At 39.3% G+C, this 72,089-nt stretch overlaps 1 protein-coding gene across 2 annotated transcripts; it reads left to right on the top strand.

Moving 5' to 3' along the window:
* The first annotated feature begins 15,448 nt into the window (after positions 1-15,448).
* LOC126175015 (activating transcription factor of chaperone) lies at positions 15,449-70,636 on the top strand. Of its 2 annotated transcripts, XM_049921503.1 has the most exons (3): positions 15,449-15,606; positions 31,312-31,662; positions 69,020-70,636. In XM_049921503.1, exons 2-3 carry the CDS (start codon positions 31,422-31,424, stop codon positions 70,039-70,041), a joined length of 1,263 nt encoding a protein of 420 aa, XP_049777460.1. In that variant the 5' UTR covers positions 15,449-15,606; positions 31,312-31,421; the 3' UTR covers positions 70,042-70,636. The 2 variants fall into 2 exon arrangements, with proteins under 2 accessions (XP_049777460.1, XP_049777461.1); XM_049921504.1 differs by lacking the exons at positions 15,449-15,606; positions 31,312-31,662 and adding an exon at positions 67,731-68,058.
* Positions 70,637-72,089: the final 1,453 nt, after the last annotated feature.

Genomic DNA, 72,089 nt, shown 5'->3' with positions numbered 1-72,089 from the left:
TTCTTGATTGTGAAAAATTTTGAACTGTTTCCGGACTATTTTCCCTACTTATTAAATTATTTTCCACTACATTATTTATGACACTGTTTTCCTCTGTTGGCGAGTTCGCCATGTTAACCATTTCGTTATTCTGATTATTCATCATTTTTGCCTGTTTCATTGACCGCGTAATCATTTACAAAACATAAAAAATTCGTCACTGTACGAAAATTACACACAATGACTCCTCATCTTCAACAATACCATTTACACGAGATATTTCCCTCAAACACGATTAATGAACAATTGAAATAATTGCACTAGATTGTCAAACGCGTATACAAGACAACAAAATTAAATTATGAAATACCATTAGAAGAATGACAATTACCAAATCTACACATGCAATATAGACTACAATTACTAAACTACAAATTACTACTACAATACTACTGTCTACTATTTTTGCAATCAGAAGAATTCCAAGGGACGATCCGAAGCAGCGGTCGCCACGTGCATGGGGGCTTTATTAAATAAATTTTATAATTATGCAAATAATTTTTTTTTTTACTGTCTGTCCGGTTACGCAGTCTCGTAAACGGCTGGCCCTGACTAGTTTTAGTACGCAATCTGACTGCTTAGAATGACAACAAAGAATGTAAGGAAATTTCTGTTAGCACAATTAATTAATTAAGTCCCCAGCAACTATAAAACCTACGAAACAACAAACACAAGTGTAGCTGTTCTGTATGTGGTAGTATGACTCAACGCACATCTGGCACGGTTCTTCTTCAACAAGACAAGAATTTTTAAATACCAATTATACTGACGTGATAAAAGAAAATTAGAAATACTATAATTGCGCAAGAAAACCAGAATTACACTCTAATACAAGAACACACGCCAGATGCTTTGTTGACTGAACCTGTAATGACACATTATTCAGGTCACTGAAAGAATAAAAGAATAAAAGAAAATACCTCCATATATATTGACGAAATGCACTCTGACCATTACAATATGTCCATTAGAACAACATCTGCTATCTCTCCCATCAAACCACTGCATAAAACATGGAACAACACTCTCCACTACCACATCTCACTCTGACTTCACGACAAGCAGTGTTCACCACAACTTCTCGGCAAGAACTGCCTGCCGCTACGTCTCAATAAGCACTGCCAGTGGAGGCGGCGGAACAATACTCTCTGGCGCGATCTCTGGCGCTGTGGCTCAGTGTAGCCACCTTTCAATACACTGTACTAGTGCCGACATTGTGCATGCTCTGATGCCTGTGTCTATGTGCCTGTGGTTCTGTCAGTGTGATCATGTGATGTATCTGACCCCAGGAATGTGTCAATAAAGTTTCCCCTTCCTGGGACAATGAATTCACGGTGTTCTTATTTCAATTTCCAGGAGTGTATTTTAATTTCCATTGCTTGAAAGTAACAGTAGTTGAGTTGAAGGAACTGATGGATACAAATTCTATGAATCACTGATGTGGAATCGAAAATTGGGACATGTCTAGTCATAGTCTAGCATTTGACGCAGTTGCCTACACAGCTGACGCTGGACACTATTAATAGCTATGTATCAGTGTGATATGTATGCGGACGTCGCAGAACTAATGTAGACCTGCCCTATAATTTTCGTGAAATGGCCGTCACCCGGTGTTGGGACGTGAATGTGGTGCATGTTTTGTGTGGTACATGACGCAGGAGTATCTGTCGTGCCGGTGGTGAGGGTGTCTCTGTAGGCTTGCAGCCTGTTCTGGCAATCACTCTCGAATCACAACTTTCCGTCTGTGTGTCAGTGGACATTCCCAAAGTATTTTTGCCTTCACCAGGACGAAGGACTCCAGTTGCTTACCGTACTACGTAAGTATGATTGGGGTTAGATGATAGAAGTACTCTCCACCTTATGGTGGCATCTGATTTTCGGTACAGCATACGTTAGCATTTCTGGCAAGAGGTTTGTGGAGTTTACCTATAATGTTATCTATTGTAAACGGTATAGGGTGTGGCAGTGTGGATTAGGTAAGGCTGTGATTCTTTAAGGAGCCATTAGAACACTTTACTAGTCAGTCACAGAACCGTGTGTGGGTTCTCAACCATTGAATATTTCGCAAATGGATCGGGTTTTTGTTGTATGTATCGTTTTACTGTGCAGTGGCGCAATATAGCTGTGAAGCTACAATGTAAGTGTCAGTTTAGTACATGTACACTGCTAAATTTACTACCAAACAATGTGTTTCGGGGTAAAGAATAGTGATATGTGTATAAAACATACGTGTGTTGCATATTGTAAAATGCAAAGGCTGGTGATAGATGAAGTGGTTGTCTATGAAAAGAACATAGCAGTGCTTGTAGAAAAATGGTTCAAATGGCTCTGAGCACTATGGGACTTAACATCTATGGTCATCAGTCCCCTAGAACTTAGAACTACTTAAAGGACATCACACACATCCATGCCCGAGGCAGGATTCGAACCTGCGACCGTAGCGGTCACGCGGTTCCAGACTGAAGCACCTAGAACCGCACGGCCACACAGGCCGGCAGTGCTTGTAGACTGTAGCGAACTGCAAAGGATCAAAGACTGGAACAGAAACTGGTTGTAAACGGGTATAACGTATTGTTCATGCATAGGAGAAGAAATTCAGTCTGTTTTATTACACTATTACTGGATACAGTAACTACTGCAAAATACATAGGAGCAATCATCTGGAGCTACCCGAATGACTACATAAATCAAAAGCAGATGCCGGTCTGAGAGAAATTTTAAGAAAATTCTAATCCATCCACAAAAGAAGTGGTTTACAAAACTCTACTACTGTTAAAATCGCGTTAAGTGATCAGCTGTGGCCAACCTGTGAAACAGCTGCATTAATATGTACAGTCCAGTGGATGGTACTGGAAGTTCCATGAGGCTGCTATTACAGTACCAGGTTCGTACGACCCATTCAAAAACACGTAACAAAAAGCTCGGAAAGCAAGCGTCATATTTCTGGTGTAACACTCCGGGCAAATTTAAAGTAACTGCATTTAAGGAAGAGTATGATACCGTTGTACTACCTCCATCATATGTCCATCGGAGAGATCATAAAAATAAAATAAGAGAGATTAGAGTATGCACAGAGGTATATAGACAGTCATTTCTTCCTCTATCAGTATCTGAGAATGGAAGAAAATGCGTGTGAAATCTTATGGGACTTAACTGCTAAGGTCATCAGTCCCTAAGCTAAATCATTTTAAGGACAAACACACACACCCATGCCCGAGGGAGGACTCGAACCTCCGCCGGGACCAGCCGCAGAGCCCATGACTGCAGCGCCTGAGACCGCTCGGCTAATCAAGCGCGGCTGAGAATGGAAGAGGGGAGAAAATCGATAATACTGTTACAATGTACTCTCCACCATGAATTGTACAGGGGCTTGCAGAGTATGTGTTTAGATGTAGGCTGATTACAGTCTATTCCCTTGTCTATACGAAGATAGCAGTACCAGAAGGTAGTATTGAACTGAAGAGGATCAACGATTGGTACAGAGACTGCATCTAATTAAATATCGTCTACTGTTCACACAAAGGAGAAGAAGTATTGCTATACTATGGGCAAAAAGAGTAACAGCCATATAATACCAAGGCGTAACCGTTTCCTATAATCGAAACTGGAATGACTACATAAAGCAAAAGCATGTGGTTGGGGAGGGGGGGGGGGATACATTCAGTTGGGGGAATATTAATGGAATGCAGAGGCACTCTGAAAAACATTTATTCGACTAATTTATTTGTGAATATTGCTTGTCAACTTGGGACCCATACCAGGGTGAATTAATAGAAGATCCAACGCAGATTGACAGCTTTCTGTCTAATGGAATGGTATTGTTGCACTGTGATCGGATTCTGAGAATTCTGCTGTAATATCTATAGTTATTCATTAACAACGACACACAACTAGTTACAATGGCGGTGAGCTGAGTACTGGAATTACACAAGCAAGAGAGAACATTAACTACAGAACACAAGTCCAGGTAGAGTTGGATCACATGCTACGTCGTCCCATAGTGACACGTAACTGTCCAGTCTTTGAGCCGAATGTTCACCTAGCACTGACGATGCACTGGAGAGCACTCACTGTGGTACTGCCGTCGAATGAAGCAGCCGTCCTCGTATTGCCTTCTCATGAAATGAAATTGCGATTGGCATTTGTGGCCGGGAGACTCTTTCCGGGGAGCCCGGCCGCCTAGTGAAAATCTTTGGAGCTGACGCCACTTAGGCAACCTGGCCGTCGATGCTGGTCAAGTAATGATGAGGATGACACATACACGCCCTGTTCCGAGCGAAGAAATTTCCCGACCCGATCGGGAATCGAACCCAAGGCCCCAATATCGAGAGTCAGCAACGCTAACAGCAAGACAACGAGCTACTTACGCCTTCTCATGAGCGGCGCCGAATACGAATGTTGCGGTCGTGGTAGCAGCATATGTGAGCGCACCACCACAGTTACGCTAAGCAAAACAGTTAAAAAGCACAGAATACCATTTATAATGCGTAGATGAGAAACAAGCCCTGGAACTCCATATGTGTATGTTAGAACAACTCTCAGGTCGACCTTTGTGTACCAGGCAAATAGTCGTAAATCCAATCTGCGTGTCGCCAAGAGGCCTTAGCTACAGTTCGATTCCATCTTTGTAAATAAGTGTAAGTAATGGGGTCGTTTCTAAAACAACTACCACTAGACTCTTGTGTACTGCCCACGGCAGGAGAAACACGCTACCATGCCGTAAATATGATATCTAAACCATTCTACTCTCGAATAGCATATGGGGAAAATAAACAACGCATGTATTAAGCCCCTAAACCTTTCCATACTCTTAAAGTAGCTCTATATTGTGTGTTAGCACCTCACGGAAAGATAGTGTTGTAAGAAATAAGGCTGGTCTGTGCATGCTTTACTAAGCAATGTGTAATTTAAAGTGAAGAAGCAAGGTTTATTTTATCATTTCTCAGAACAGTTAATCTAATAAATATGTACTGATGACAATAAGCAAACACGATTTCGAAATCAGGAAGACGAAAGTTACAGGAGGCCACATGCTGTATGTCTTGAACACTGTAGTTTTAACCTAACATTTATTATTGGTAAGAACATAGGAAAATGAAGATTAACTGTTACACGAATATTTAGGATGAAAGGGATGGAAAGGAAATGGACATGCCCAACAGAACAGAAACCACTCAGATCGGTAATTCTACGGGTATGACGGCTGTTTTAGGTAAAAGTCTCAGTATGGGTGCACAACCAACGTCTGAAGTCTTATGGGAATCAGAAATCTGCGAATAAGGGATTAATGGGTGGGTGTCCTTGCGGCGCGGCAAGTGGGAAATTGGGTATTTGGGTCTGACAGAAAGCACGTCCGGATGGATGAGACAGGGAAAGCAACTGTCGTAAGGAAAGTAGAGCACCTGGGTTCGACACCTGATCCAGCACAAATTTTCAACTCTCGCCGTTACATTGCAGCTATGTCCTGTGTGGCTGGAAGTCATTATTTCCTTCTGTTGGATATGCGCAACAGAACAGACGCCACTCTTACCTATAAATCTATGGACATTCTGGCAGTCTGATGAGACAGTTTCAGTGCGGATGCACAGCCTACGTCCGAACCCCTACGGTAATCAGAAATGTTCGGTATGGGGTTAATGGGCGGGGGTCGTTGCACTGCGGCGAGCAGGAAGTTCGGAATTTGGGTTTGAAAGCCAGTATATCTGCATAGTCGAAGCGGTTCTGTAATAAAAAACTGAGTAAAGTAATCAACGATCACCTTGAACGGATGTCTTGTGACGTCCGCCCAGACCAAACGCAACGAACAATACCGAAAAAAAAGGCGGTTGAGCAGCCATAGTAAAGAAGTGGAGCATATGAGTTCGAGTCCAGGTCTGGCACAAATTTTCAACTTTTGCTGTTGCATTGCTGCAATGCCGTATGCAGCTGGAAATCGTTGTTTCCTTCCTTTCTCTTTCCCATGCCATTTCCTTTCCACTTCTTTCACCCCAATTATTTGTGAACAGTTAATCTGCCTTTTCCTATATTCTCACCACCAATAAATGTTCCTTTAAAACTACAGTCTCCAAGGTTTACAGCATGTGGCTTCCTGCAACTGTCTTCTTCCTGTTTTTGAAATGCTTTTTGCTTATTGTTATCAGCACATATTTTCCTGTAATTGTTACATTACTTTTTCGCCGTCGTCCAACAGTGTACACATCCTCTATTATTTCAATAGAAGTAAACTCCTTCCACAGCTACAAAGTAGGAGGGCCCCTTATAACTTCGGCACGACAATGGCAGCGCTTCGTTTTGAGACGAGACCAGTTACCTCTTTTTATATAGGGTGATGTATGAAACAGGCGAAATACCCTCAGACTTCAAGAAGAATATAATAATTCCAATCCCAAAGAAAGCAGGTGTTGGCAGATGTGAAAATTACCGAACAATCAGTTTCATAAGCCACAGCTGCAAAATACTAACACGAATTCTTTACAGACGAATGGAAAAACTATTGGAAGCCGACCTCGGGAAGATCAGTTTGGATTCCGTAGAAATACTGGAACACGTGAGGCAATACTGACCTTACGGCTTATCTTAGAAGAAAGATTAAGGAAAGGCAAACCTACGTTTCTAGCATTTGTAGACTTAGAGAAAGCTTTTGAAAATGTTGACTAGCTTTCAAATTCTAAAGGTGGCAGGGGTAAAATACGGGGAGCGAAAGGCTATTTACAATTTGTACAGAAACCAGATGGCAGTTATAAGAGTCGAGGGAAATGAAAGGGAAGCAGTGGTTGGGAAGGGAGTAAGACAGGGTTGTAGCCTCTCCCCGATGTTATTCAATCTGTATATTGAGCAAGCAGTAAAGGAAACAAAAGAAAAATTCGGAGTAGGTATTAAAATCCATGGAGAAGAAATAAAAACTTTGAGGTTCGCCGATGACATTGTAACTCTGTCAGAGACAGCAAAGGACTTGGAAGAGCAGTTGAACGGTATGGATGGTGTCTTGAAGGGAGGATATAAGATGAACATCAACAAAAGCAAAACGAGGATAATGGAATGTAGTCGAATTAAGTCGGGTGATGTTGAGGGTATTAGATTAGAAAATGAGACACTTAAAGTAGTAAAGGAGTTTTGCTATTTGGGGAGCAAAATAACTGATGATGGTCAAAGTAGAGAGGATATAAAATGTAGACTGGCAATGGAAAGGAAAGCGTTTCTGAAGAATAGAAATTTGTTAACATCGAGTATAGATTTAAGTGTCAGGAAGTCGTTTCTGAAAGTATTTGTATGGAGTGTAGCCATGTATGGAAGTGAAACATGGACGGTAAATAGTTTGGACAAGAAGAGAATAGAAGCTTTCGAAATGTGGTGCTACAGAATAATGCTGAAGATTAGATGGGTAGATCACATAACTAATGAGGAAGTATTGAATAGGATTGGGGAGAAGAGAAGTTTGTGGCACAACTTGACCAGAAGAAGGGATCGGTTGGTAGGACATGTTGTGAGGCATCAAGGGATCACCAACTTAGTATTGGAGCGCAGCGTGGAGGGTAAAAATCGTAGGGGGAGACCAAGAGATGAATACACTAAGCAGATTCAGAAGGATGTAGGTTGCAGTAGGTACTGGGAGATGAAGAAGCTTGCACAGGATAGAGTAGCATGGAGAGCTGCATCAAACCAGTCTCAGGACTGAAGACCACAACAACAACAACATATAGGGTGGTCGGAAATTCCCGTTACAGACTTCTAGGACTTGTAGAGGGGAATGAGTACATCGTAGTTTGAAGTGGAACCCATGTCCAGAAACGTCATCCAACAAGACTACAGAGGGTCAAAGTTATAGGCGCGGGCGTCTGTAAATGCACGTATACACGGGGTGATTCCGTGATGATATTACAGACTTTTTAGGATGATGGAGAATGATAAATGTATTAATTTGAAGTAAGGATCCCTGTACCGGAAACGAACGAGTCGAGAGTTATAAACGAAAACCGTTGTGATACCTCTGACAGTTGAATACGTGTACCGGTTCTTGTGTTGTGAAGAGTGTAGGGTTGGTAACTTTCAGTGGTGGTAGTGTGGACAAAAACGAGAAAAAATGTCCAATAAACGTGGGCTCTAAATTGCATACCTGAGGAGCTATGACCATTCGTTCATCTTCGCTAATGTGAAACACACCTCCTCTACTGAGCAAGTGTTCATAGCAGTTAAGGTAAGCAACCTCACGTATCCAAGCTTCTCAGATAAGTTTTATAATTAGATGAGGTTTTGCTAAGCAGTATACATCTTCCTCAGAGTATCTGCGTTCGTTTTATATGCCGCGTCGTGCATGTGGAGCAAAGAAGCGAGTTACATCTGCTACAGCAGGTGACTGAGATGGTGGGCTGTTTTTGTGTTTACGCCCATGCAGTGGTGGCTTCTCCCTTAGCCTCACACTGCACTGGAATCATTCATTCTACAGTGGATGGGGCTGCTATCACTCACACTGCAGTAGCGTAACTGAGCTTGTAGCTGGAGTACCTTGTTCATGATGAGCGGTGGCGGGAGCGAGCGGTGGCGGGGCGTCGCTGGAGGCTGTCGGTGGTGGTGGCTGCGGCCTAGCTTGAGAAGCATTGTGTACTCACATGTCTCTTGACGTGTATGGCGGTGCATGTTTTGCGAATTGCAGTGTTTAATAAACGCAAGTGCATCCCTCTCACGTTCCTGTCGTACTGCTACACAATAAAATGATAATGCAAGAACAAGTTCTACAGGGTGAAAACTATTTAAACCGACAAACTCTGGGAGGTTGTAGGGGACATCAAAACAAATATTTTTCCCTAATGTCATTTTTTCCTATGAGGATTTCTTTTTTCCGGCCTTTGAGTGTGTACTCAGTTTAGCCATCGGCAACACATAGTGACAATGTACACATAATTGAATAAACAAATACAGAAATGCATATTTACAAGAATAAAAAGCTTAACTGTTACAGGTTTGTACATAATGTTTTAAAAATTCAATTGAATTGAATTGGAAAATAATTAAAAGTGCCTTGGCTTACCATTCACACCAATTCTGAAATATATTCATCAGCAAGACATATTTATAATTTACGTACACCATTAAAACCTACAGATTGTGACCAGTACTCTTGATGAAGTGAACTATCACTTTATATAGACGAACGTCTTTAGTACACAAAAGAGAAGAAGCTGATTGAGGAAGATGGTAGCCCATACTCAGCAATGTCTTCAGAAAGACCAACCGTTCACGGTCAAATTTGGGGCACATAAATAAGATGTGGTTGACATCAGCTTCCGACTCAGGATCACACTCACATGCTAGTGAACTGTAAACGTTGATCCGATGTAGATGTTGTGGGAAAGAGGCATGATTGAAGCGGAGTCTTATGATGGTAGAAAGCGTGGATCGGTCCAGATGTGTGCTCATGAACCACGGCTGTGAAGGAATCCGAGGTTTGTAGCACTGCGTAATAACCGCCTTTTGTCTGTTGAGAAACGTTCCACATTTCCTGCCATTGTTGTCTTGCGTGATCCTTGACTTCACGTAAGTAGTCTGTATAAGAAAGGTGCAGATCCAGGACGGTGCCTAAGGTTGCCGCTTGTTTGGCTAATGCATCAGCTTCATCATTATAGAGGATACCAGAGAGGGAAGGTACCCGTGCGTGTGCTGCGAATATATTCAAATATCACATCCAAGATATAACTCTTGGTTGTTTTGTTCCATCGACTGTACTGAATGTTTTTAAGAACGCTTTGCGAGTCAGATACTATCAATATCTTGGGGAAGTAAGTGCTAGAGACAAACTTAAGTGCTTCCAAAACTGCCACTGTCTCCGCCGTAAAAATAGAAGTGCTCGTAGGCAGTTTGAAGGTTTTGCGGATCTGGATCTGAGGGCAGAAAAAAGCGCATCCTGTACACTCTTCTTGCGGAATTTTGGAACCATCGGTATACACACAGAGAAAACTCGGCAATTAAGCTTGAACGAGACGATTGAAGCCAACGTTGACATTAGTACTGTCCAGCCAGGTCGTACTTCAATAATGGACTGAGATCTGGGAGCAGAGCGTTTGAAGATCATAGTCAAAAACAGGTAGATGCGCGGCCATATTACGCTCTTCGGTTGTTAGAGTTCGTACTACGATTTTCACTTGTTAGAGGGCGTATTACGCGTTTCAGTTGCAGGCAACTGCTGTCCACCTGTGTAGTAGTGCATTGTCTCTGTTTACTAATGGAGCGATACACCTGGAGTGAATACACTGATACGGTTGGTGCGTACTACGTAGCGCACCACAACGGACGAGCTGCCCAGTGGGTTTATCAACAACAATATCCTAATCGCCGTATCCCGCATCATACGACCTTTGCTGCTGTGTACCAACGTCTGCGTGAGACCGGGTCATTTAGCAGATTATCTGGACAGGGACGTCGTCGCACGGTAAGAACGCTGCAATTTGAGGAAGTTGTTTTGCAGCATGTGGAGCGGGATCCTTCAATCAGCACTCGTGCAATTGCACGAAACATAGTGACGTATCAGACGAATGTAAGAACAGTCCTTCGAGAGAAATTGTTACGTCCCTTTCACTTACAGCGTATCCACAACCTGGAACCAGTTGATTATCCACCCAGAGCACAGTTTTCGCAGTGGTACCTGGAACAGTGTGAAATGCATCCTACATTTTCATCCTCTGGGTTGTTTACCGATGAAGCAACGTTCGGGCGTGATGGAGTCTTCAACATGCACAATTCGCATGTTTGGATTGAGGATAACCCACATGCCACAGTTACTAGCGCTCATCAAGTGCGGTTCTTCGTTAATGTGTGGGCCGGTATTGTTGGGGGCTGTTTAATTGGGCCGTATCTGCTACCTAGGCCATTAAATGGCAGACACTATTACAATTTTCTTGCCAGAGCATTGCCATAATTGATGGAAGACGTCCCACTCCCTACAAGACAACGCATGTAGTTCCAACATGACGGGGTGCCGGCACATTTCAGTCGTCGTGTGCGTCGATTCCTGGACCGGGAGTTTCCAGAAACGTGGATTGGCAGAGTTGGTCCTGTACCATGGCCTGCTCGATTCCCAGATATGTCCCCTCTGGACTTTTTTGTGTGGGGAGAGATGCACAACCTTGTTTACGCAACTCCTGTTGCATCAGAAGATAATCTGGTTGCCCAGATAATAGCAGCAACGGGAACAATTCAGGATACTTCTGGGGTTTTTGACCGTGTCAGACAGAACATGAATCGACAGTGTAGCCTTTGTTTACGTGTCAATGGAGGCATTTTTGAAAATCTACTGTAATTGAAATTGGGTTGTGTTAATGTGTTGTCTCTTGATCATAAAAAAATGGAAAAGTGTTTCTTGGTTTAATTAATTTGCCGCCAGAGAAATCTTCCTCTATCGTTTTAAATACGCCTCATAGGAAAAAAAGACATTAGAGAAAATATTTGTTTTGATGTCCCCTACAACCTCCCCGAGTTTGTCGGTTTAAATACTTTTCACCCTGTGTAACTTCCGTTCTAGCAATGTGCTGGTGTGTTTTTTTAACACAATACTGGTAGATGCATGCTATATCACTTGGATTTTTTGAATTTCCCGCCGTTATCTCACATTCACTGTAATGCCATAATGTACGGAGAGCCATGTTTGACTGTGATGTCATTTTAAGTTACAAATTATAATAATTAAACTAACTGGCTCCCACACAGTAAATAGGATACCGCACATTTGAATTTCCTGCCACCCAGTTGTTCCAGAAGGAAGAGGGAGGGAGGATGGGGAGGGGAGGGGAGGAGAGGAGAATGACCTTGAATGTGAGGCGGCCATTTTGATTCAAATGGCTCTGAGCACTATGGGACTTAACATATGAGGTCATCAGTCCCCTGATCTTAGAACTACTTAAACCTAACTAACCTAAGGACATCAAACACATCCATGTCCGAGGCAGGATTCGAACCTGCGACCGAAGTGGTCGCGCGGTTCCAGACTGAAGCGCCTAGAACCGCTCGGCCACGTTGGCCGGCTGCGGCCATTTTGCGTCATAGATTATAGTAAATAGGATAATACATTCGACTTAAATAAACACTAGATAAAAATATAAGTGGTCGGCTTTTATACATAAGGATTGTAATTAGGCCTTTCACATGGCTTGTTTGTTTACGTAAGGGGAACAATGAGCCCATATTTCCGAAACCTGCTCAGCTACACGACTGTTTGAATTTCTTGCCTTTCTACATTTATTAGATGCCCGTACTGTACAGTTACCTCTTAGCTTAAACGGTGTGTTGCCTATCTACATTACCACTGAGCGAGGTGGCACAGTGGTTAGCACAATGGACTCGCATTCGGGAGGACAATGGTTGAAACACCGGCCACGTTTCTGCCGTATTGACTTGATCATCGATCAGAAATACTTTTTGTAATTAACAGCAATATCACCACGGTATCAAAACAGGTCAGCTGCAACTCTCTTGCCCTAGCGCTGTTTATAGTGCAACAAAAGCACGGTGGCCAAGCGGTTCTAGGCACTTCAGTCTGGAACCGCGCTGCTGCTACGGTTGCAGGTTCGAATCCTGCCTCGGACATGGATGTGTGTGATGTTCTTAGGTTAGTTAGGTTTAAGTAGTTCTAAGTCTAGGGGCCTGATGACCTCAGATGTTAAGTCTCATAGTGCTTAGAGCCATTTGAACCATTTCGAACCGTTCAAACCTGTGTCTGGCCATCCTAATTTAGGTTTTCCACGATTTCCCTAAATCGCTTCAGGCGAATGCCGGGATGGTTCCTTTGAAAAGGGCACGGCCGACTTCCTTCCCCATCCTTCCCTAATCCGATGGGACTGATGACCTCGCAGTTTGGTCCCTCCCCCCAACCAACTAACTATCTACATAACCACTGTACTCATACACACTTATTCAAGTGCACCATGAGTTACAATGAGTTCATAATTTGGGCTAGTGAATAATGACAAGAATTAATGTACTAGTAAACATATATTTTTCTTCAGTCCAGTTCAGGTTGACTTTCCCATACACTCCTCCACCTTTCTCTCCGACATTACTTGGACTCTTTGTAAAAGAACAATTATTAAAATCTTAATCTAGTAATTGTGGAAATGTGTTTAAAAAAATTAATCTTATTGCAGTGCTAAATATTAGAAGGAGGAACAATTCCTGTTTAAGTTAAATTTGTTAAAGCGGATGTAAAAAATTAAAGTATTAAATCTGGTTTTTTTTATTGAACAGTGAAAATTTTCAGTTACATAACTTACAAATTATATCACTTCTCATTGGAAAAGCTGGGACATAAATACAAAAAGTAGCATCTAATTTGACAGTGGTGTTTTAAATAACTGAAATTGTTTAACTGCACAAGTTTTAAGTTACATGAGAATAACAAGTATTTCAGAAAATTTGCCGCGAAAGTGGTTGAAACCTGTTCAAGATGTTAAAAATTTCAATTTATGCTACTGAAAAGGAAAACACAAGTTTATGCACGGTACAGAAGAGAAATATTGTGTTAATAAAATGTTGTGTAGTCGACACACTGAATGCTCCTTTAACAAGCACACATGTAGGGCCTATAAATTATGACATGTATTGTACTCATATACTATATGAACTTGCTGAAGTAGTATTGTATTTATTATTAAAGTAAGTCTTGGGCGAAATTTTGAGGCCCATTAGATGGAGACGTTAATCTTCAGTTTTTATTGTATTTCAAATACTTTTATAATGACTATGACAATATTTGATGCTGGAGTCAGTGGTGGCTGGTAACCACACATTACAACATGTATCTCACTCTTCCAAAACCATTATGGCTCATTTAACAATACGTGAGGAACGCTGTTAACCATCATCACTTTTATGAACTCCCAATGTTGCTTATTATCTCACAGACGGCTTGTTTGCGCACGCATATTTATTGGAACGTTTTTGCTTCTGTTATCATATAAGTACACGTGTGTCAGTTTCTGCTACTAGTTATGAAACACCCTGCGCAAAAATTTTGCACCGGTGTGCCTCTCAGTATGGCACCCACAGTAACGGCTCCAGCGGAACTTCGCAAACCATGACATTAATTAACAAGACCACTGTTGACCGCGAAAGATGTTATCCAGGAAAGAGTTTCTTACTCGATGCACTCGGTACCGTAACAATTAACCAAGCAGTATTGTGTTTTTTTTGTGCCCCGTAGGTATACCAGCAGAAATTACTTGGGCAGTAATCAGAGATGCCTCCAAAATATCCATTTTTCACGTCAAAAACAGTGGTCTTGTGCAGCACATCGAAAAAAAGGCGCTTTTAATTTGCTAGTACATTTTCGTCAGAAAGAACACTCTGCAAACTGGAACTATGAGATCGAAAGTTGGGGATTATACTGCCTCAGTCTTACGTTACGTACAGACAAACGTTTTGCATACCGACACCTCATTTTTTCGTCTAGTTTTGAACGATGCGTGGGCCCGAGAATTTAAGTTATTTGAAGCTCAGACTGTTGGAAGATTTAAAAATTGTAATGAGGGCCATTGCAAAACAAACTGGAACATGGTTGAGTGCCCCATAAAGCTGTATGTGTTGGAAGTTCATCAACCTACCAAAACTACAATGGTTACACGAACATGGTTGCATAGATAACGCTTTACGTTGCTTTTGTTGGTTCAAATGGCTCTGAGCACTATGGGACTCAACTGCTGTGGTCATCAGTCCCCTAGAACTTAGAACTACTTAAACCTAACTAACCTAAGGACATCACACACACACATGCCCGAGGCAGGATTCGAACCTGCGACCGTAGCAGCAGCGCGGCTCCGGACTGGAGCGCCTAGAACCGCACGGCCACCGTGCTTTTGTTGCACTATAAACAGCGCTAGGGCAAGAGAGTTGCAGCTGACCTGTTTTGATACCGTGGTGATATTGCTGTTAATTACAAAAAGTATTTCTGATCAATGATCAAGTCAATACGGCAGAAACGTTCTACAAAATATTTGGCTTTCAGAGATTTGCGGAGGCTGTTAGTTTTCGATTAAACGTCCATACCATATGACGAATAAAGAATAGGACATTGTCTTAAAAACAGACACAGGTAGCTTTTAAATTTCAGATGGATGTACTATTTACAGATTTACCGAGAAATTGGTATTGTCTTCAACATATGTATTAAAGGAACCCAAATGCAAAACATCAATGACGTCATATAAGTTTCTGATGCAACATTGTGACAGATGGAAGCAATGACATTCGCACAAAAAAGTAGTCCCAATTAACAAGCGAAATTTGTATTTTTGGCAATCAGTTAAGTGTTTCATATAATTCACTGTAATAATTACACACTTTAATCCGACCATTTTTGATTTTGGAAAGCTGGTAAAGTAGTATTTGTTACGAATACTGAAGTAGCACGCGGAGGAGGATAACTACATATGAGCGCTCTAGTATTCATCCACCCATTCGTCCCCATGACACGATACAAGAAGCACGTGAAAAATTTCTCTCGTTTTATATCGCCGTAAAAATGGGGAACTAGTCGCTTAAAAGCGTCGCGCACCTAGTGTGCAGGAGAAAGTTTACGAAAATGGAGTAAGTATTGCCATTCCACGAATTTTAGTGCTAACATTACTACTGTGCATTTTGGTGCGTCCTTCCGCGTATGCCGTTACCAGGAAGGGTGCCCTCTGTAAGTATGTGTACTTTCGAGAAATTTGATGTGACGGAGGTAAGCATTTCATAAAGAAGTGAATATTTTCATTATACTAACATGTTACTACATTTCTGTTCGCACTTACCATACACACATCTTTGTTTGCAGCTTACAGTAGATGCGTCTTAGTGTTTATGTGATACTATGGTCGCTAATTCGTACCCTATGATTTGACAATATTTCGTTTTAGGCGAGAACATGTTATAGTGTTTGTCATAATGTCTTCGCTTTTGTCGCTCTCCGAAAAAAGTATGCAGGCCTACACAGATTTCGTAGAGTTTAGCCTGTTGAATTAAATATAAACAAACCTAAAGGCATGTCTTTGTATTAAATTTTCATTGCGTTTATCTTGAGTATACGAAACTGAATGTTACAAAAATATGTTAATTGATAGTTGGGTTACTGGTACAAATTGGAAAGGGATTAAGAGTGATTTTATAGGATTCTGTAGTTCATATTATTCTTGTTGTGTATTAAAAGGTGCCGAGCAACGCTTGTAAATATTTAGAACATAATGCCATCCTACTTGTAACAGAATCTAGGCGAAAAACTGAAGTGCAGCATTTGATGATAATGCATGAAATGTGACGCACATTCTTGATAATTGTTGTAGTGACATACGAAATAATCCTGTTCTCAACCTCCTACTGATATGTGACAGGTGAAAACTGTGTACTTGATTGGGTTTGAAACATGGATTTCTGCCCTCCATGTGCAGAACAGTAAGTTACACTACTGAAGCACAACCCAGATTGATCAAAAGCTGCAGCTTGTCAAGGACATGTCCCCTTGCTTTACAGACTCAGCAGATGTTCACAGAACAACTGATAACAATTTCACAGTTGTCTGGGATGAATGTTGTGATTGCACACTTGCTAACACATTACCTGCAAATGAAAATTATCTTGCTTCTGTACACATTCTTCTCGCATACTTTGAGTGTAGCATATACTTTGCTTAGCATAACTGGTGTCTTTTTTAATTCTTTTTACCGTTGAGATGATGTAGATTACTGCAATTTCTTGTTCAGAGGAGTGAAATTTCATCCAGTTAGTGTTTGGCCAATTGGTTGGTTGTTCCGCTAGTTGTACTGTTAGTTGTTCATTTTAGTGTCATTCCATTGTAACTTCTGTTATTTTAGAATGGTAATGTTATGAGCAATCACATTTAATGTGAAGCCCTTAGTGTAAAAGAGAGAAAATGGTTCAGTTACCATACAATAAAGCATGGCATAATTATGTACTTCTTTCAGCGGATATTTTGAAGATGACCACGTGTGTGCTTCAAACTACCAAAATTTCAGTTATTGTTTGATTACCCTCAAAATAGTGCTACATTCAAGATGTGCAGGAACAAATGTAAACATCATTGTTTTTGTTTACAAGCTACCAGATTTAAAATATAGAATCCTGGGCGCATGGTGTGGAATACACAACATACATGCATACGTTTGAATGGAATTCAAAGGCATTCCTTTACTTTTCAGATGTGGAGCACATGATAGTTACATGCTGCCCTACTTTATACACTGAAATTGGGGCTTCTAATTGTCACGGGAAAAATTAAATGAGGGAAATTAACTAACCCCTGGGATGCCTCATGCAGAGATTAAAATGCGAACTGCTGTCTCAGTTAATGGGGGCTAAATCTAAGAATAGTGACAGTGCCTGTCAGGATGCCCATATATTGACAATGTGTTACTTTTATATAGCAAATTGCATGGTTTGAATATGGTTTGGAGTTTATTCCCCACAGTTTACCATTTCTTGGGATATATATTAGTGCCTAAGGGTTTGGAAACTAGGACAGAATATAAATTTGTTTTTGATGTTGCACATCACAAAGTTACTGCACAATTGAGACATATTATTTTCAATTTGCTGCTCTGTAATATGCCATCTGCCTAATACTCTCTGTGTGGCTAAAAAAAAGGTGGGGGGCAGCTGTTGAAGTATTCCCATGCTTCACACCATATGACAAGTGCTACGAAGATTGCTCTGCCAGCATGTAATAAATAGAACTGTCTGTATTCTCCGCTTTTACCAGCTGGAATGTCGTGGAAAGGAAATGTGAGGAGCATCATGAAGTGTCACACCCATGTTACAAAGTTTCACACCCAATACAAATATGTAGTGTCATCATACTGTTTAGGAACATGCAGTAGAGAAATAGATTATGGCTTTCTCAGAACATATGTGACATGTGGTCTGTGATTAATGGGCAAGCTAGATCTAAGTTGCATGGAGACAGTTATTACAGATGTGTAAACAAGAAGTATGGATTAAATTATTGATGAGTGAAGATTTCAACCTTACAATTTCTAGATTGCTGTGTGCCTGCATTACAATTTATGGTAACTTCAGAAGAAGCTGTAATGTGAAGAATTGCAGATTTTATTCCTCAGAATGTTTTTTAAGTTGCTAGGTCTATGTGAAAGAGTAGTAATCCATAATAATGAAGAATTTATCAGTTCAGTGATTTGGTTGTCTGGAAAGTTGATTGGTATTGGTAAATAAAATTTGTTCTTCTTTGTGTAAGGTTTTATAATGGCTAAAAGAGAACTAGAGGCAGTTGGAATCTACACTGATTTAACAAAAGTGTTTGATTATATTTTATATTCTTGTGTAGCAGAAAAATATGGTACTAACAAGGGAACCTCCCCATCGCACCCCCCTCAGATTTAGTTATAAGTTGGCACAGTGGAGAGGCCTTGAAAAACTGAACACAGATCAATCGAGAAAACAGGAAGAAGTTGTGTGGAACTATGAAAAAAATAAGCAAAATATACAAACTGAGTAGTTCATGCGCAAGATAGGCAACATCAAGGATACTGTGAGCTCAGGAGCGCCGTGGTTAGTGTGAGCAGCTGCGGAACGAGAGGTCCTTAGTTCAAGTCTTCCCTCACGTGAAAATTTTACTTTCTTTATTTTCGCAAAGTTATGATCTGTCTGTTCGTTCATTGACGTCTCTGTTCACCGTAATAAGTTTAGTGTCTCTGTTTTGCAACCGCACCACAAAACCGTGCGATTAGTAGACGAAAGGACGTGCCTCTCCAATGGGAACCGAAAACATTTGATCACATTGTCATAGGTCAACCGATTCCTCCACAGGAAAACACGTCTGATATATTCTGTACGACACTGGTGACGGCATGTGCGTCACATGACAGGAATATGTTGTCGACCTACCTAACTTAACTCATACACTTGGCGAATGGGTAAAAAGGTTCTTCTCCCTTGCCCAATTTAGGTTTTGTTGTGGATGTGATAATTAGTCCCAAAAAAGTGATGAAAACATAAGAGTTTGTCACATAAACTGCAACAAATGAATGCAACAGTTTCACAGTCGCACAGTTTTCCCTGTGCTCGGTCAAAACATCTGTTTTTAACGCTTTCAAATTTTTCCGTGTGTAGACCGTCAAATCCTGCATATGTCCAAGCAAATCTGAACATGTCCTGGAATTTTGGAGAGCGAAGTTGATTATGTGTGGCTGCCTAAACTTTCATAATTGACACACGATCACGTAAACGATACTGCTCTGTGTACCTGTGCAGCTTCGCAAAATCATAGAATCTTTTCACAAAGTATTTCAGTTGCCGAAAACCAGACACATCTAACGGTTGCACAAGAGGTGTACAACCTGGAGGAATGGTAATCACGGACGGACGGACAGATAATAATTGTCTGAAAATAAAAAATTAAACTTTTCACTCGAGGGAAGACTTGAACCAAGGACCTCTCATTCCGCAGCTAACCACGGCGCTCCTGAGCTCACACTATCCTAGATGTTGCCTATCTTGTGCATGGACTACTCAGTTTGTATATTTTGCTTATTTTTTTCATAGTTCCACACAACTTCTTCCTGTTTTCTCGATTGATCTGTGTTCAGTTTTTCAAGGCCTATCCACTGTGCCAACTTATAACTAAATCTGAGGGGGGTGCGATGGGGAGGTTCCCTTGTAAGGGCAAGGCCCAGGAATTACAAAGTTGTTCATTGGCATCAAACATGGAACAAATATGAAGATTATTGACATAATTGTATTTGAGACAGTGGAAACTGGATTTTGAAAAAAAGAAATGTTTTGTGAACGATTTGGTTAGGGTAGGAGCATTAGCACATGAGGTGCAGAAAAAGTTATGTTCGCATACTATTTCTGATGAAGTGTTTGGTTTGTGAGGTGTTATCATAACTAGTTGATCAAATAAGTGAAGGCACATTTTGAATTCCTGGCACTATACCTAAATTGTATAACAAAAGTTATTGGCAGTTTGTTGTTTACGGTACAACTATCAGTGCACAAGTCTGCCCTATTGTGTGACAGAATGTCAATCCTAAGGGCCTGGGTTCGATTCCTGGCTGGGTCGGAGATTTTCTCCGCTCAGGAACTGGGTGTTGTGTTGTTCTAATCATCATCATTTCATCCACATCGACACGCAAGTCGCTGAAGTGGCGTCAAGTCGAAAGACTTGCAACCGACGAACAGTTTACCCTTCGGGAGGCCCCAGTCACGTGACATTTACATTTAGTTACGTCAGCTGCAGCCAGTATTTGTGGCCTTTAATGTAATTGTTGGGATTGTTTCTTGTGTATTCTATGTTCCTTTGGATGGTATATGTTTCTTTTACGGAACGTATGATGTTAACCATCAAATAGTGAAGAAAGTCTTAAGACAGTTATAATCCTGCAGTGCGAACTTAATGAGGCATGTTAACGGAAACATACAACCTTATTCTTGTTATATTTGTGATAATTGAAAATGGTCATTATGGCTAAACACGTTCAGTTCAGAAAGTAAATGTAGGCACTATAGTGTGAATTTCATTCTTCCATCTGATACTTGGTTCAGGTTTGAAAGCAGTATATATTTGACCAGCTGCTGACTTGCTAGACCTAACACTGGTGAGGATTTTCTTTCAGGGTTTACTCCCTTAGTCTTTGAAGATCTCTCTTCTCCACAAGGCAGGGGTGTCCTTTTTTAATTACCCTCAGAGAGGATGGGGTGTCTCATCTGCCATATCTGCCATTCCTAAGGTCTCCTCCTCTTCCAAAGATGTCATTAAGGTATTTGCCCTCAACCCAGGGCAGGCTTCCACATTACACCCCATGAAGCTGCGTCCTGCCTTACCTTAGCCATCGTTTCACACCGGCCTACTGATGTGGAGGATGCCCACTCCACAGCATGGATGTGAATGATAGCGCAGGTGGCTGTATCTCCTTTGAGCTGGGTTAATGGTTGTGTATGATGCCACAACCAAGGCAGAACAGAGGAGAACACTGTCTTTATGGGTGATCTGAATGCTCAAGGTGGTAAAGAAAGACAGAGACCCGGAAGGAGAGAACCTAATTGATTTCTGTGTGAGAAACCGCCATACAGAACACACAGTATCAAAAAAGGGAAAGTCATAAGATAATGAGATACAGCTGGGATGGCAAGCTCAAGATTATGACAGACTTCATCATCACTGATAGAAAAGCTGGTCAGTATGTTACAAATGTTAAAGTCGTACCCAGTGAGTGTCTAAGTAGCGACCATTGGGTATTAATTGCTGATCTAAGATGTTCAGATGCCAAATCTGAAACAAAACAGAATGCCAAAGATTAAGACTTGGTTATTAAAGGACATGGAAAAGTAAAGAAACTATAAAGCACGAATAATAGCAAAATTATCCAAAACAGACAGGGGAAGTAGTGGAAGTACGGTATTCAAAGAAACACTTGTTAAAGAAAGTCATGGATATCTGTGGAAAAACGAGTGCCACACCAAAATAGAAGAAACACCTCGGTGGAATGATCGGGTAAAGGCATCAATTAAAGATAGGAACATACTGAAAAGAAATGGAGACCATGAAAGACAGAAAATAGAAGATAGACAAAATGAATTAGCAATTGAACATCTAGCTCAGGAATACAGGGAAAGAAACTAGCTGTAAAAAGACTTATCCGGGAAGAAGAGGATAAGTGCTGGGAAGATTTTATCACAAGGATAGAGGACAACTGTCAGGGAATTACGAAATTACTGTAAAAAGTACCAAAAATTAAATGCAGTGGAAATAGATTATGGTAACTTATATGAACAGAGGGAGGGATTAGGGATGAAATGGAAAAAGTGCTTCAACATGCTGCTAAATGGAGATGAGATCACCACAACTATCAGTGACAGTAGACTAATTAATGAAGTCCAGACCAATGGACGCCCATTAACATGATGTGAGGTAGAAACAGCTTTAAAGAGCATGCAGAATGGAAAGTCAACAGGCTTTGATGATCTCAGTTCAGACATGATAAAGATAGCTGGAATATTAGGCGTAAGTTGGCTATATAGTGTGTTATCACTGGTTTTTAAGGGAGTCATCATCTCTCTGTTGAAAAAGGCAATCGATGAAAATATGGAAATTACAGAGGCGTCATGCTGCTGTCACACACCCTGAAGCTGTTAGAAAAGATCATCGAAATTAGCCTTAAAAAGATAGTAGAACCTTTGCTTGAGGAAGAACAACATGGGTCCAGGAAAGACCGAGGTACTATTGATCTAATTTTTACAATAAGAATGCTGACAGAAAAGTACTGGGAATATGGAAAAAAATCTTGTGATTGGATTTGTAGACACCGGAAAAGTGCATGAGAGAGTTCCTTTAAACAAAATTTGGAAATGTTTGGAAGAACTATAGGTGCCAAAGTACCTAATTGATAAACTCAAGATGCTGTACAAAAAGTATTACAGCTGTGTCTAGATAGGCAACGTATGATCAAAATGGTTTGAAACAAGAGAGGTTTTCAACAATGAAGTGGCCTATCACTGCTCTCGTTTGTAATAGTAATGGGAAAGATCATAAAATCCATAAAGAAAATAGCTGATGAATCAAATTCCCTGGTTTTTGCAGATAATTTGATAGTATGGGCAGAAGCTGAAGCACGGAAGAAACTTAATGATTGGAACAACATATTCAGAAATTTCTGACTGAAAATAAGTAAAACAAAGACAGTAGAAACAACCGTCAATAGTCGAGGAACGACGGCAAGTATGTTTCTGGCAGGAGTCAAAGTAGAATCTGTTTCCCATTTCAAGTACCTAGGAAGCATGATCTCAAGAGGCAATTCCAGTAAGCAGGAAATACTCAGCAAGACACAGAAAGCATCCAATTTTTTCGGTCAAAACAGAAATCATCTTCTGAAAAAGAAAAGTGACGGTGTACTACACATATTTCATACCAATCCTAACATATGGTGCAGAAACATGTACCCTACTAAGTAAAGACCTTAGTAGAATTCAGGCAACAGAAATGAGATTAATTAGCACTGTGAACCAAACAATCAGAAAGGACACAATCAGGAATGAGGTGAATAGAAAAATAGCTGGTATTAAGGTTCATGTCAGCAGTGTCATAAAGAAACGCAAGCTTCAGCGGTATGGGCACATAATGAGAATGAACAGCGGACCTGCCAAAAGGTATTTCAACGCAAACCTCATAGTAAGAAGACCACAGGAAAGACCAGGAAAACGCTGGATAGAAACTGTAAGGTAAGATGTGGAGGAGGAGGGACACACGTGGGAAGCTGCCCTGGAATAGACGATGTATGAAGACAGAAGGCGATGGCTCGCGCTTGTACACAACACCCGGGAAACTGGAATTGGAAAACGATGATGATGGTGTGAAATTCTAAGTACGTGACTCTGTAAAACACACTACAGAACAAGATATGAGTCTCGTCTGAATTATCACTATAATTCGATTAAAATAACTTTGTGATTGGCATGTCAGTTTTGGGTAGTGGAGTTGCCAGCTCATACACAAAATGCCAATTCCTCATCTGATCAACAGTTGTGTGCACACCAGAAATTTGCTTACCGAATTTTGTCGCTGTCTTTGTTGGTGGTGGGGAGAGCAGTCGTGGTGGCTGCAGCAGTGATGTATGTATTTGGGTCTCCTTCCCTTCCCCTCCTGCCATGTGTAGACAACTGCAATGGGTCCACTACCATTCAACCTACTGCACATGACCCACAAAGTTATTGTAATTGAAGTGTAATAGTGCTTTTATGCTACAACCACTTGTAAAGGTGGGTTGTGTAAACCTCTAGCTTTGGTGCAGTTAGTTACAGGAGTGCCATTAATTTCTGAGGAGTTAATTGCTTAAGCAGTATCCTTTCTGGTTGTAGAGGCAATACAGACTGATCTAAGGGATTATTTTGTTTTGTTACTGATACTGATTCTGATTTTATATCATCTTCTGTGCCATTTGACAAGTAAATTACCATTGAAAATATATGGGAAAATTGTATAAAATATGCAGCATTCTATTTAGATATATCATTCGTGTTGATTTAAATTGTAAAATGGTATGCTTGCATCTAGGTGAATTTAATTTACTTTTGTGTAATGGCTTCAAAGGAGTTCAGCACCAGTTCACGATAATGTTTCACAAGGTACGTTGATTATTTATCTACAAGCTACGAACATTAATTATGAATCAATGATTACACCATAACATGCTTCTCTAAGTCGTAAAGTGTGTATAAGCATTACAAAGAAAGCTGCGCATTTCAGTATTGGAGATGGTATTCTGATGTAACAGCAGTTAACATATCTGGTTCATAATAGTTATACAGATCATCAATACCAACATTTGCCAAGCAGGACTCTGTATTATATTTGGGGGGGGGGGGGGGGGAAACGGTGTAATCAATCAAATATTAAGCGAGCAAAATAAGACGAACAGCAGCTGTTGTGTCTGAGGATTCTACAGCTTTCTGTGTAATTTACTCAGTTTAAATTTATCTGGTTTGTGCATGAACATAAAGCAGTATAGTGATAGTTTATTGTTGGATTAAGTTCCAACAATTTGCTTCTCTTTTGTTAATGTAGGTGTATACTCCGATTTGTTCCACACCGCCGCAGCTTCTTCCTCTTGTTCTATGAAACACTATGTATGAGTGCATGGGTTAAGATTACATCTGAGATTATACTGATAGTGTATGATTTGGCCCAAATGTCTTAATGTATGTGTAGTGTATGCCTATCTTTTAATGTAATATAAGAATGGTAAACAGTTAAATGTTGGGTGTCTGTATGTACCAGTTCATCAATCCATTTCACTGATCACTGTTAGCTCTGAGATGTAGACCATAGCAGCAGACCAAAGTTAATTTATTGTGGCTTGATTGAGGGAGACATAAAATATTTGGTTTTATTAAAATAAATGCCACTTACAATTCTCATCAGTGAGTTTAATAAAATATTTAATCTTGTAGTTATATTGAAGATTTTTACAATAAAAGTCTAAGAATAGGGCTGTGGCTACCTACGTGTTTCACGCAGCAGTGTTGTTAGTGCTTACTGTGAGATGTCATGGGAAAGAGAAGGGTGTGTCAGCTACTTGTTCTGTGCAGCCAGTGTGAGCGCATCAGACAATGATGTGTTTTGAAGCAGGCGACAAAGAAATATCACCACCTTCTCTTGTGTATGTACCACAACCTCAGAAATAACAACACATGCAGAAGAAATGATCAAATATTTTTGTCGACCTCGATTATAAATTTAATTGCTCTTTGTTTCTCTCACAGCAATTTAAAGTGTGCTATTATCTCCCAACATGACAACAGACTCGTAATTTGTAGTGTGTCCAGAAAGAAAATGTGAAATATTTGATAAAACAGTGTGTATTAATGTAATTACTGCTCATTTCACTTGCAGCAGTCTAAGCTGTTTTATGAGCTCCCAGTCTAACCACACATTCATAATTTGTGACATGTTCGGGAAAAACAAATGAAATATTTGTGACGACAAATATTATTAATTTAATGTTTTCGAGTCAAACTGTCGCATTTCAACGTAACTGCTTTCTCGTAATTAGTGATGTAATTACAGAAACAGACAAATATTTGTGGAAACATATTGCCAATAGAATTGCTGCTTATGGTCGGAATGAGAATTGTGAACAGAAAAATGCAAAAATTAAACTGAAAGAAATTTTATTCATGTGAACTGTAGATCAAAGCAGCAGCACACAAAAAACATAAAAATAGATCTGAATCATTTTGGTTATGCTTCTTCCACATGTGTTTGAACAAGAAGCTTTAAAAATGTCTTCCAATTCCTTGTGCTGCACAAGGACCATTTAATGGCAGCTATTATGCCCTCTGTGGTATGATTATGTGCTCCTGTCACTGCATTCTTAAAAGTCAATTTGTTGTTGACAATGAGGTGCTTAAAATCCTTATTTTTCAGGCACTTACTCGTTGAAAAAAAGTCAGAAATTATTGTTCTGTGTAGTGATTTCCAGCTCAGCAGCTTTTGACCACACGGCACAACACGAAAGGAACTTTGGTAAGATCCTCTGTGTATGCCTCCAAACACTCAGCAACCTTTCTGTGTGTTCCCCATCCCGAACTTTTTTTGCCAGACTGAGACTTGTCAATCTCAACCTTGTTCACCACCAAGCTTGTCATTCTGTCTCAGGCACATTTCAACACAAACATCCCCATAAATTGTCTCCAATCAACAACAGTTTGCTTAACCAACTCCAGTTAGTGGAATATAAACCTGGATCTGCACTTACACATAACACAAATATGTCAGCTGCAGAATTGTACTAATTTTTGTTTCCTGTAAACCAGGACTACTTCCAGATGGAACACTTCATAAAGTGGCTACTTCTGCTGCATATCCACACTACACCATTGATAGTAACTGTAGACTCTTTTTAGAGCTATTTTTCCACATTTCTTCCACAATGATACTATGAGGCATACACCACTGCATCATGTCGCCATGGAGCACCAAGTTACTGACCTCATTCCACTCCCAGCCATAATCAGAAGAGATACAGGAACAAAACAACAAAACTACAAATAAACCATGAAAAACAGTGAAAGAAAGAATGGTTTCAATTTTGGTGTAAGAAATACATTTCCTCTTTCTTTCATCTGTGATTGGGTATGTGGAAGTATCATCCAGTTGGCTGCATGAAATGGATGCATTACCAACTTATGAGCAGCAGCTAAAACACTGCCAAAACTGCCACTGGCCCTGATCTAGACTTCAGCAGATTTTCACAGAAAATATGTGCCATGATGGTGTAGAATTGTAGAATTTATTTCTAGCTGTTAATGAATGAGTTATGTATTTGAGTGCTCAGCGTCCTAATGTTAAATATGTCCAATCTGCAAAATGGTGAGCATGTCACTGAGGAAAAAGTCATTCACTGGATGCAAGCTGACTTTATTATTCCAGTATTACACATATCGGACATTGCCATCTCATATCTACAGAAAACAATATAAAAATACATAGCTATATATAAAATAAAAATGAGTTACAAAACCAAGATACTGGACACACAAAAAATATATTATGTCATTAGAACAAATATTCCTAGATATGAAAGTTGTATGTTGTAGTAGTAACAATCATAAAGAGACAGATAAAAGGTTGATGGTTGCCGTAATAATTTACAGATTTTCAACACCAGGTGGCGTCGATGTGGCGAGAGTGGTACTATATAATGCCAAACTGTAAGCTACATATAATTCACAAAAATGATCGAATATGATAACAGATGATAAGTAACGAGCAATATAATACAGGGTAACTGGAAAAGTACAATTCATAACCTATTCCAAATAGAATGTAACATCAACAAATACCAATGCGGGTATATTAATCAACAGGTGGAAAATAAAGACAATAATGCAATAATTATGTAAGTATTACTCGAGAACATTATGGGCACTGCAGCACTATCTGAGCAGTGCAAACCAGTGATGACATGCATATGTACAAAAGGTACAAAAGAGTCGATGAATATGAACAGGATATAGGAGCCTTATAATAGTAATTTTTTACCTGAAGTATATTAGAATATTATAATAAAAAAATTATTTTCATAAAAACATTATACAAAGAATATAGTAAGTGCCGCATTGCTGACCAGCATTGCAAACAAGAAATAGTCAGTACATACGTAGGAGATAATGAAAGAATCAAAACAATGTTTTAAAACAGATCCTTGCAAAAAGAATAAAATCACCATTAGGAATATTCCAATTATAAAGAATAAAAGCATTATGAAAAGAAGTAAAACAGATGCAAAAGGATTTGTTTCTAATTTTTTTTAAATACGTACAAAATAAAATAGGTTATTGTTCAATCACAGGATAGCACCCTAAAAAGAACTAAGAGCTTATTGTGGAAGTACACAATTAAATTGTAAAAATTGTGAAGAGAGGGGCTTGGGAGGTGGGCAAGGGGAGTGTCAGTTAACAGGCTAACACACTGAAAGGCAGTCACCGAATCGTATACATTATACATATACATTAGAAAACAAGGTGGGCGGGGGATGGGAGAAGTGGAAAAGGAGTAAAATAAAAACAAGGGCTGTGGGGTGTGTGTGTGTGTGTGTGTGTGTGTGTGTGTGTGTGTGTGTGTGTGTGTGTGTGTGTGTGTGTGTGTATATATACCTAAAAACAAAGATGATGTGACTTACCAGATGAAAGTGCTGGCAGGTCGACAGACACACAAACAAACACAAACATACACACAAAATTCAAGCTTTCGCAACAAACTGTTGCCTCATCAGGAAAGAGGGAAGGAGAGGGAAAGACGAAAGGATGTGGGTTTTAAGGGAGAGGGTAAGGAGTCATTCCAATCCCGGGAGCGGAAAGACTTACCTTAGGGGGTAAGGTCTGCTTGTGTCTGTGTATATGCGGATGGATATGTGTGTGTGTGTGTGCGCGAGTGTATACCTGTCCTTTTTTCCCCTTAAGGTAAGTCTTTCCGCTCCCGGGACTGGAATGACTCCTTACCCTCTCCCTTAAAACCCACATCCTTTCGTCTTTCCCTCTCCTTCACTCTTTCCTGACGAAGCAACCATTTGTTGCGAAAGCTTGAATTTTGTGTGTTTGTTTGTGTGTCTATCGACCTGCCAGCACTTTTGTTTGGTAAGTCTCATCGTCTTTCTTTTTAGGTATATTTTTCCCACGTGGAATGTTTCCCTCTATATATGATGTGACTTACCAAACGAAAGCGCTGGCACATCGATAGACACACAAACATACACACAAAATCGTCATCCTTCCGGCGGACAAGGGTTCCACGACTGTGGTACTTGATTGTCGGGAGTATGTGGCTGAGGGATTGTGTCAGCTTTCAGACAACACCACATACAAAGTTTTGCCAAGGTAATCCCATTCCTGATGTCCAGGCGGAGCTTCAAGGAATCCTCAGACCCTTAGGCCCCCTACAAAACCTTTCACCTGACTCCATCAACCTCCTGACCCCACCGACACCCCGCACCCCTACCTTCTACCTTCTTCCTAAAATTCACAAACCCAATCATCCCGGCCGCCCCATTGTAGCTGATTACCAAGCCCCCACAGAACGTATCTCTGCCTACGTAGATCAACACCTTCAACCCATTACATGCAGTCTCCCATCCTTCATCAAAGACACCAACCACTTTCTCGAATGCCTGGAATCCTTACCCAATCCGTTACCCCCGGAAACCATCCTCATAACCATTGATGCCACTTCCTTATACACAAATATCCCGCACATCCAGGGCCTCGCTGTGATGGAGCACTTCCTTTCACGCCGATCACCTGCCACCCTACCTAAAACCTCTTTCCTCATTACCTTAGCCAGCTTCATCCTGACCCACAACTTCTTCACTTTTGAAGGCCAGACATACCAACAATTAAAGGGAACAGCCATGGGTACCAGGATGGCCCCCTCTTACACCAACTTATTCATGGGTCGCTTAGAGGAAGCCTTCTTGGTTACCCAGGCCTGCCAACCCCAAGTTTGGTACAGATTTATTGATGACATTTTCATGATCTGGACTCACAGTGAAGAAGAACTCCAGAATTTCCTCACCAACCTCAACTCCTTTGGTTCCATCAGATTCACCTGGTCCTGCTCCAAATCCCATGCCACTTTCCTTGATGTTGACCTCCACCTGTCCAATGGCCAGCTTCACACGTCCGTCCACATCAAACCCACCAACAAGCAACAGTACCTCCATTATGACAGCTGCCACCCATTCCACATCAACCCTTCCCTACAGCCTAGGTCTTTGTGGCAAACGAATCTGCTCCAGTCCGGAATCCCTGAACCATTACACCAACAACCTGACAACAGCTTTCGCATCCCGCAACTACCCTCCCGACCTGGTACAGAAGCAAATAACCAGAGCCACTTCCTCATCCTCTCAAACACAGAACCTCCCACAGAAGAACCACAAAAGTGCCCCACTTGTGACAGGATACTTTCCGGGACTGGATCAGACTCTGAATGTGGCTCTCCAGCAGGGATACGACTTCCTCAAATCCTGCCCTGAAATGAGATCCATCCTTCATGAAATCCTCCCCACTCCACCAAGAGTGTCTTTCCACCGTCCACCTGTCCTTCGTAACCTCTTAGTTCATCCCTATGAAATCCCCAAACCACCTTCCCTACCCTCTGGCTCCTACCCTTGTAACCGCCCCCGGTGTAAAACCTGTCCCATGCACCCGCCCACCACCACCTACTCCAGTCCTGTAACCCGGAAGGTGTACACGATCAAAGTCAGAGCCATGTGTGAAAGCACCCACGTGATTTACCAACTGACCTGTCTACACTGTGACGCATTCTATGTGGGAATGACCAGCAACAAACTGTCCATTGGCATGAGTGGACTCAGGCAGACAGTGTTTGTTGGTAATGAGGATCACCCTGTGGCTAAACATGCCTTGGTGCACGGCCAGCACATCTTGGCGCAGTGTTACACCGTCCGGGTTGTCTGGATACTTCCCACTAAAACCAACCTATCTGAACTCCGGAGATGGGAACTTGCTCTTCAATATATCCTCTCTTCCCGTTATTCACCAGGCCTCAATCTCCGCTAATTTCAAGTTGCCGCAACTCATACCTCACCTGTCATTCAACAACATCTTTGCCTCTGCACTTCCGCCTCGACTGACATCTCTGCCCAAACTCTTTGCCTCTTTATATGTCTGCTTGTGTCTGTATATGTGTGGATGGATATATGTGTGTGTGTGTGTGTGTGTGTGTGTGCGCGCGCGAGTGTATACCCGTCCTTTTTTCCCACTAAGGTAAGTCTTTCCGCTCCCGGGATTGGAATGACTCCTTACCCTCTCCCTTAAAACCCAAATCCTTTAGTCTTTCCCTCTCCTTCCCTCTTTCCTGACGAAGCAACCGTTGGTTGGGAAAGCAGAATTTTGTGTGTAAGTTTGTGTTTGTTTGTGTGTCTATCGACGTGCCAGCGCTTTCGTTTGGTAAGTCACATCATCTTTGTTTTTAGATATACTTTTCCCACATCTAATGTTTCCCTCTATATATATATATAAGAGAGAAACATACAATGCTATGTATCCAACAAGTCACTAAAGATCTTAAAGAACCATTTGTGGTTCAAGTTGATTTGCTCGTTCAGGATGTTATGCAGACTATCAGCATTTTGCAGGCTACACATATTTTCCAAACTGGTCCCATACCTCCTTTGTGACTTCATGTTGCAGCTATGCTCCTAATATTAAAGTTAGCAAATAATTCAAATAGCAGAAAGTTATAGAAATGCCTTTTATTTACAGAGCCAATATGGCGTTTTATATTCAACCATCTGTCGTCCAATCGACAAAGGACGCATTTTACGGACCAAGCAGCGGATCAGGTGTAATTGCCCAATACATATCGCAAGAAAATGGAGAACACAATGTCATTGTACAGTCTCGATTGGGAGTTGAAGCAGGAGCCCCTGTGGAAGCAGGAGCCCTGTTCGCCATCGTATGTCACCCTTGATGGCAATGACGAGTGCTGGCTGCCCAATGATGATTTAGCAAATACACAAGAAGAGCCTTTCCATCAAAAACAACTTTCACGTAGGGAGGTTGCGGCTAAATTACTAGAAGACCTAGAAGATCTCACTGAGTGGATCAAGTGTGGTAAGTCATTTTTAACATCTTTAGACCAAGCATTTTGGCTAATTTTCAAATAAAATGTGACCAATAAAGTTCTAAAATGTATTACTTCTGCTAAAAAGACATAGTGAATGTTAGTTATTACAGGAAGCATTGACTTGTTTTTGGAACTCGTTCTTCAGTGTGTTTTTCTTCGTGAGATAAACTAGATTTCAGCTGTTAGGGCTTCCTGTGTGTGGAAAAACCACATTTGACTCACCCGAGTGAAAATAGCAGATAGTAAGTTTGTCTTCCTACTGCATCACAACCAAAGTACAGTTTTGAAATTAAAAAAAGACGTGCTAAGATATCTCTGTAATTTTATTTTTACATGAAAGCCTGTACCTAAACCTACGCATTGACGCCATTACAGTCTGATTCTTCCTTGTTTACGTTGTGTACTGAGTGTTTAAGATGCCTCCGATAATCATGAGTCCTGCCAACTGTGAAGTACGTGCTGTTACAAGATTTCTTAGTGCTAAAGGTCTAAAAGCGGCCAATATTCATCGAGAGATCTGTGCAGTTTACGGAAAAAACATTATGAGTGATGGAATGGTAAAGAAGTGGCTGAGAGCATTTAAAGGTGGCCGCACAAATGTTCATGATGAACAATGGAGTGGGCATCCTTCAGTCATTAATGAAAGTTTGGTGCTGGAAGTGGACAATAAGGTGAGAGAAAACAGACACTTTAACGATTTCCTCCTTGCGGGATGACTTTCCTAATGTTTCTTGTAGTGTTTTTTTGTATGGCATTGTGACCGAGCACTTGAATTACCAAAAACTGGAGCACATTGGGTACCGAAAATGTTGACGGATGTGCACAAAACCAAACATTTAGGCAATGCATTGACTTCCCTTGAGCGGTACCACGATGACGGTGATGATTTCTTAAGCCAAATTGTTATGGGCGATGGCCTACGTCACACTAGAATCAAAGCAACAGTCCATGGATGTTGAGCAGGGGCATTGTTTTGTTGCAAAACAATGCCCGTCCACATGTGGCAAATCAGACCAAAGATCTCATCACATCTTTTCGATGGGAAACTCTAGATCGTCCTCCGTACAGCCCCGATCTTGCGCCCAGTGACTACCATCTGTTCCTGCACTTGAAGAAACACTTGGGCGGTCAGCATCTTAAAGACGATGACGAAGTCAAAACAATGGTGATGCAGTGGTTAACAAGTCAGGTGGCAGACTTCTATGACGAGGGTATGCAAAAACTGGTACGACATTATGAGAAGTGCCTCAATATTGACAGAAATTATGTAGAAAAGTAGATTAAGGTTCAAGCTTTCATGTAAAAATAAAATTACTGAGATATCTTAGCACGTCATTTTTTAATTTCAAAATGGTACTTACTAAAAAACACGCCTCGTATGTACAATATGAGGTGGAGAATATATTTTGTTGTGTGCTAAATGGGTAAATAGCCTCACAATACCTACACTAATACCAGTGCTAAATCAATCTGAAATACACCACTACAGACACATGTAGCAGAATGACACTATTGGCTGGGAGTGCATTGTACATTGTGCCACCACATGCTTCTGTCGCTTTAAAAGTTGGAAATGGCATCTTTCCAGAAATAACAATATATGTCACTTGTGTTTTACTGGCGTCTCACTTTCTATGCCTCACCAGATTCTATGTGGTAATTATCTTTTCATGTTGCTGCAAATGTGCTTCTGATTATTTTCAGAAATGTTGGTTCCAAAGGGAAATTTGAAATGGAGATTTTAGTGATTTGCTAACATTTTGCATATTCAGGTACAGGGCTTTTTTGTGATTTGGAGTGAAAATATTTTGTAAAAGCAAGACAGTGGACTGTGCCTACTTGTCAGTTTACATCTTCTTCCAGTTAATTAGTTTTTTGATGTTGTTTAAAATCAATGAATTGGAAATTGTTTGATTTATCAATTCTCTCTCTTCACCAGTTACACTATTGATTGATTGTCTTACAATTCAAGCATTATGGTATTTTGTTTCATTATAGTGTGGCTGGTAAAAACAAAAACACTTTGTTCATTTCAAAACATGGTGCTTTTCATTTGTTCTAGAAATGTGGAACTTGTTCTGGTTTTAATTTTATAACAGGTTAGAATACTGGATATATCAGTAATAAACCACCAAACTACCTGTACATAAAACAATGACTTTTGTTTTGAAGAGTCCTCATGAAATTTTTTGTATATTTAACAATACCTGAATATTTAAATTACAAATTGTGTTACTGATACAGTTGACATACTATTTCTCTATATTTACAATAAATTTCAACACGTCTTATTGCAAAACTTTTGTCAGTTACATGTTACCTAGATCATGCAGGCCCATTACAGATATTGTCTTCATTTGAAAATGTAGTTCTGTTTCTTCCTTCTGCTATGTAATGTCAGCTTCCGAGCCCTCCATGGTACTACACACACGGTATGTTTAAATCATTTCGTTATGAATTCACTTGTAGTAGTATTCTGTACTATAAGGACTTACCATCACTTGCATCTTTTTTATGTGGTGGGGAAGCTCTCATTGCATTTCTCTTGCATGTACCACACAATATAAATCTCAGATTCGTAACACCTTTTCTTCTCAGGTACTCTGAAATTTTTTTCATTTGGACTTGGAATTTGTTAATGTATTTGTTAACTGACTCTAGCTGTAGATGATTCTTTCTTAGACACGGTTATTTGGGGCTTCTGCTACATGAAACATAATGAACGTGAAGTTTGTATGAAGCGTTTGTAAACTGCAGACTCGTAGACTTCAGCAAACTCGTGGGCTTAAGCAAAGTCTTAGCTGTATCAAAAGCTACAATTTACTATCCTACATTGAAAGTGAGTAGACTGATTTTTTGCAGTTATGATTGATAGTCACAAAATAGAAACACTAATGAACTAGTGATTATGGACATAAATTTGAAATCAATGGCTAATGACCCTTCATCTGCAAATGTAGGACAGCCCTATGTTTCTTTAGTGACAAATTTGGAGACAAGCTTTGTTTCAAGTGCATGTGGTAAATTTCAGAGTATTTGATTATATTGCTATCCCTTGGTCTAAGATTGTTTCTGGCTGATTCTTCAACTAGTCAGTTAACGGGGGCCAGTGATAAACTTGCAGTTGATTATTTCACTCCGTGTGCTTGTTGGACAATCTGTTTCATACGTACAGAAGCTGCCTTGTTGTGTGTTATACCGTATTTACTCGAATCTAAGCCGCACTTTTTTTCCGGTTTTTGTAATCCAAAAAACCGCCTGTGGCTTAGAATTGAGTGCAAAGCAAGCGGAAGTTCAGAAAAATGTTGGTAGGTGCCGCCACAACTAACTTCTGCCGTCAAATGTAGCACTACACAGGCATGCCTTGTAGGCACAACGATAAATACGGGTGCCAAAACCTCTGCGTCAGTAAATAAATTAAAAAAAAAAAAGATGAAAGACTAGCTTTTTTATCTCCGCCCCAAATTTCGACCACTGCATTTTCATACATTATCCAACGAAGCAAATACAAATTCCGTATTGTTCATCTTCGAATGTAGCACAATTTAAATGTACTACTAAAATCCGACTGGCAAGACTGTTTGGGATGTTTGTCAATATGGCCAACTCTACGTTCTGAATTTTTTCCTACCTGTGAGAATAGATGGTTGCTAATAGAAAACTGATGAAGTGTGAATCACATGCAGTATTCTCTTCACCATAAGAATAATACGAATATAAACATTTTGCCATGTATTCTTTCGTGTTTGCTGCTATCTCATTTAAATCCTGTCTGCCTAATAAACTACGAAACTTGAGTGAGACAATAGCAAACGCGGAAGAATATACGTATCGTGTCATGTTTATATTAGTATTATTCTTATGCCTAATAGTGATACAGTCAGAAATGAAGCACGACAACTGACTAGATTTTTAAGTCTAAGATGACTCTAATTTCTGTGCAGAATTTGATGTACTAAAGAAGCGGGCGCAAAGATTTTCAAACGGAGAAAAATTTTCGCCTAACTCTCGTTCAGAACATGTTGTACCATACGCAGTCTATTATTTGGTTCTTGTTGATCATTAACAAAGAAAGCAGCAGTGTAAGTAACAACAAATAGCAGTCTCTTGTCATTGTTTCGCTAATGAGACGATTTCTCTCTTTTTTTTTAATTGTAAGCGGCGGTAGCGTGCACAAAAGCAAGCCATGCCGCGAGCGGCGAGAGGCCGTAAACATGCACTATCAGAATGCGACAAACAATGCATGACACTGTACAGTAATGCATTTTCAGCTTAGAGTGACTGACGTAAACACCGATAACAAAGAAAACGGCACTTATCAGATCAAAGCAAAAAAAGCAATCGATTCAAACCAGACGAAGCACGTGAAAAAGGAAGGGTACCCGTATAAATACGGACGGAGAGCCTGACGCATAGCAATGACTACCTGGTAAAGCTTAACTGCTAAGCTTACGACTCGAACCAAACTACTGTAGCTGTATCGTCATTCATTTGACCTAAATTGTGTCTCATATTACAATGGACCAACTTTGTTTCGATTTGGAGGTGCGGCCTAAAACTTTTCTCTCCCCTTGAATTTCGAGTCTCATTTTTCAGGTGCGGCTTAGATTCGAGTAAATACAGTAACTTACACCGAACAGTGGACCAAAACCACATCTGCTCATGAAGTTATATTTTTCTCTTACTTCCTTCAATTTTGTATAAAAATTGGAAAGTCTTGTTTTTGCAATAATTTTATACATGTTTATATTTCTGCAACAACTGACACAACTCACCTGATGTCTGTAAATAATTCTGCGGAGGGGGCATTGACATCTGAAGTAACGTTCAACCTCATCCCTCATGTGTTCAATCAGGTTCAGATCTGGGGCCTTATTCTATATCGTTCATACCGATCGGTGCAGTAGGTTAGTCTCGGTAGTTACGTCATTTCGGTTCTTTATCCGAATTTACCATGAGAAAAAGATTTACCATGGAGGTTACAATGAGAAAAAGATTGAATAATCAACGAAAGGATAACGTTCTACGAGTCGGGGCGTGGAATGTCAGAAGCTTGAACATGGTAGGGAAACTAGAAAATCTGAAAAGGGAAATGCAAAGGCTCAATCTAGATATAGTAGGGGGTCAGTGAAGTGAAGTGGAAAGAAGACAAGGATTTCTGGTCAGATGAGTATCGGGTAATATCAACAGCAGCAGAAAATGGTATAACAGGTGTAGGATTCGTTATGAATAGGAAGGTAGGGCAGAGGGTGTGTTACTGTGAACAGTTCAGTGACCGGGTTGTTCTAATCAGAATCGACAGCAGACCAACACTGACAACGATAGTTCAGGTATACATGCCGACGTCGCAAGCTGAAGATGAACAGATAGAGAAAGTGTATGAGGATATTGAAAGGGTAATGCAGTATGTAAAGGGGGACGAAAATCTAATAGTCATGGGTGACTGGAATGCAGTTGTAGGGGAAGGAGTAGAAGAAAAGGTTACAGGAGAATATGGGCTTGGGACAAGGAATGAAAGAGGAGAAAGACTAATTGAGTTATATAACAAGTTTCAGCTAGTAATAGCGAATGCCCTGTTCAAGAATCACAAGAGGAGGAGGTATTCTTGGAAAAGGTCGGGAGATACGGGAAGATTTCAATTAGATTACATCATGGTCAGGCAGAGATTCCAAAATCAGATACTGGATTGTAAGGCGTACCCAGGAGCAGATATAGACTCAGATCACAATATAGTAGTGATGAAGAGTAGGCTGAAGTTCAAGACATTAGTCAGGAAGAATCAATACGCAAAGAAGTGGGATACGGAAGTACTAAGGAATGATGAGATACGTTTGAAGTTCTCTAACAGCAATAAGGAATAGCGCAGTAGGCAGTACAGTTGAAGAGGAATGGACATCTCTAAAAAGGGCCATCACAGAAGTTGGGAAGGAAAACATAGGTACAAGGAAGGTAGATGCGAAGAAACCATGGGTAACAGAAGAAATACTTCAGTTGATTGATGAAAGGAGGAAGTACAAACATGTTCCGGGAAAATCAGGAGTACAGAAATACAAGTCGCTGAGGAATGAAATAAATAGGAAGTGCAGGGAAGCTAAGACGAAATGGCTGCAGGAAAAATGTGAAGACATCAAAAAAGATATGGTTGTCGGAAGGACAGACTCAGCATACAGGAAAGTAAAAACAACCTTTGGTGACATTAAAAGCAACGGTGGTAACATTAAGAGTGCAACGGGAATTCCACTGTTAAATGCAGAGGAGAGAGCAGATAGGTGGAAAGAATACATTGAAAGCCTCTATGAGGGTGAAGATTTGTCTGATGTGATAGAAGAAGAAACAGGAGTCGATTTAGAAGAGATAGGGGATCCAGTATTAGAATCGGAATTTAAAATAGCTTTGGAGGACTTACGGTCAAATAAGGCAGCAGGGATAGATAACATTCCATCAGAATTTCTAAAATCATTGGGGGAAGTGGCAACAAAACGACTATTCACATTGGTGTTTAGAATATACCATCTGACTTTCGGAAAACCATCATCCACACAATTCCGAAGACGGCAAGAGCTGACAAGTGCGAGAATTATCGCACAATCAGCTTAAGAGCTCATGCATCGAAGCTGCTTACAAGAATAATATACAGAAGAATGGAAAAGAAAATTGAGAATGTGCTAGGTGACGATCAGTTTGGCTTTAGGAAAAGTAAAGGGACGAGAGAGGCAATTCTGACATTACGGCTAATAATGGAAGCAAGGCTAAAGAAAAATCAAGACACTTTCATAGGATTTGTCGACCTGGAAAAAGCGTTCGACAATATAAAATGGTGCAAGCTGTTAGAGATTCTGAAAAAAGTAGGGGTAAGCTATAGGGAGAGACGGGTCATATACAATATGTACAACAACCAAGAGGGAATAATAAGAGTGGACGATAAAGAACGAAGTGCTCGTATTAAGAAGGGTGTAAGACAAGGCTCTAGCCCCTACTCTTCAATCTGTACACCGAGGAAGCAATGATGGAAATAAAAGAAAGGTTCAGGAGTGGAATTAAAATACAAGGTGAAAGGATATCAATGATACGATTCGCTGATGACATTGCTATCCTGAGCGAAAGTGAAGAAGATTTAAATGATCTGCTGAACGGAATGAACAGTCTAATGAGTACACAGTATGGTTGAGAGTAAATCAGAGAAAGACGAAGGTAATGAGAAGTAGTAGAAATGAGAACAGTGAGAAACTAAACATCAGGATTGATGGTCACGAAGTCATTGAAGTTGAGGAATTCTGCTACCTAGGCAGTAAAATAACCAATGACGGACAGAGCAAGGAGGACATCAAAAGCAGACTCGCTGTGGCAAAAAAAGTATTTCTGGCCAAGAGAAGTTTAATAATATCAAATACCGGCCTTAATTTGAGGAGGAAATTTCTGAGGATGTATGTCTGGAGTACAGCATTGTATGGTAGTGAAACATGGACTGTGGGAAAACCGGAACAGAAGAGAATCGAAGCATTTGAGATGTGGTGCTATAGACGAATGTTCAAAATTAGGTGGACTGATAAGATAAGGAATGAGGAGGTTCTACGCAGAATCGGAGAGGAAAGGAATATGTGGAAAACACTGATACGGAGAAGGGACAGGATGATAGGACATCTGCTAAGACATGAGGGAATGACTTCCATGGTACTAGAGGGAGCTGTAGAGGGCAAAAACTGTAGAGGAAGACTGAGATTGGAATACGTCAAGCAAATAATTGAGGACGTAGGTTGCAAGTGCTACTCTGAGATGAAGAGGTTAGCACAGGAAAGGAATTCGTGGCTGGCCGCATCAAACCCGTCAGTAGACTGATGACAAAAAAAAAAAAAAAAAAATCCGAATTTCCTATTCAATAAGCTTCTGAGACCTGTTACCAAACAGTCCTCCCGCCGATTTTTCGACAACTGTACCGAGAGGTTTTGGATTTCGGTGTGGCCCTGTCATTCGGTTTGCTGTGCTTTATTTACCCCTATAATTTGTTATTTTAAACATATTGAGTGGTTTTAGCTTTGGGTTTAGTGATTGTGTTACTAAAGAATCACCAGAGGACGTGTCTTGTTGGAAAGTGAGTTCATAATAGACTATTTTCATTTGTTAGAAATGAGGTTAGGTTGTTACTATGAATGATTACAACATCCAGAAAAGAAAAACGTTTTCAGTCAATATTCTCTAAAAATACCTGTTATTTTTATGCAATTAAAGAGTTTAAAAATCATTGAATATCAAGACATTGGCTCTGCTTACGTATATTACATGAGTGTTAGCTGAAATTACTAGTGACTTCATGTACTCTTTTCCACAAATGGTTTATGGTTTACTTATTAATTATTGAAACACATTTAAAACTTTCAAGTAACTATGCAAAGGAATTATATGAAGTCTGATGGAGGAAACCTTCCTAAATTTCATGCATTTATGGCTTACACCCGCAACATTCAGCAACGAAGTCCACATGTGTGTCTCTCTAATGGAATTACACAAAAAAGTGCCGACAGCATGCAAGTTGTAGTAGAGTAGTTGGTAAGGTGACAAACTGCCGTGGCGAAGAGCGTAGGTTCGGATACCGCTGGATGCGAAAATATTTTTTTTCCTCTTCCTGTTTGCAACATATTCTGAGACTTAATTAATCGTCAAGGTTATGCATTTTTCTGAAATATTCGTTGTAATTTACATGTAAGAGCACACTTTCTCAGTAACGAGTATCTCCGATTTTGTGACTTCCATATGTTAAAGAAATGAAAGTTGAAATTACTGTGCAGGAAACAACTGACAGTGACATGTATACTACTTCTTGTCACAAATAATTCACCATTTTTTTCAGAATACATAGCGATTTCCAAGAGTGTGGTCAGACAGGAATCTAAGAGGACAATGTAAATGACTGCAAATGAAACTAGCAGCAATCATCTTTATACTCCCTTGTCATAAGTATTTATTTGCGATCGAATCCTTAACAACAGTAGACAGAGACGAAAGGTTCCTGCCACAATATTTTCAGCCTATACCACCATATATGAAACATTTTGATTCATAAGATGCATGTTATGAAGTAAAACGAACTTCTATATCTGCACTCGCCACACACTCTCAAAAAGGCGATTTTTTAAATTTTGTCCTAATGAACCAAATTGTTGATGTATCATATAGGGAAGTAGTCTACTTCATCATTTGGATCTCTAGGAGCGAGCTGCAACCACATTCTATGCATCTTCTTATTCTTTGACACTCTTCTAGACAATTTTTCGGTTTCGTGAAGATGTGTTCTTCCTATGCAACTAATTGAGGGCAGTTCATTCTCATACACATTTCACTTCATTTATTTGTTGAGCGTCGTCACGAATAAAGGATGCAAAAAGCAGTGGTAATAAACAAACTGCCTTCAATAAGTTGCATAGACGGAACATACCTCCATGAATTTTGAAGCAACTAAGGAACTATGGAAAATAAAAAAATGACGATTTTTCGGGTGTTTCTATAGATGTATTTGGACAATGTAGTACTACACTCAATTCCTAACTCATATTCCAAAACGTAAAATCCAAAACAAGATGTCGATGTGAATGAGAATAAAAGAACATAATGTGACATTTAAGACAGTTTCCAGAACTGAGTCAACATTCTATCGTTATCATGCTTTCATAGAAGTGCGGGGTCAGCTAAATTGGAACAGTATTACATACTAAAACCACACTTTTTGGTACTGTGAAGAATGGCATGCCTGTGTCGGCTGCTAGCCGCTTAAGAGTTCGTGCCGCTTTGGCGCTGCAGTGTGCATGCGCGGATCTGAGGCAGATTGCTTTTCATTCATTAGTGCAAGGAGAACTGACAACAGCATTTCAGTTTGCTAGGACCATTTGGAATCTCTTTCGAAATGCTTAACGAATAGTTATACTTGAAAAAAGAGACAGCATTGGTCGTATATTTTTTTCTATTGCAAAATCGATTTTCTGTCACTGAGTGACCATCTTCAGTGCTATATTGTATAACAAATTGGGATGCACTGTTGTCACTAAGCTTACGGCAATCACATAGACTGAGTGTTGGAGCTCTGTTTTGAAAAAAAGTCCTTAGGTGCGCTTGCGTACCGAAACGATCAGCAAAGTGGCCGGAAGATACAGAATATGGCCCCTAGCAAGTAGAGGGGGGGAGGAGGTGTAGGCAGCCATTGTGTTCCTCAAACAACACCATCACACTCCTGGCCTTGTGACATAGCACACATTATCTTGTTGAAAAATGCCACTGCCATCGGGAAACGTGGTCGTCAAGAAGAAGTGTACGTGTTCTCAACTGATGTACGATGCTCCTTAGACGTCATGGTGACTTGTACAAGCTCCACTAGACCAGTGGATGCTCACGTGAATGTTCCCCAGAGCATAATAGAGCTGCTGCTAGCTTTCCTTCATCCCATAGTACAGGTGTTAAGGAGCTGTTCGCCTGGAAGACAATCGATTCGCGCCCTCCCATCGGCACGATGAAGAAGGTATCAGGAGTCAGCAGGCCATGCAACATTTTGCTACTGTGCCAACAACCATTGCCAATGGCCACTTGATCATTTCAGTCATAGTCACTTATGTCATGGGGACATGCATGGTTTGTTGGCTGTGGAGATACTTCGTTACAAGTTTTTGGTGCATTGTGTGTTCAGACACAATCGTACTCTGCTGATCATTAGTCTGATAATTCCCCCACAGTTTGCCATCTATCCTTTTTTACCAGTCTGCCCAGCCTAGGATGCTTGATGTCTGTAAAGAGGGTGGCCACCGGGTCGCATGACATCTGGTCGTGGTTTCACCATGGTTTCATCACGTGTTGAAGATACCAAAGCACTCCTCGAACACCCAACAAATCGTGTTGTTTCCGAAATGCTGGTCCCTAGCCTCCGGGCCATCACAATCTGCCCATAGTCAAACTCAGACAGGTGGCGTGCCTTCCTTATTCTACACGTGGACAGCACATTCACAGATACTACAGGCACCATGCTTGTGTTTGACAAGCTATCATTCCTTGCCAGGTGATGCTGTTATTGCGTGGATGGGTTTATATCGATAGTGGGTCAGTGGTCATAATGTTCTGGCTGATCAGTGCACTTCCTCCAAAAGTCACAATATGGTGCTGCATGATGGAGTGTAGTCAGTAACACTGCTAGTCATTTCCTTTGCTGTTCCACTTACAAATAGAGCGAGGGCGAAACGACTGTTTATATGCCTCTGTACAAGCCCTAATCTTCCTGGTTTCATCTTACTTCTGATGCGAAATGTGTGTTGGCAGAAGTAGAATCGTTCTGCAATCAGCCTCAATGTAGCTGAACTAAGTTGTTTGAGGAGTTCCAAAATGTGATTTTTCTAGTTTAAGTTCTCATCAATATGAACACACAAGAATTTTTAAGTTTCCACTCTGTTACATTTTCCTCTCCATTGTTACACTTATCATTCGTGTAGTACCCCTACATTGTCTCTATTTGAAATTGATGGTGAGACCGTTTGTAGAAAGCCAGTCAGTGATACTTCTAAGACCTTTGTTTACCATTTCCTTTGTTTCTCTGTGTGTGCTTGAATTGATTACAACACTAGTGTCAATGCCAGAAAGAACTAATTCTTCCTGTTGTATATTAGACAGAAGGTCATTTACATATCTGGGGAGCAGTTGTGGACCTAAGATTGAACCTTGAGGAACCCCATATGTGATTTTACTTCAGTCAAAATTATGTCCACAGACTGTGTTGGTAGAATTAGTAAGTACAACTTTCTGCATTCTTTTGGTTAAATATGAATTATCCATTGGTTGACCATACCAACAGTCCCATAAAATAGCAATTTATTTAGGCGAATACTGTGATTCATGCATTCAAATGCATTAGATAGGTCGCAGTCACAGAAAATACCAGTTGTCACTACTTTTATTATTTAATGCTTGTAAAATGTGGCGAGTGAACATGGAAATGGCATTCTCAGTAGAACAACCCTTCTGAATCTCGAATTGTGATTTGCCGAGAATATTAATTGTTGCTCAGGTAAGATACTGTTCTAGAATACATCACCTTCTCAAAAATCTTGGAAAATGATGTCAGCAGGGAAACAGCTCAGTAGGTATTGATAACTCTTATCACCTTTCTTAAAGAGGGGTTTAACAACAGCATATATTAGTCTATATGGCAAAATGCCTGAGTTGGTGATGCATTACACATTTCAGATAAGACTGGGCGTTTTATATGGGATCAGATCTCGGGCTTATGGTATGGGAACAGATCAGTGGTACTGTATTGGAAACACCATCAAAACTAGACGAGCTCTTATTTTTGGGAGAACATATAATTCTCTTAATTTCAGAAGGGGAAGTTGGTGATGCATCTACTATATTTAAGACTTTATTATTAAATACCTTTGACTTGTCATTTATAGCCCTTCCACACAGTTCAGTAGTGATGGTATCCTGTTTTGCGGCTTATTGTCCTGTCTCTCATTTCACTACATTCCATATAGCCTTAAGTCTATTGTCAGAATTACCAATTTCAGACATTATGTACATGTTCCTTGGTTTTTTAATTAACTTTAAAGTAATGTTTATTGTAGCCAACAGCTACTGCAGGATACGTACTTGTTCTCATCAAAAAGATACATTTTCCTTTTCCTTTCGCAAGATACTTTAATCCAAAAGTCAGCTGCACCCTACTGTGACCTACAGCTGGATGAAGTTCTTCCCCTCCTCTTTCATGTGACAAGTCAAATGTACTCCGTACTGTTAGATCAAATATAGATGAAGTTGAAAAGGAGTTCCCCTTTCGCCCATTGCTTGTTGCCTTTATCCAGTTCCCAAGAATATCTCCCTCCCCCCCCCCCTCCCCCCTCAACATATCTATTTCAAATTGCTTGTGATCTAATTCAGCATGAAGAGCACAAAAATTTTCCTCCTGCTCAGATACATCTATATCTACATATATACTCTGCAGTCCACCGTACGACACATGGTGCTGGTTTTCCGGTGGCATTATTAGTCATTGCGTTTCCTGTTCCACTCTCAAATGGAGTGAGGGGAAAAGACTCTATATGTCTCCGTATAGCCCTAATTTCTCGTATCTTACCCTTGTGGCCCTTACGCGCATCATGTGGTGGAGGCAGTAGAATTATAGTGCTGTCAGTTTCAAATGCTGGTTCTGTAAATTTTCTCAATAGTGTTGTTCGAAAAGAATGTTGCCTTCCCTCAAGGGATTCCAATTTGAGTTCCCATAGCATGTCAATAACACTTGAGATTTCAAAGCTACCAGTAACAAATCTATTTGGTCACCTCTGAATTGTTTTGATGTCTTCCTTAATCTGACCTCGTATAGATCCCAAACACTTGAGCAATACTCGAGAATAAGTCGCACTAGTGTCCTATATGCGGTCTCCCTTGCAGATGAACCACACTTTCCCCGAACTCACTCAATAAACCAAAGACAACCATTTGCCTTCCCTACTACAATCCTGCTATACTCATTCCATTTCATATTGCTTTGCAACGTTAGAACCAGATATTTAATCAAAGTGATTGTGTCAAGAAGCACATTGCTAATACTGTACTCAGACATTATGGGTTTGTTTTTCATACTCGTCCAATTTAACTTACATTTTCCTGCATTTAGAGCTAGCTGCCATTCATTACACCAACTAGAAATGTTGTTTAAGTGATCTTGTATCCTCTCACAATCACCCAATGGTGACACCTTCCCATAAACAGCAGCATCATAAGCAAACAGCCAGTGGCTGCTACATACACATAGTGACTTATCTTGCTGCTGCCTCCACCATCACCCTTCCCTCCACAGACAGAGGCAATGGACTGTAATCATAGTGTTGTGTAGAGCAGCATTTTTTTTTTATCTGTGAAAGTTTATGCCTAGAAGAAATTAACCAGTTTTTAAAGTTTCTCCTCCTCTTCCTCCACCACCACCACCACCACCACCACCACTACTATCTTGTATGGCAGGATCTGCTTGGAACAAAAGCCTCCTCATATTGTCTGGGCTTCTCACCACTTTCACTACTCCAGCCCAGTGTTCTCCTCTCGTCTGAGTACTTTCTTCCACTTATTTTAACTGCTTAACCCCTGGCCTTCCCCTTGGTCTCTTTCCCTCCATCTTTATCTTGTGCATCTTCCTGGGCGTCCTCTCTTATCTATTTTCTGCACATGCACATACAATTAAAATGCCTGTTTACTCTGTCTTCTCTTCCAGGATTTCCTCATTTGGTTCTCTCATAACACATCTTTCCTGTGTTTGTTAACACCTATCCAACCTCTCAAATCCTCAATTTCATTTGTTTGCACCTTACTTTTTCTCTTCCTTTTATGAACCACATTTTTGGATCAGTCAACAGAATTGGCATATTGTATATTTGATGTATCACTGTCTTACTTTTTTGAGCTGCTTCTTTTTCACCCCCAGTGCAGTAATTTAAATACCAGCACTCAGAGTGTATGTCTTTCTGGTGCACATACTGCTCAATTTGTGAACACCCAATACTGTCTTGTTGCTAGTTTATGTGAGTTCTTTGTGATGCATCACAAAATGTCTTCCTGTTTGCTCTGTGTAATGTTTCTTACAATTATCAATTGTAATATTGTAAACATCAGAACTGGTACTTATTATTTATGGTTTTAATGTCATGTCAGAGACAGAAATCTAAGTTCCACCATTTTTATTTTTATTTCTATTTTTTTATTTATTATTTATTTATTTATTTATTTATTTATTTTTTAGTGCAGCCTTTTAGCCATTCTCAAGGTGAGTCACTTGGAAGATTTTTAATGCACTTTACACTGGGGAGAAATTTTGCATGCATCGAAGGTTTTACTATTGGTAACAAGAGTATCAGCCATAGATAAAACTTTATGCATCTAAGAATAAAACAAAGCAAGTGCAGAGTCAGCAAATCCACAGTTATTGCAGAGTATTTGGTTCTTTTTTGTGGATCATATATTTTGTAGTGCCAAACACTGAAGACCTAGACCAATTTTTCCTTTGACAGCTGGGAACTTTATCTCAGTTGAGCAGGTTGTCTGCTAATAGTGGGATATTCCATCTGCTGGGAAAACATCAGGAAACACACATTATTAAATTCTCTGTGGTTTTAAATCCAGTTTTAATTAAAAAAAAAACCAGGTTGGAATATCAACTGTTATGGAAAGGATGTATTCCTACTCATCATGAAAGTGACACATTGAGTTACAGACAGGCACAATGAAAACACTATTAGAGATTAAGCTTTCAGATGAAGCCTGCATCAGAAAAGACAAACATATGCAAATTCACCCAACCAAGCACATCTCCCATACACCTGACTGCTACCTTTGGGTGCCCAGGCTAGACTGAAATTGAAAACTTTTCAAAAAGGAGCAACAGACTGTAGCGGAAGGGGAATCCTGTAATCTCCTCCCAATTCGTGTCCCCATCCTGGACTTCTCAACCGTCTCTGCCAGTTGCTGGAATGACCTGAGAGCCCAGATGACAGGCATCATTTGTTCCAACATGCGCCACAGTCTGCAGCTGGTTGCACCATGTTCCCTCAGTAGATGCTCCTTCAACATGTTGAGGCCCCCAAGCATACACAATGAACACCCCTGGTGTCCTTTCCTTTCCATTGCTGCTATTTCCCTACAATCATTCGCTGTGTGTTTCAGTTGCTGATGATTAATAGACCTCTACTGTTTTGTGTTTGCCTCCTCCTGACACCAAAACAGAATTCCCCAAAACAGGTAAAGTAAGTGACACTGGCTCAGTTTGAGTGAAAGACACCACCTCAGACTTGTTGGTTAGGGGGATGTGGTGAGTCCTCCCTGGTCCCTGTCCATCCTCTACAGCCCACCATGACATAACACTTGCAGTCAAGTGGATGAGTAATGACAGATCCTGAACATTCTGCATTAGTATGTTCTGCAGAAATAACTAGCGTTTGAACCATGTCAGTGTGCAACATCGATACCGCAGCGCAATACCACCTACCGGTAAATTCTGCGTGTGGCTCTTATTGTCACTAAAAAATGAAGGTAATGGATCAGTGTGACTTGAGCAGACATGCAGAATGCCTCACATATGTATGCACAAACTGTACTGTGAAATCAGTGAGTTTGAAAGAGGGCGCATTATTGGCATGAGAGAATGTGATGCATCCATCCAGGAAACTACTGCTCATGTGGGACACTGTGTTTCGGCATTGCAAAGGTTGTGTGCTGAATGAGATATGACAGGTCGCACAACCCATACCATCCCATGAGATGATTGACACCTCATCCAAATGGCATTACAGGACATATCTCCAGCATTCTCGGTTATGGTGCAATAGTGGAGCATTGTAACACACAGTACATTATCGGGGTGACACCCTGTTGCTGTTTATTATGGCATGGGTTACATGTGCGTTGTCCACTTCTCTGTCTATCTTTAATGAATGTGAATGACATCACTAGGGACAGGAATGCCATAAGAGAGTGTTTTCGGATGAACCCGGGTTCTGTTTGTTTGAAAATTTTGTTGCAGTGGCAGCATTCACACAAGAGATACGGCACCAACTCAAGACGTTTTGGTGTTGGGTGCTATTGGGTAAAACCACAATTGGTGTGTGTCCAGGGCACAGTGACTAGTGTGACCTATGTGAATGACATCCTGTGACCAGTAACCATATCCCTTCTGCACAACACCCCGGACAGCATTTTTTCAGAAAGACAGTGCACGAGCACATGTTGCTGCAGGAACACATGCCTTCTTTGTATCATAGGGTGTCAGCCTTTTGCATGTCATCCTTTCGCCCTGACCTGCCAGATCATCAGATTTGTCTGCTAAAAAATCTGTGGGGTATGGTGAAACAATGTGTGCAGCACTGTGACCCAGTGCCAATCTCCATAGATGAACTTTGGAACTAGGTAAATGCAGCATGGGTGGCTGTACCGCAGGACACCATTCGCACTTTGTGTGTTAATGCCATCACAAATTAAACAAGTTACCACGGCCCATGGCGGACCCTGTGCCTACTAGGTAACAGGTCACATGCTGAACCGAGGTGACTGAGATGCTAATCATTTCTGCAGAACATACTAATCTGTATGTCCTGTGAGTATGAATGTCCTATCTCTAGTCATTCCAGTTTTTCTGAACATGTTTTTTCTGATCATGAGTGTACTTCAGGTACCTTTGGTACAGGTATCACAGGTACTCAACTCGGAAGCTGTTCCAGCACGCTGATTCACAGCAGCTGCCAATAGTTTGGCAGTAGTTAGGAAGATTTCCAGCTGCTTACAAGTGTCAACCAACTCGTCCTGTGTTGCATTTTGGCTGGTGCAGTATATTTCAAGGCAGTGAACAAATAACTTTAAATTTAGCCCACTGACTATTTTTTAATCTGCAGAGCTAAAAAGTTACCTGTTTTTTTTTTTTAATAAGAATTTCTATTTAGGCAACATAAAAACCTGTGGTAAAAATTACTCATTTCCTAAAATGTTTTAATTTTAATTATAGACAGTAGCACACTTGAAAACAGTGTTAATTTATAATAAATGGAGATAATATATAGGGCTACTCCTCTTTAATGGAAAACTAGATGTAACACAGTATTTTAGTTATAAAATCTGCTACAGTAACTAAATCACAAAGGCCGATTTGCTACAAATTGCTTGTAGACTGTGCAAAGTACAATGGTAGCTTCTGAAAATTCTCAAAATTGCACATTTATCTGCTTTGATGTACAGCAAAATTCAGGGGTGATGTACTCTTTGGCTGAACTATGAACCACAAACACTGATTTTCTATGAAATCAATTTTGTATCCAAAACACCCTTACCAATAGCTTACAAAAAAATAGTTTTGTAAGCACCAGAAAATAGTCAGAATAACATATTTCTCTTGTAATTTTACGAGTAGATTAGAGTATGATTGTTTTAAATGAGGATAGGCTTACTGTTCTCAAAAAATTTCAAAGAGCACAGGTAAGCCTACAATTGATGATAACAGTAAGAGTATATTGTGGAACTCACGAATGTTTGAAATTTCACAGTATATCACATTACCAACAGTCACAATACATCGCAATACAAATGGTCATTGATGCAATCAATGAAAGATTACACAGAAGTGATGTGAACAGTAAAATGTAAGAATCTGGAACGGTAAATTGGCACACGATCTTGTACACATGGTCTCACACAAAGGAAAATTACCAAGTTGGCTTTTATATGTAAACAAAACTTGTGTATTGCCCAGATTTTTCACTTGGCTAATTTTGTGCACGCTTCTAAACTGTAGTGCCGAAAAAGAACAGTGCAGCGTGAGATTATCTTGATCAAAATTGCTAAAATGTGCAGCATCAACAAAGTATGTCTTCTGCCTGTTGCAGCTAACAATATAGCTTCAACAGCTGCAACACAGCGTGCCACCTTTACGGTGATTTGCACTCTACCCTTTCCATAATTGTTGATATTCAGCTTTAACCTTTGCTTTTCCTCAAAATATGTGCTCAATTTTATTGGATGCTGCTTCATTATATTTCATACTACTTGAGTATTTCGATGGTTTGTTCATGTGACAGTTTGCTCCATAACAGCATTATCCGTTAGCACAGTGATATTCCGGAAAAATGCTCAGCATCATCTTGCCCAATGACTTGTGGGTCTTGTCTATGTTTCTTTTTTTTGGGGTCATAGTGATGTGCCTCTGACTTGGACCTGGTAATTGGAGAGATGTGGTAGTCGTCTGGATTTGCCTGTCATCCCTGCAACATTTATATTGCTGTTTTGGTCCAGAAAGCTTTTTATATGGGTGTGAGCAGTCACAGAACCCAGCAAATGATTACTTTTGTCATGTTCAGAATCTGTCCACACTGGAATGGTCTGCAGCGCTTATCTACTGTAATAGGTTGGTGCATTGTTGTTGTATACTTCAACATCAGGTTTTAGCAGATACAGCTTGAGCTGTAGATTCATTTTACTTTTATTTGTGTAGTAATATGACGAAAGAAATTTAATTTTCAACTGTTTGGCCTCCTCCTCAATGGGGAAGTGATCATTTTTAGCTACCATCTACTCCAGTCGATCAGGCTTTGAGTATTATCAGCTTTTTTTCCAACTTTATCCAGTAATTGACCATGTAAAGTTATGAGCTCAGCTGTTTTGTACCCTAAAGGAGCTACAACAACAACAACAACAACAACATGTTAGTGGTCAGTAGTACTTTTTTGGTACTAATGAAAATGCAGTTGCGATTGTGCATCAACAGTCAGTTCATGCATGTGCAATCAATTCTTACTAGAGAATCCCCCACGCCCCCCCTCCCTCCCTCCCTCCCTCCCTCCCTCCCCCCCATGCAAAGCCATGATTGTGGAAAAATACCAAAGCCATTTCTTAATGTAATACTGAGATTCCTTTATGCTATCCGTAACAACACTGCAGTTGCTGAGTACCTTCACTGTATCTAAACTGACATAAAAGTCAACACTAAACATTTTGCATGCATCCCAAAGTGCACACTACAAAGGACATTGTAGAACAACTCTCTTAGCTGGAACATCACATGGTACACTGCCTATTGCTACTGCATATCGTCCTACCATGTCTCCTTACAGCTTTCTTGCATGCATGCCATTGTGTTATTAGACTGTTGTGGCTTAGAGGTTGCTTGGTAATAATATGAGCTTCATAACAAGATAATTCCACTAGCTTTTGGTTAGATGTGCAACTATTGCACAGGGATTCTGTAAATGATTCATTCCTTTTGAATGTTCTACATGTACAAATATGGTTGATGTGTGAATAGAACGATAAACCCTGAGTTTGCTTTGTGCCGCCCACATAGCAATGAGTGTGCAGTACCTTGACAAAATGACAACAAAGCAAGAAGGAGTTTCTGTCTGTTGGAGAAGACTGTGACAACTGCCTCGTACCTTGACATGTTACAGTTGTTGTTGTTTCCACAACTGGCTGCTGACACCGATAATTTCATCTGCCAACAAGATAGGGTATCCCCTCATTGAAGGGTTGGTGCTTGTCACCACCTAAACAACAAACTTTCATATCACTTAATTGGGCATAATTGTGAGGATGGTGTGGCTCAGTTCTCTTGGCTCCCCAGGTCACCTGACCTAACGTCTTGTGACTTTTTCCATTGGGGATACGTTAAGGACTGTGTTTACTTATCCCCACTGCCAAGAACACCAGAACAGCTCGGAGGATGCAGCAATCATGCTGTGGTGACTCTTAACAGGATGGTGCTATATAATGTATGGAATGAACCTGGTCATCACTTGGATGTTTATAATATGACCCAAGGGGCAGTCAGAAAACAAACTTGTTGAGTTAATGGTTCTGTTGAAGCATCAGTCATATTTATAAAATGTAATACTTTTGGAATATACAGTGCTTTTGAAACAAATGAATCATTTATAGTAGCCCAGCATTTGAACCAAGAAATTCAGTACTTGGTTTATTCAGAGTAACTTTGGGGGGGGGGGGGGGGCGGCAAGTAGAGAATAGTTATGCTTAGAGAAAGTATGTATTTCATTGCAGAACTAAATGGAACTAAAAAATCATTCACTCTATTTTTTCCAAGTGAAAAAAGAGCATATTACAAAACACTTTTATTTTCAACACTACCAATAAAACATTTGACAGAAATGTCGTAGAGAGAGCAACATACTAAAAATTTACAACAGGTCTACATCCTGACTCTGCAAACCACTGTGAAATGCATGGCAGAGAGTATGCCCCATTGTAACATTTCTTATGGTTTCTTCCCTTTTCTTTCACATGCAGTGTCTGGGAGGAATGAATGTCTGAATGCCTCTGTGCATGCTACAAGTAATTATTCTAATCTTGACCTCATGACCCCTACATGAGCAATATGTAGGGGGTTTTTGTATATTCTAGAGCAATCAATTAAAGCTTATTCTTGAAACGTTTGCTAGTTAATACCTATCTTCAAGGATCTGCCACTTCAATTTCTTCAGCATCTTGGTAATGATCTCTCATGGGTCAAACAAACCGGTGCCCATTTGTGCGCCGGCCGTGGTGGCCGAGCTGTTCTAGGTGCTTCAGTCCGGAACTGCGCGACTGCTGCGGTTGCAGGTTTTAATCCTGCCTCGGGCATGGATGTGTGTGATGTCCTTAGGTTAGTTAGGTTTAAGTAGTTCAAAGTTCTAGGGGACTGATGACCTCATATGTTAAGTCCCATTGTGCTCAGAGCCATTTGAACCATTTGTGCTACCCTTCTCTTCACATAAGACAAATAACACAAAGGAATTAAGTGAGAGTGATAAATTCAACAAAAACATAATCTGTGTTGTCATTTTCCATTTCAGTATTGTGCCATTGGAAAAGATATTCATAAAGTAGTGGAAATCTTGCAGTACTTCCTAGTCGTTCACCAGGTTACTGTGGATTTTTGATCAGAATGAACTATGTTTTAAGCTGTCAAACTTGTTGACTGTCAAAGCCCACAGTGTTGTGAAATAAAGTATTGGGCAGCTAAAGTTTTTTTTTTAATAATCGTTCCACCAGTTATTGGAATCCAAACTATTGAGGATTCAGATTTTGGCACCTGAAACTGAGCACACTGTTGTTTGATTATTACGTCATTATATGTGAGAATTTCTGTAGTTGTAATCAAAATCTTAATTATCGGGAAAAAAGGGATGGCCTCTTATGGGAAAGCAGTGTTTTTCTCGTTAAAGTGCACAGAGTCACTCGGAGCAAGACAAAATCAAATCACTGTGCAGGTTCCAGTTTTATCCTAAATAACCATCAGAAACAATGCAAAGATTATTGAAAGTGTAAGGTAGAGATTCATTTGTGAGTTTGAACAACATAAGAATTCCATTTGCTCCTCCTTTTTCTCTTCTACATTATAACAAAAGGAAATGTTAACCAAAACAGTTAATGCTTAGTTGTTGCAGGTAGCAGAAGGCTGGAACAGAAATTTTTCATGGTGGAAGATTCTGTAGAAAGGCACATATGAGATTTACTAAGTCATCGTTATGTGAATGTAACTCAGTTATACATTTCAGTTTCCTCATAGAATGTTTTTGCTCTTCATTTGTGAACTACCAGCTCTCCTTCAGGTATTTTGCTCACGGAATGTGACACTGAAATGCCTCCATATGCAGTAGGAGCTCTTCACATTTCATTCAGATATCAAAGTGGGACCAGTCAAATTACAGGTTAAAATTTTCATTTAGAGAATGGAGATAAAACTCATACTTCACATTAGAGCCCATACACAAAAGAAAGAACATTTAATGAATTTTGTCAAATCTAACCTAGCATCTAAGTAGGCTATGTCCTGGGGACATAATTACTTGAGGTTCAGTGGAAAATGTTATGGTCATGAATCTGAAAGCAAACTTGTGAGCTTACTGTTCAGGATTTTTTCCTTACTGTCAGTAATCTCCCTTGTTCTGTTACATTATGCGATGAAGTAAACGTTACTTTGTGTGCTTTAATTTTTTGCTGTTGTTGAAAGTATTGTCAAGGGCAACTGAGTGATATTTTATAGATACACTTTGTGGCTTACTCTCGTTCAGGTCAGATGTTTTGATGAGTTTTTACTGTTGATTAATAGTGTTGGCTTAGGCCAACTTCTCATCAGCATTTAATTTGGAGAAACACAGCTACGATCCTCAGTCAGGATCAGTTGCTGTTGCTAGAAACATGTCACATTTCTAATGTTCATGTTCTTGCTCTTTATCTTCAGTTATCTATAAAATTCCATCTTTGATCTCGATTGTTTGGATTTCTCCTCTTTAGTGCACTTTTAACACAACTTTCACTGTAGCTCATTGCAAAATGCACATACACATCACAAGACAGTGGAATGTCTCAATGTAACAGCTTGGTCTTGGAATGTTAATGATAACGTGAACACTTTGTTATGACCACTTTCTTTGTTTGATTTCTAAATGCCAGTTATTGACTGAAGATGCTGAGTTGCGGATAGGTACAACAAAAAGACTGCCAGAAAGTAAGCTTTCAGCCAACAAGGCCTTCGTCATTTGTAAGGTGATAGGGAAACACAGGAAAGAAGAGAAAGGAGGACAGGCACTGAGTATAGTAACGCATTAGAAAATAGTAAGAAAGGAAAATAGCACTGGGTTATGTGACGGAAGAAAGGCCATTTCTAATGCATTGCTATAATCTGTGTCCATCCTTCTTTCGTTGTGCTTATCTGAAACTTGAGTTGTTGCTATATGGTGAGTAGCAACTATCCTTTTCATAATATTGTTACATTCCTTCCTGGATTTTCTATTGTTCAATTACTGACTGGTGTAAAAAATGTGAGTTACTGACTTCTATTGTTTCTTAAGTCATCACAGTTTTCGGTAGATCTATAAGTACCATATGAGACACCTAAATAGTGTCATTTCTACTGGATGACACCAGAAATATCCAGTAGTACTATAAAATGTACAGTAAAACTTGGTCAAAATGGAATTGCATGGGATTGAAATAATTTTCTAAATTGAACAAGTTTCCGGATTACAAAAAACTCACTAGGCTACATAAAATTTGTCATGTATTATGCACAGAAGTATAAATTTGTAGTTAGGCAGATATTTACCTTCACTCCTCTTTGTTAGATGTTCATTTATTGTATGTTCTACATTAATTGATAAATAAAAAGGCATATATCTATTTTTACTCCTAACTTTAATTTAACTTCATGTTGTGTGTACATACATTTGATCCCTATGTTTATTTGCTTTACATTTCACTTTTTTTGCCATGTATCAAGGAGGGAAACCTCTCTGAATTTCCTGTTCAGAATTGTTTTTTCTATGCAGTTTTTCGCACTGTACAATAGTTACAACAGCTTGGTAGAATTTGTGTGTGCTGCAGATTGTATGAGGTCATTTATGCATGCGTTAGCTTCGTCAGATATGTAAATTTTTCCAGGGACATAATTTTGCTCCTCTGATTCTTCCTTTGGTTCTTCCTGGTCACCTTTTGTGTTTTGAATTTTTATTAAATCTGTTGCTGAAGTAAAAATGAAGTGAGTTGACAGAAAGTTGTCGCTTCGAATGCAGTCATCTGCACTTCATCAAATGTTTCACATTTTAATTAATTCACCGATAGTTGCTGCATTTTGTTTGGCTTTGATGGCTATAGAAGCATCATGTTCGTGACTTCCAAATCCCGCTTTGTTGAAGCACATGGTAACAGTTTTGGGCTTCATTGTTTCTTAAAGTATCACAAATTTGAGTTTTACCACATTTGAAATCAACATTATTTTGTGCGCAGAGAGATTATCTCTCTCTCTCTCTCTCTCTCTCTCTCTCTCTCTCTCTCTCTCTCTCTCTCTCTCTCTCACCCATCTCAATTACCATTTTGTTAAGTGTTAGCGACATATACTTTTTGTTCGACGTCATGTTATCACTTAAAGAGCTACTATTCCAACTGAAAGTGACAGAAAATAATGCAGTCCATGGTTAACAGATTGTCCTTCAGTGTGATAGCCTATAATCGAAACTTCTATTTCATGTAATAAGAACATGATACACTTCAGTAGAACCTATATGTACTCATCAATCAGATATATCAGTTATGTGCTCATGTCTGCTGGGGCAAGTTCATGCAAATCCTGAAGGGCTGTGGCTAGTTCTTGGTGAGCAGGTAACAATATTGAGAGACACGGGAGAAATAGATGAACAGCTCATATGCAATGATGTAATATGGGAAGATGCTTTGCAGCATAATAACACAATAATCGGTCAGTGACAATGGAAAATGAGAAATACTGACAAGCGGAGTGCTCACGAACGAACCATATACTTTGATGTACTGACACTGCATGTAACTTGTCCGTTGTTGCACAGAGCGGAGCGGTTTGATGTCCACACTTGTAGCACCATGCTGTACAGAACCTTGTTTTTTGCTTTTGTGCCACTTAAATACATTGTCAGGGCTGTACACTCTAGAGATGGGGAACTAGTTCACTGGTAATCGCTCTTTTTTGAGAACTGTTCATTTGTACTTGTTCGCCATTCATATGTGCATGGAATATGGTTCTTGTGAAAAATTAAAAATTAGTAGTGTAGGTGATTGAAGATGGAAGGTGCCAATAGGGGACACTTGCCTCCCCTCTGGAGTACATAGTTCTTATTCATTATAGAATTCTCACACACTTGTAGAAGTCATTTTCATGATTCTGAAAAATCTCTCGTTTAGCCAACTGTAGCGTTATGTGGCTGATGGCAGTGAAATAATATAAGGTGGCACGTGAAAAATCAGTCCCGCATACAGACTGCTCACCAATTACGCACAATTTGTTGACCACTATGACCAGAATAGATAAACATATAATAATTAGGCAGTAAAGAAATAACAAATAAGCTAATGCAAACAACTACTCTGAAACAATAGATGACAATTGTTGGGCAACAGTGAGCAGTCCAGACCTCAGGGCTGATTTTTCGTGCACCACTTTGTTCCACTGAAATAATATTGTAGAGGTTATCATATACTCTTTACAAAATGTGAGACCAGACACTCGATTATGAAGTGTGGGTTTCATTCGGTTGTAAGTCGGTTTGCCTTCCATAACAATGAAAATGCTGTTTTACCTTTGATAAAAAAAGGATGGAAAATGGCCACTCATGTGTGCCGTGCCGACTTCGTTTGCATGTGTTATAACAAAAAAAAACTTCCCTTTTCGTAAGTATGTCTTCTGCTGTTTATCAAAATAGTGAAGTAAGCTGATATGGCCTTTTGTTACCTGAAAAGATGTATTTATTACATACCACGTAATTTTTATGTAATTTATGTAGTTATAAAATACATTTTAGTTACCAGTCGTGGACGCTGAATAGAATACGAAAAGAACCAGTCAAAAAAGGTTTGAAACAGATCTAGACTGGGCATGCACAGCGAATGAAAGGAACAACAACTCAGTACTGAACTAACTGGGAGCAGTTGGCAGTGGAAATGCGACAAGTGGCTATGCAAAGAAGGATGAGTCCAGCCGAGGGAGACTGAGATTCTGCAAAACAGGTGGGAATGGGACCGAGGCTGGAACCAGACTGGCCGACATGCCGTTGCAGGATCGAGACTGAGCATTTCCCATTCCCAGGAACTAAAAGTAGAAAGCTGCGACTGAAGTGAACTGTGAAAGACCGTTCATTAGAATTCATTCCTTGCTCCTTCTGTTCATCTTGGTGAACCGTTCCTTTGGACCTGTTAGCTCGCGAATGACCCATCTCTAGTACACTCTTATGTTAGAAGTAGCCCCCTTGTACAGTTGTGAATAACTAATTTATACTGTAATACAGTAGTACTGTATGATACAATGAATGAATGATTGTCTTAAAATTTGGATTCCGTGTCCGTGCTAGGCACATTCAGCTTTATACAAAAAAATTAGCATATAAGAGGGTACTGAATGTGTCAGGACTGAATTATTTGTATGATGTGGGTAGATTTCTGAATTACATATGTTTTGCTTTGATCAACTTTACTGTATTCCAAGCTCATGTGGTTCCTGCAGTCACTAGTTCAATTCTGTTGTGTCCAATGTGTTGTATATTTTCAAAATTATGATTGTGAGCGGCAACTAAATAAACTTTTTGGGTTTTCCTTTTTCTTCTCCTCCTCCTTCTCCTCCTTCTTCTTCTTCGTCTTCTTCTTCTTCCTCTTCCCATATTTAAGTGGTACGAGTTAACGTTTTATTGTGGGCTGCTGCTGTAGTTTAGGTATGACACATTGAGCTGCGAGTAACAAATTGTCCTTCAGTGCGCTGGCGTATTATCGAAATCTCTCTTTCATATAACAAGAACATGCTACAGTTCAGTAGAACCTGCTCATGTAAGCTGGCGCATGTTCATGCAAATCCTGAAAGGTCGTGGCTAGCTAATGGTTAACAGGTAATGGTATTGAAAGAAACAGATGAACAGTTCATATCCAGTGATGTAATGTGGGAAGACACTTTGCAGCATAGCAGCACAATAATATGGTTGGTGACAAAATTGTTTTATTTTCGAAAGGTACTATACTAAGAGGAAAGATGGTGAAATTGAGCGTAGATGTACACTCGTCTAGCTTGTGACGTTGTAATGTGTGACGACTATGAGGCGGCAGCTGTGTAAAGAGACATGGTAGCTCTTAACTATCGTGTACACTTAAAATTAAAAGGAATGCCATTTTTTGCAAAGTTTCGATGAAATGTGAGTGAACTTTTAAGACCATTGTGTTACTAAAAAGAACATAGAAACTAATTACTAATGAATATTCCTTACTTTTCCTTTCACCAAATCATTAATACCAATGATCAGTTATTAATAAAATTAATTTAAAATATGTAATTTGAAGTCTGTCAAAGGCCTCCGTAGAAGTTTCTTCTCGACATTATAGAGAAAAAATTGTACACACTTGAGTGTGTACCAAGAGCATACAAAATTGTGGCTGCAAGCTCCTAAAGCCAATGAAATTTAGAGTTGAGAAAGTGCAGGAAACTGTTACTGGTGCAGATTTTCTCTGTTAAATGGGTGTTGTTGTGTGTACTTTATTAGTTAACTTACAGTCCTTAATTAAGCCTAATGTGTTTCCAGCTATCCACATCAATAAACAAGGAAAATGAGGATACGTTAAACATTTTGCACCATTCAGCATTTGCGGACTGACTTCGTCAGGATGCGTACACGCCAGGACAGCTGGGTAAAATATGGGAATTTTTTTTCATTAGAGAGAAAACTGGAAAAAACCTGGGAATTTTTCAGAATTTTTTTCCGGATATTTTTTTATTGTTTCAGTTAAATTTTTGTAATTTTGAGTTATAAGAACTGATACTCTAACAAGGAGTTTCACTTTTTTACAACAAGACATGGTGCACACACAGTGTCTTGAGACAGCAAAATGCGTCGAACACTTTAGGATGAGAACTGTGCAATTGCAACAACAAACTGCTTTTGATGAGCATGATGTCAGAACTGTTATCATTACTTTCATTTGAGGAGTTGCCAGTGGTCTAACGCACATGCACAGAGCTGAAGTTACATATGAGCAGCGTCTTTTCCCGCTTCTGCCTATTTGAAGTGTGGTTTTAGCTGTATAAGCAGTAGCAGCAAGCAGCCAGATGCTAGCTGTAAAAATTTATCTAGCATGCCCAAACTGCCAGATTCATGCATGTGCCAAGCAATCTGAGTTTGAGGAAGGGGGTAGTCCCCATGTGATCTGTGTTAATTTTTCATAATTTTTGCTGTTTTCTCTCTGTTTTGTCAAATAAAAACAAAACTGATTTCTGTGGCTGGAAGCTATCAAGTGAATGAAAATTCAGTCACAGTCAAGGAAGATAAAAATGTGATGTTAGTTTGTTTCCTGAATTTATTTTATTTTCACATTACTGGCAGTCAAGCATTACTCATGTCACAGAACGTGAAGTTATTTTTGTTGGTTTGCTGAAGAAATTTTGCTTTTATTAATCTTTTCCACAAAGACAGCCAATTTATTTGAAAAACTGTTGGTTGGTTTAAACAGTCTGCTGAATTTTAAGTGCACATTTTCATCTTCTGGCATTTATGGCATAATGTTTTAATAAAGAACCAAACATCAGATAATACAGTTCTGCTACTCAAGAAAATTGGCATGCCGAAAACCACACTGAAAAGCTGAATACCAGGTAGAGGTCTGCTTAATTGTGAATCAGGACATATGAATGCGCACTTTAAGCCAAATTATGCATTTTGGTATTAAATTCTGAAGCTCATTTGGTATTATGATGTCCTGTTTCTTTTAACACGTAACGTTGTCTTTAAATATGTCTGCTTGTGTCTGTATATGTATGGATGGATATGTGTGTGTGTGCGAGTGTATACCCGTCCCTTTTTCCCCCTAAGGTAAGTCTTTCCGCTCCCGGGACTGGAATGACTCCTTACCCTCTCCCTTAAAACCCACATCCTTTCGTCTTTCCCTCTCCTTCCCTCTTTCCTGATGAGCCAACAGTTTGTTGCGAAAGCTTGAATTTTGTGTGTATGTTTGTGTTCGTTTGTGTGTCTGTCGACCTGCCAGCACTTTCATTTGATAAGTCACATCATCTTTGTTTTTAGGAATATTTTTCCTACGTGGAATGTTTCCTTCTATTATAACCATATATTTAAATTTTCACTTGAAGATGGCTATGCAGTCAAGTTTGATTAATAGTATTGAATAAAATGTTTTGTTTGAAATATATTGACAGCTTTAGCAGAATTTTACAAATTGCCTGCCATCAACACAATGTTTTTTCGATCACAAGTCATGTGTCAACATTTCTCTAGTACCTCCTCTAGGCTTGACATTACATTTTAATTTGTGTTGTTCACATCTTTAAATTTACAGAATGCCATTCTTCGGTAAATTATAGTCTGGCAGGACACCGTATTTTATCATTGTAACTTCCCAAAAGGCTTTACATTTACTCCTGAAGTACAATATTAACGTCAAGTTGTACAGTTTCTTGACTTCACAGAGAAACCTTGTGGCTTTACAGAGAAATCTTGTTAATTTTTTATACTGTTTGAAAATAATGAAAAGCTTCTTGTCCTTAGTTGTAGCATTTGTAGCATGTACAAGGAGAGCTTTTTTACAAGAAATTTTTATTCCTTCTAACTAGCTTTGTGCAGTGCTGCGTTCATATGAACTCGATTGGAAAAGCTACATAATAGTATTTCAGTTGTAGAGTCTAGTTTTGAAATGAATGTTACGCCAAAGATTACTTTGTTATTTTGCAATCCTCAATGGATATGAATTGCTCTAAGTACAGTAACTCCATATGTCCTCTCCGAACAACATGCTGCAGTGCTGCACCTGGTTATCTGATGCCCAGATATGCACGAAATTCCAAACCGAAATGCATCAAAAAGCATACAAGCAGGCCAAAACCAAGCACAGACCACCTGTGTCGCAATAGCTGCACATGCACAGTAATGCCTGTTTCCTGACACTCTCTGGCTGTTTTGCAAATTAAACTATTTGTAACAGATCATGGGAAAAATATTCTTAATAGTGGTTTTAGAAATGTTACCTTCAAAGTAAATCTCCTTTTATACAAGATGGATAATTTTACGTGTGAGAATGTGTTATGAATTTCTTATCTCACAGAGTGTTTGATTCTTGCTCAAAACGTAACACCTTGAGGACCCGCCACTGAGAAAAATTTTGGGCCCAGAGAGCCAGCCATTTATGCCATGATTTAAAAATTTTACTGGCGTGTTTGTGATTGATTAATGTTAAAGAGCAACACACAAAAAGGAACCAATGTGACATGTGAAAGCTTAGCTATGCTTGTAGCTATACTATATGTACATTAATTTGAACCATTAACTTTTTCTATTTGGGTTTTCGTGCTGCTTAACTGTGGTATTGTTGTTGGTTGTCCTCTGAATATCTGGTCATTGGCTGGCAAGGTCACGTGACACGAGCTATAATTGGCTGACAAAAGCAGTTTGCAATCTTTGTTTCAGTGCTTGGGAAGCCAATGTGCTGTATTTGGTGGACTTCATGTTTACACCTTCATAATAAGAAAATGTGCAGTGTACATGTTGCTGCCCATCAAAGATCTTTCAAAAACACATTGTTTTTTCATTGCATTTCATTTCCTAAAGTACTGCGAAGTTCTATGCTGATGTATAAAACCTTTACCATTCAAAGGATTGATGATATGTTTTACAGCTCCAGCTGTCACTTGACCCAGAAAAGTGTATTTTCACTTTGGAAAAATTGTATTTTCACCCAGGTAAAGGTGTATTTTTAACTGGGAAACCAGCGATTTTTTTTTTTCCCCCACGTATACAAATTGAGTATATACAAAAATTTAGGGCATTTATGAATTCCAGTGCTCCTTGCAAAAGCAACAATAGTTACTGCACCCTCTGTATCAACACATTACAATTTTCTGTTAAAATTGTATGTCACTACGCTTTGGTATGTCGTTACCCTGATCTCCAGTTCTGGGAGACTTTCCCAAAATCTAACCCTTTTCCTAGACCTCTCCAGTCCTTTTCCTTCACCCTTCTTGCATTCCCTTCAACCCTTCTGCCTGAAGAAGGAGCTTTTGGCTCCAAAAGCTTACCAGTCGCAACAGTGTGTGTTCTGCCGCTGCTTGGTGAAAAGATTTTTTATCTATCCAGTTAAATAATTTTACCAGCATACTTTCAGTAATATCAGTATTTTTTTGTACCTCTTATTTGGAAATAAGTCCATCAACTGTTGATAAAACTCCATTCAAAATAACATGTTGTGTCATCCTTACAAAGAAATCCTCAGTAACATGTAATATAGGTCATCTGATTCCAGGACCAACAAGGTATGCCTTCTCTTGCATTGCAAATGAATACTCAGCTGTCAAATTATTCCTTCCTCCATCAGTTTAAAACATTATACTCACCCATTCCAATGCTGAAAGAGCAAGTCACGCAGTGAGTCTGCCGAAAGTCCATGGGATGAATATGAAGGTCGTCTGAATTTCAGAGCCACAGTGTCTCTAGAAACACTCAAAAGATAACGGGGGTTATTACATTTGATGATACGAGGCAAGACTATGAAGTGGTGAACAAGATACGTTTGGTACTATAAGAAATTTTTGGGAGAAATGGGTAGAGATGTTTCCTTTCAATTCCAATATGTTTGTTACGGTAGATGAACAACTTGTTGCATTAAGGGAAACCACCTTTTCCACCAGTATATGCATAGAAAATTAGCAAAGTGTGGCATCAGGCTCTCAGTGCTTTCTGACAGTGAAACAAATTACATATGAAATATTCAATCATATACTGGGAAATGGTAGTATCCCTGAAAAGAACCAAGACCTAACAGTTTTAATTGATGTAGGAGGGGATAACATTACCTTTGAGAACTTTTAGACCACTCATGAGCTAGGACAGATGCTAATGAAAAGTGATAACGCAACAATTGGAACTGTGCTAAAAAGAAGCCTTCTAGCCCACAAAAACTGTTGCAAACCAGGGAGATTTATAATCTCATACGCATTTGCTTTCACTAAAGACGCAACACTTTTATATACATCCCAAAGGGGGAAAAAAGTGTTACTCTGCAAAGCACTCTGCACCATAATGCAGAAGTTAGTGATAACAGCAAAGGAAAACTGCTAATTATTTTAAATTTAAAAACATAAAAGGAGCTGTGGACACACTAGGCAAGATGATGGTGAATTATACAGCAAAAAAAAAAAAAAAGCCTAGTGTGTTTTCACATGTTGTTGACATGTCTGTATGAAATTGCTATTGAAGGCAATTTATCCCCAATGGTAAGCAAACACACTGCAGAGAAGACTGTTCCTAGAAACTCATGGCGAGCAGGTAATTAATGGAGAAATAGAGAGACGAGGATGTTGTCCACATCGAAAGAAAATTATACGAGGAGTAAGAAGAGAGGCAAATGTCATCTACGAGGAAAACCTGACAACAAAAGTTTAGTGAAGAGAGCTGAGTGTAAAAAAATTCACTTTCGAGAAACATCTTAACATCTTACATATCCATGTAAAAACTGTTAGTAACAATTAGGCATAGGGTTGTAAAAATATAGCAACACCTCATTTTAATATATCAGTTATTGTGTCATTGTACTATTCTGTATGCAGTTGAAAGGTTAGTGCATTATAGTGTCTAAATTATAAATTTAGTTGTGGTTTCAATACACATACGTTAAAAAGTATACCTACAGGAAACAGAAAGAAAATTGGGTCATTTTGACCCAAACACCTAGAAGCATGTACAAAATAAACACAGTAGCAGACTTAATGGGATGGTTCCTTTGGCGAGGGAAAGGCTTTGAGCTCGCTCCTTGTGCTACTGCCCAAGCCAACCTTGTGCTCAGTCTTTACTGACCTTGTCATCAACATCATTTTTCTTCCTTTGACAAGATAATTTTACACATAATGAATTTGTCCATATGTTCTGCCTGATGAATTTTGGAAGTCTGTATGTCTCCTTAGATGACAGATGATGTGTTGTAGAAATGGTATTTATGAGCTGTTTATTCTGGTGCTAGTTATAGGCTTTATTTTGAAATATTACAATATCTTTCTTCAAATCTGTGAGTCCTCATTTTCTGACTGGAAGTCATTCTATTTTGGAAATTGTCTATCTTGTATTTTGATACCAGTTGTCAGTATGTTTAATTAAAACTGCACATATTAATAGTTTGCACCTATGACATCTTGAAGAGTGTAGTGCACTAAATATTTTAGAAATAATTTTTTTAAGCCTCTGTAAGCAACCAATGTTGTGGACTACTGTAGTATGCTATAGTGCTTCAGTGGCTGATCCTTTTGAAGTTATGTGGAATACTAGAATGAGGTGGTGAAGGGGGTCTGGGGGGCGGGAGGGGGGGGGGGGGGGAGACAGAATGGAAAGAAACTATCCCAAAGCAGATAATAAGATGAAAACAGCTTTTCAGTCACAAGGCATGTTGTCCATATCTCATTTTCATCACATTTGCAAAAGGATTCTTTCTGCATAGTGGATTCATGTTAGATCAGAGGAAGCTCATGTGAAAAAGCTTCATTTTGAGTTCTGGTGGTGGTATGCACTTTAACACAAGCATATTATAATTAACAAATATATTTGACATTTTTTCTAGATACCAACAAGGTATGCAGAATTTGACCTCACGTGCCACAAAATTCACTGTTGAGTGCTCTTCCTTTATATAAACCTAACAAAAGGATCTTAGAGACTGGGCCACATCAGTTTTCTTCATACATTAAGGATTAGGAAGTCAGTCCTCAGCATAAGTTTTCTAAAGTAGTGTAATGTTTATAAAGTACAGTACATGACATTGACAGTGCCAAAGATGAAATTTCATCTTTGTTACTATCATTGTCATCATTTGCTACTGTATTTTAAACTTAAGTTTCCCTGTAGTACAACCAGTTTAATCTTTAGAGCTGTCAGTCAAATTTAAATGTTGTGTTTAATGCTGGCAGCCTACTTTCAACTGTATGTTCTGATGATACTCTTGTTCATCTGAAGAGCGAAACCGGTAAATAAAAAAATACAAAGTGTGACTTGTGATTATTTTCAATAATATGAATGTAAAATTAATAATCTGTAGAATGGAAGTAAAATTTCGCTAGCTTTCTATTTATGTCTATGGGGAACAAATTTTTTTAAAAATGTCATTGAGATTAAATTAGTAACCAACTTTTGCAGTGAGGAACTGAAATCTATGTTAAAGGCTTTAAGCTGTGTCCCATTCACATGGGTAGTTGTAATATCACTGTTAATAAAGCATTGATAAATATCTTGGCAATCTGGTAGATTGAATTTTCCAAAATTATCTCATTGTAACATATTAAAGGGATTTCTACAGAATACTGTGTAGGACAAAAAATGTGCAGTATGTGATGTTTCATGAAAACTGCAGCAACTCCACACATCGACAAATAAATTGACCAGTGAATGTTGAGGTATGCTATTTCAGTAGCTGATGGATCTTACCATTTCATGGGAGTTGCCTGTGCCTTGTATTGACTTGAGTCTGAATACTTTGCAGTATTCTGTAATTTTTCAGTTGAGTTTATACTGTGTGAATGTGATTGACTTTAGGAATATTCTGTGAATGTGATTGACTTTAGGAATATTCTGTGAATGTGATTGACTTTAGGAATATTCCATGTGCTATGTTAAACATTGTTCACACAGGTCTTGACTTCTGAGTTAATACATAGTCTTCCATTTTGTATATACAATCATTTACCCAGAAGAGAAAGTGATAATGTTGTGCTCTGCTTCTCTAGGCGTGTGTTACCTTCTAAAAGGAGTATTATACCGCTACATTTATGTTCAAGTTTAAGGGATTGGTATTGTTGCATTGTGTTAATTCAGTTACTGTATTTACATCCTATAAAAGAAAAGGAAAGAGCTGGCTCTTCAAATACTGAAACAGCAAGGGCCCTATTATATGATCTCCAGAGTTTTAAAGAAGAACAGCACAGAAAAATCATACTTCAATCAATTATGGGAACCAGTATTCCTTGGAAAAACAATTTGTACAAATATGATAAAATTTCAATTTTTTTCTTTGTCCCAAATTTAACAGAAGTAATCATTCCAATTATATTAGTGAAAGATGCTTATATTCATTTTAACCAAAAGAATGTGTATAAACCCATTTACTTGGAGTTGTTTGGAATAAAAGTAGTTTCTGTGATTATCCAGGTTGCATCTAACTCGTACTGGATACCAATATTTATGTATATTAAAATCAAACTCTGCTAATTGCTGTATGTGAGTCATTCATCCAATCTCTGTGTGCATGGTTTCTTGTGAAAAACTTCCCCAAAAGTACTTCATACTCTTCCACTTTTATAAGATTAATAAAGTTACAGGCAAAAGTAAAAGGCAGTGCATCGAATAACTGGTTTCATTAAGTCTAAATAAACATAGGTTTTGATGTAATTTAACAAAACTTGCATTTATTCCAATTCTAGGAGGAGCTTGAGATTTGATTTGCAGTAATGCATCACTCTAGAAATACTTTAATGGCAACAAATACCAAAGACAGGAAAAATAATGTGAAGAAATGTTTTTATAGGATACCCATGTGTCCAAAAAATGCAAAAGCCTGTAAAAAACTGAACTTCATTAAGCAGAACAAATTAGGCAAAAAGTAGCCAGTCAGACTGCATCTTAAATATGCAGAGCGCCTGGTTGCATAATATACTGTAAACGTAGTGTGAAAAAGTAAGGCTTCATTAGAATATGGGGACATGTGATGTTACATTTTATTCATTTGTGATTATGATTGCTTAAATTCTCATTCTTCCTTGTAAAATTTTAAAGAACAGGCTCAATAAAATAATAGCTTCTTGTGCTTAGTTGCAAAGGTTTGTGCCACTTGAATGATGATGCATAAGGATATTGCGAACATGATAACCTCAATCACTTGACATGTTTACATTGTATCAGGTTCTATTATTGATTGTTGTTGTCAAGTAAGCTGCCTCCCCACTCCTCACCTTGAGGCAGCTCTAGAGAGGGGACACTTATCTCCAGTGGAAGGGAGGAGGCTCAGATAGGGCAGCCAGCAGAGGAGGCAGTCTGCGTCCAGCTGTGTGGCAGGACAGATGTGTTCACTGTGAATAGCCTGTTGCTAGTCGCATGTTGCACTTTTCCCATGTGTTCCTTCATTTACTATAGCATGCAGTACAATTACCTGTACTTGTGGGACCGTGAAATTATTGTAAATTCAGAGAAATTGGTGAACCGAAGGTGAACATTTAATTTCTTGGGTGCAGAGATTTTTTCTCCCCCAAATTGTGGACAAAGTGTTTGCACAAAATTAAGAAAACAGCTGTCAAGATAATTTGTAAAGAAGATTATACTTTGGATAGTTACAAGTTATGGCTGCTGCATTCTTTGGTATGTAATATTGCAATGGCTTTAAAAGTAAAAGTGTGCAGTATATATAATTATATATTTCTTTTGTGATTGATGCAACTATTTTTTGCCCTGGTGTTTACATACTTCTGCGCTGAGCATGTAATGTGTAGGTACACAATTGAATTCAGTGGTAGATGACTAATTGTGTTATGTTTAATTCATACACTAAAGTTCAGTTTCCCATTGGTTTCATTTGTTTTGTAATGTGTTAGCACTAGCTTCAGCATTGTTTAGAAAACACTGAAGTCTCAACTGCATAATTACTGATAGAGGGGTTTAACATTATAAAGTATTGCCTGATAACAACATACCAGATGTTGGCATGACTATCTAATAGAAACACCACAAAATGATTGCCATATGATCAGTCAATTTAACTTGGTAAACATTCATTTGAATAGCTGTTCTCCAGTATCTAGTCAGTTTACTGAGATGTACTGTATTGCAGCTGTGTGACATCATAATCTTACTGTGTATTCTAAATTATTGAGCATTTTTATGAAATATGAGCAATGTGATGTTAAGTGCTCTTGACTGTATTATTACGCAGTGAGACAAATATGGAGTACATTAGCATCAAGAATTATGACAGTTATTTTTATTTTTTGTGGTAAAATTATGAGATTAACAAAAGTTAAAGGAAGTTGAAAATAAAGAGTGACTTTCAAAGTTTTAACACATTCTTGATAGTAATGGCATTAGGGGGGGGGGGGGGGATAAGGAAAACAGCAGTAATTTTGTACCATGCAGTATTTTAATTTGTGACATTCTCAATTGAAACACAAAAGTCACCAAATGAGTTTAATTCAACTCAGGAAATGTTTTGTCTAATGTAGTTTCATCTGTACTGAAATACACATACAATCATGCAGTTAATTTCATATATATATGATTTTTCAGTTGACAGTGTTACTGAAATATTTTTACTTTTGTTATGCAGAACCTTTCAACAATTGGTTGGAGGAGAAGACTGATCTACCTATTCTGGAAGATTTACCAGTGGAGCAACCTCGTGATACTTTCTATGGTGTCAGAGCCCCACTACATGAGGCTGTGAAACAACAGTCACTGGTGGCCGATGCCTCTCACATTTCCAAGGAGGTGCTTCAACCATCACTGTCTGCCCCTGTCTCTCAGACAGAGACACTGCTTCAAGAATTTGAGTCTGCATTTAGAGAAGTTGAACTAAACAATGGAACCCTCACACCACCTCAGAGTCCCACAATTGCAAATTCTGTTACTCATTTCTCACCAACAGATAGTGTTGTATCTAACGATGCCTTTCTCATTTCGGAGCCACACATTCTCCCCATCCATGCCACTGCAGTTCCAGTAAATGTTACTGCCGTTGGCCCATTCATAGAAGTAATTTCTGAAAAGAAAGATACATTTTTCACCAACCTCGAACAGATGGTCCCTTCTACTCCTGCGCCAGATATTGCAAAAGAATTAGCCGACGTAGATGAGCTGGTACGATCTCGAGCAGAAGACATGGAAGTCAGCAGTAATGCGTGGCAAGATGTTAACTGCAGGTTCACAAGTGATTCTAAAGATGGATACGAGCCTCATGTGTTACCACTGAGCCCTAGTACAAGTTCCAACAGCAGTTTTGAAAGCAGTGAAGAAAGTGCTGATGACCCTGAGTGGGTTCCAGCAGCAGAACAGTTGTCTTCACCTGGGCCACAGAAATCATCAGGAAGGAAAAGAGGTTCTTCATCTAAACCTTATGCTCGTCCAGGGGTGGAAGAAAAGAAATTACGTAAAAAGGAACAAAACAAAAATGCTGCTACCCGCTACCGTCAGAAGAAGAAGGCAGAAATTGAAGAAATCTTGTCAGAAGAGAGAGCCCTGGAACAGAAGAATTCTGAACTTACACAGAAAATAACTGATCTGTCACGTGAAATAAAGTACCTGAAGGGGCTCATGAGGGATGTGTTTCGAGCAAAAGGACTGATAAAGTAATGTATTTAATAATTCAGTGAATGTATCATTTGGTCTGAATTGTTAGCATTAGCTCCATGCCATAAGTTCTGTTGAGTACAAGTACTTAATTATTAGTTAATGATCCTAAGGCGTTTACCCAAGGAAATTTAAACTTAGTGCAAATGGAAAGGCTGTTTTTGTGTGAAGTGTTAATTCATCCTTTGGACAGTATTCTGCAGGGTGGTTACACTGTCTCCGCTGGTTCACTATACCATTGTGTGCGTTGTGATTGTAGATAGCTAACTCGCATTGTGATGACGTACAATGTACTGATGCTGAGAATGGCGGTTGTTATCATATCACTACCCACACAGTGGTATGGATGCAATGTATTTGCTTCATTGTTTTAATCTGTCATCAGTCAGGCATTTCTTGTGTGCTGTTAAAATATCAATGGAATATTAACTTAAACTCTTTAATGAGACACGCTGTTAGGTAAGTAAATAATTTTAGAATAGTTTAGTTTTCTTCTACTTGTGTGTGTGTCTCATACTTTATATTTTTTACTTGGAACTTTTAAGTCTTATTACTGTAAACACTGAATGAGTAATAAATGGAGAACCTGGTGGAAAAATGTTTGTTGTCACTTACATGACTTCATGCTTTAGTCGTTTATAGAATTGTCATCATTCATTTAATTTTGGTTTAACACACCTGTCTCACTTCTTAAGCAAGCAAGACATCATTTTAAAATTTGTATTTTATCCTCCCCCTTCTCTCTCTCTCTCTCTCTCTCTCTCTCTCTCTCTCTCTCTCTGTGTGTGTGTGTGTGTGTGTGTGTGTGTGTGTGTGTGTGTGTGTGTAATGTAAAGTAAGAGTTCCTGAAGAGTAGTTTTAAAGTTATGTGATACCAGATAACCCTCAATTCTAAATAAGGGAGGATTACAAAAAGTTTCCAGAGCTACTCTTTACCTCCTCCAACAGGAAGTGGTTAACATAGCTTCTGATTTTGGTGAAATGGTGTTCGCAAAGCTCTGCACATGCTGTCATAGATTTTTTCCTCAAAACTCATTTCACACTAATTCTGAAATGACAGCATCTATTTGTAATATAATAAGAAAGATTGAGGTGGTCAGCCAACTGAGTAATGACCTATTTTCTTATGATCACATTGTTTAAGACTATTTATCTCTTGACTCTTCTAAGAACCACGAAGAAAACACAAACCATATTATTTGTGGTACAACTTTAGACCAACTAGATTTATCATATCTAGTGAAGTCAACAACTCTTTGAAACTTCCTGGCAGATTAAAACTGTGTGCTGGACGGATGCTTTAACATGGGACCCTAAGAACCTGCCAGGAGGTTTCAAATTGGTGCACACTTGGCTGCAGAGTGAAAATTCATTCTGGAATCAGTAACTCTTTGGTTAAATCTACTGTGCAGTTTTGCAGCAGCCAGATTTTGACAAATTTTAATTCTGCTAAAGAAATCACTCTTAAATTAGAGGAATGACCCTTCCATGATAGCATATTACTAAATAATATCAGTTAGTGCACTTCGAAAAAATATTTTTGGGCAAGTTGGTGCTGTGGGAAACATTAAATTTCATTCGGAAGGTGTGGAATTTACATCCCTGTGTGTATCAACTTTGGGTTTTTCTAGCATTTTTCCACAACCTTATGCTATTCAAAATTTCTGGTCAATCTCTAATTACCCTATTGTTGCTGGGGTATTAAACTAATATTTTCCTTCCTTCCAGGCTGTTAAACTGTTATGTTGATGAACAGCATTCATGTGAATATGTAAATGGGCACCAAATTTTGCAGAGAGACTTTTCTGGTATTTGAATTTTCTTTTATGGTGTCATGCTAGTCTCTCCAGTACATATGTGGCTTCTACAGCTGACATTTTCCAAAGTGACAGAATAAAATTAAGACACACATTTTACAGTGATTTTGAGTATCCAGTGTATACCTCGCTTACATGTCATCAAATACGGCTGAAGGCAGTTATTTCTGTTGTATAGTATTGTGTGCCTTTATCCGTACAATAGAAGTAACAATGCAGTCATAGACTAAAGAA

The sequence above is a fragment of the Schistocerca cancellata genome, chromosome 3 (assembly GCF_023864275.1).
Source record: "Schistocerca cancellata isolate TAMUIC-IGC-003103 chromosome 3, iqSchCanc2.1, whole genome shotgun sequence".
Taxonomy (NCBI): domain Eukaryota; kingdom Metazoa; phylum Arthropoda; class Insecta; order Orthoptera; family Acrididae; genus Schistocerca; species Schistocerca cancellata.
Note: the sequence above shows the minus strand (reverse complement) of the source record. Positions and strands in the feature narration are given on the sequence as shown.

Excerpts from the sequence above, each read along its gene's own strand:
- LOC126175015 (XM_049921503.1), top strand. The coding sequence starts at position 31,422 with ATGGAGAACACAATGTCATTGTACAGTCTCGATTGGGAGTTGAAGCAG. Across the intron at positions 31,663-69,019 it reads CACTGAGTGGATCAAGTGTG|AACCTTTCAACAATTGGTTG; the intron begins GTAAGTCATTTT and ends TTTGTTATGCAG.